This window comes from Muscardinus avellanarius, assembly GCF_963383645.1.
Source record: "Muscardinus avellanarius genome assembly, chromosome: X".
NCBI classification, from domain to species: Eukaryota; Metazoa; Chordata; class Mammalia; order Rodentia; family Gliridae; genus Muscardinus; species Muscardinus avellanarius.
Window position 1 is genome coordinate 41362326 of NC_137792.1, and position 70634 is coordinate 41432959.

Here is a 70634-nt window from a genome sequence, read left to right on the forward strand (position 1 = left end):
CAGCTTCCTGGAGACCTTGAAGACAGAGCGGCTGAGTCCCGACCTCTTGACCCTGGGGCCTGCACTGCCTTCGTCTCTCCCGGTTTCTAGCAGTGCTTATGGGAGTCCTGACTTTTACAGTCCCTTCTTTTCTCCCACGGGAAGTCCCCTCAACTCAGCAACCTATTCCTCCCCCAAGCTTCGTGGAAGCCTGCCTCTACCCCCCTGCGGTGAGGGTCTCAAAAAGGGAAAGGGAGGCTGGGGTTGGGGGTGGCCCAAGGCAAAGTTAAACTGAGCATGGTTCCCTCGTCCCCCTCTGCTCTCACCCCACCAGAGGCCAGGGAGTGTGTGAACTGCGGAGCGACAGCCACTCCACTGTGGCGGAGGGACAGGACCGGCCACTACCTGTGCAACGCCTGTGGCCTCTATCACAAGATGAATGGGCAGAACAGGCCCCTCATCCGGCCCAAGAAGCGCCTGGTAAGACCGCGTAGGCCTGCCTCAACAGGAACCCCGGCCCACCTGGGACAAGAACATTCATCCTCCCATCCCCTGGGAACCACTATCCTCAGACAAACCGGAAACTACTGCCTGCCTCCCTCCATAGGAACAATTGTGTTGATACCACATGGGTCCTTCCACCCTTTCCCCATACAAGAACTTCTGTCCCTTACCTATACTGGAACTCAGCTGTGTACACAGCTACTTAGTGAGGACCTTTGCAACTCAGTGAGACCCTGTTTTAAAATAAAGAACAAAGGGCGGGGCGTGGTGGCGCACACTTGTAATCCCAGCATTTGGGAGGCTGAGACAGGAGGATCACAGTTCACAGACAGGCTCAGCTACTTAGTGAGACCCTTTGCAACTCAGTGAGACCCTGTTTCAAAATAAGAATCAAAAAACAGGGCTGGGAGCCGGGCTTGGTGGCACACGCTTGTAATCCCAGTACTTGGAAGGTTGAGACAGGAGGATCGTGCAGGTTCGAAGCCAGCCTCAGCTACTTAGTGAGGCTCCCAGCAACTTAGTGAGACCCTGTTTCCAAATAAAATAAAAAATAGGTCTGAGAGTGTAGCCTGGAGGTAGGTCCCTGGGTTCCATCCCCAGTACCACACACACATACACACACACACACACACACACACACACACACATACACACACACACACACCAGGGCTGGGGGTGTACCTCAGAGGTAGAATGCCCCTGGGTTCCATCCCCAGTACCAGAAAGAAAGAAAGAAAGAAAGAAAGAAAGAAAGAAAGAATAAACAATAGGGCTGGGGGTGTAACTCGGAGGTAGAATGCCCCTGGGTTCCATTCCCAGTACCCCCCCCCCACACACACACACACACAAGAAGTACTAGGGATTGAACCCAGGGCCTCAAGCATGCTAGGCAAATGCTTTGCCACTGAGATACATCCCAGGCATTTTAAGTTTTGAAACAGGGTTTTACTAGGTTGGTGAGAGTCTCACTACTTGCTGAGGCTGTTCTCAAACCTTCGATCCTCCTGTCTCAGCCTTCTGAGTACTGTGATTATAAGCGTGTACCACCACACCTGTTTCCCAAGATGTTCTCTTAATTCCCCCAAGTGATTCTGATATATGGCTAAAGTTGAGAAACACTAATGTAGTTACCGCTGGAATACAGAGAAAAAAAAAAAAATCTACTTCAGACGGGATTCTCTACTTTGGCCTGACCCCTACCACTTAGGGCCTCCTGACAGACCTTGTGAGCTCCTGATCCCCACTTCCACATCCCCAGGGCACTAACTTATCCTCTCACCCCCCAGATTGTCAGTAAACGGGCAGGTACTCAGTGCACCAACTGCCAGACGACCACCACCACGCTGTGGCGGAGAAATGCCAGCGGAGACCCTGTGTGCAATGCCTGTGGCCTTTACTACAAGCTCCACCAGGTGACGCCCTGCTCCTCCGCACTGCCCATTTTCCCATCCCCACACAGGAGCCTCACACCTTGCTTCCCCGCTTTCTCAGTCCTGTCCTGCCCCGAACCTTCTCTTCCCTCAAAACCACCTCGTCTCTCTTCCTTCTTCCTCTGCCTTCTGGCACTTTTCCTTCCTTACCTCTGCTATCCTTTCTTTCTTCCTTCCTCTTTCGCCTTTCTCTTCTTGGCCAGCCCCTCCCTCCCTCCCTTCCTTTCTCCTTCATCCTCAACTTGCCCTCCTCCATCTCTTTCTCTTTCCTCTTTCCCACCTCCAGTCTTTGGCTAACTTTGCTACCCCCTGTCCTAGGCCTTGGGCTGCTCCTATCAGCTTCAGAGCCTTTCCCAAGCTCTGGGCCTCAGTATCTCAGGATTCCAGAGGATGATAATGGTGCCAGTCCAGGGGTGTGCTTCCCTAGCCTTTATTTTATTTTATTTTTTTTTTTGCGGTGCTGGGGACACCCCAGCCCTATTTTTTATTCTTTTTTTTTTTGGTAGTACTGGAGTTTCTGGAAGCCCTTCTACCTCCAGGCTACACTCCCAGACCTATTTTATACTTTTTATTTGGAAACAGGGTCTCTTAAGCCAGCACGGCTGGCTTCGAACCTGTGCGATCCTCCTGTCTTTGCCTCCCAAGCGCGGGGATTACAACCGTGTGCCACCACACCCGGCTATTTTTTATTCTTTATCTTGAAACAGGGTCTCACTGAGTTGCAAAGAGCCTCACTAAGTAGCTGAGGCTGTCCATGAACTGTGATCCTCCTGTCTCAGCCCCCCAAATGCTGGGATTACAAGCATGAGCCACCATGCCCAGTTTTCCTAGACCTTTAAAAATAAAAACCCCCTTTTTTTTACTGGGGAATTAAATCCAAAGGCATCCTCTGAGCCATACTACCAGCCCTCTTTATTTTGAGACAGGGTCTCGCTAAATTGCTGAGGCTATCCTCAAACCTACAATCCTCCTGTCTCAGCCTTTCAGGCACTGGGATTACAGGCAAGCATGTGCCACTGAACCTAGCTACTTCCCTTTTTTTGGTACTGAGGATTGAAACCAGGGGTATTCTATCTCTGAGCTACACCCCCAGCCCTATTTTATTTTTTATTTGGCAACAGGGTCTTGCTACATTGATATAAGCTTCACTGAGTTGTTGAGGCTGGCTACAAACCTGCCATCTTCCTGTTTCAGTCTCCTGTCTCACTAGGATTACAGGTGTGCACCACTATGCCTCAGAAATTGTGTGTGTGTGTGTGTGTGTGTGTGTGTGTGTGTGTTACTGGGGATTGAACCCAGAGGCAGTCTACCTTCAAGTTATACCCCTAACCCGATTTTCTTTCTTTTTATTTTTTTTTATTTGTCCGATTTTAATTCTTATTTGAAAACAGGGTCTTGCTAAATTGCTAAGGCTAGCCGTGCCCTTTGATCCTCCTGTCCCAGCCTCCCAAGTACTGGGATTACACGTGTGTGTCACCATACCCAAATATATTTTTTGTTTTGAAACAGGATCTTGCTAGGTTTCTGAGGGTCTCACTAAGTTGCTGAAAACTAGCTTCAAACCTATGATCCTCCTGTCTGAGCCTCCGAAGTACTAGGATTACAGGTATGCACCAACCACCCAGCTCGGCTTCCCTATTCTGGTCTGGCAGGGCTCAGGAGCACATGCCAGTAATCCTCACACTTGGGAGGCTGAGATAGGAAACTTGCAGGTTCAAGGCAAGCCTGGGTAACATAGTGAGAATCTGTTTCAAAATTATAAATCCCAGTACTTGGGAGGCTGAGACAGGAGAATAGTGGTTTGCAGACAGCCTCAGCTACTTAGTGAGGCCTTCTGCAACTTAGTGAGACCTTATTTCAAAATAAAGAATACAGAGCCAGAAGTGGTGGCGCATGCTTGTAATCCCAGCATTTGGGAGGCTGAGACCTGAGGATCGTGGTTGACAGTCAGCCTCAGCTACTTAGTGAGGCCCTTTGCAACTCAATGAGACCCTGTTTCAAAACAAAGAATAAAAACTTGGGCAGCGGGTGTAACTCGGAGGTCAAATGCCTCTGGGTTCCATTCCCAGACCCGCAAAAAAAAAAATATATATATATATATAAAAAAATAGGGCTGAGGGTGTAGCTACGAGGTATGATGCCCCTAGGTTCCATCACCAGTACTGTAAAAAAATTATAAATATCCAGGCATAGTGGTGCACACCTGTAATCTCAGTACTTGGGAGGCTGAGACAGGAGGATTAGAGGATTGCAGGTTCAAGGATAGTTTTAGCAAATAGTGAGACTCACATCAACCTAGGGAATTTCTGTTTCAAAATAAAAATACACTGGGGGTGTATCTTGGAAGTAGCATGCCCCTGGGTTCAATTCCCAGTAACACACACATAATTATAAATAAAAAGGTTGGGGGCCGGGCGTGGTGGTGCATGCTTGTAATTCCCGTGCTTGGGAAGCTGAGACAGGAGTATCACACAGAGCTCTCAGCAACTTAGTGAGACCCTGTTTCCAAATAAAATATTAAAAAATAGGCCTGGGAGTGTAGCCCAGAGGTAGAAAGCCTCTGGGGTCCACCCCCGTACCACCAAAAATAAAAAGGTTGGGGGGACGGGCATGGTGGTGCATGCTTGTAATCCCAGCATTTGGGAGGCTGAGACAGGAGGATTGCAATTCATGGACAGCCTCAGCTATTTAGCTATTTAGCTATGTAGTTGCTATTTAGATGCCCTTTGCAACTCAGTGAGACCCTGTTTCAAAATAAAGGATAAAAAATAGGGCTGGGGGTGTAGCTCGGAGGTAGAATGCCCCTGAGCTCCATCTCCAGTACTACAAAAAGGAAGGAAGGAAGGAAGGAAGGAAGGAAGGAAGGGAGGGAGGGAGGGGAGGGTGAACCTGGCTGAGACATAGAGCCATAAAGGGCTGGAGCTGGAACTCTCCTGTGGTCTCCGTTTCCTCAGGTGAACCGACCACTGACCATGAGGAAGGATGGCATTCAGACTCGGAACCGCAAGGCTTCTGGAAAAGGAAAAAAGAAGCGGGGCTCGAGTCTGGGAGGAGCGGTGGCAGCCGAAGGACCCGCTGGCGGATTCATGGTGGTGGCTGGCAGCAGCAGTAGTAGCAATTGTGGGGAGGTGGCCTCAGGCTTGACATTGGGCCCCCCGGGGACTGCCCATCTCTATCAAGGCCTGGGTCCTGTGGTGCTGTCAGGGCCTGTTAGCCACCTCATGCCTTTCCCTGGACCCCTGTTGGGCTCACCCACAGGCTCTTTCCCCGCCGGCCCTGTGCCTCCCACCACCAGCACCACCGTGGTGGCTCCACTCAGCTCTTGAAGGCACAGAGTATGGTCTCAGGGGCAGGGGTGGTGGCCTTCCTCCTGCAGCTAGCAATCTATATAACCCAACCCTCTTTGGGTCCTGGACACTCCCTGGCCTGGACCTTTGAAGCTTTTGTAAAATAAAACCACCAAAGTCCTGGAATTGAAGGTATAAGTCTGTGTGTGACATAAAATGGCAGTGGTAGGTGGAGTCTGTAGCAGGGTCTGTGGTTCTCTGATGACAGTGTCCAACTGCGATGTATGACCACTCAAGGCAAGGTGAGGCGGCATGAGTGACACTCCACAATTAAGAGTTATGGTAAAGCCAGGCGTGGTGGCGCACGCTTGTAATCCCAGCATTCAGGAGGCAGAGACCTGAGAATTGCGGTTTGTGGCCAGCCTCAGCTACTTAGTGAGGCCCTGCGCAACTCAGTGAGACCCTGTTTCAAAAAAGAAAAGACTATTGGGGTGTGGTGGTGTACATTTGTAATCCCAGCATTTGGGAAGCTGAGACCGGAGGATCACAGTTGGTGGACAGCTTCAGCTACTTAGTGAGGCCCTCCACAACTTAGTGAGACCCTGTTTCAAAATAAAGAATAAAAAATAGGGCAGGGGATATAGTTTGGAGGTCGAATGCTCCTGGGTTCCATCCCCAGACTGGCAAATAAATAAATAAATAAATAAATAAATAAATAAATAGACTAAAACACAAGGCTGAGGGTGAAGCTCAGAGGTACAATGCCTCTGGGTTCTATCCCCAGTACCACAATTTTTTTTTTAAGTTATGGCGCAATTCGGGCATGGTGGCCCACGCTTGTAATCCTAGCATTCGGGAGGCTGAGACCAGAGGATCATGGTTCATGGACAGCCTCAGCTACTTAGCAAGGCCCTTTGCTACTCAGTGAGACCCTGTTTCAAAATAAAGAATAAAAAATAGGGCTGAGGGGATAGCTCAGAAGTAGAATGCCCCTGGGTTCCATCCCCAGTACTGCAAAAAAAAAAATGTTCCGGTGTACAGCAAGTGTAGTCCCACACACCCCTAATCCCAGTACAAGGGAGGCTAAATTGGTCTGGGGGGTGTAGCTCAAAGGTAGAATGCCTCTGGGTTCAATCCCCAGTACTACAAAAAAATAAATAAATAATGTAGAGCTGGGGTGTGGCTCAGAGGTAGAACACCCCTCGGTTTAATCCCCCCAGTGAGAGAGAGAGGGGGGAGAGAGAGAGAGAGAGAGAGAGAGAGAGAGAGAGAGAGAGAGAGAGATGGCATGTGTGATGCTGAGTGATAGAATGACAGCATATGGAAAAGTGTGTACAGCGTGTGGGGTTGTAGTCTTGTGGTGGCATGACTGCAATCTTTGGGACAGTGTCACATACACACACACACACACACACACACACACACACACACACACATAAACACTGGGCCCCAAATCTGGTTGATAAATATCTTCAGAATGCTAAGCAAGAACTGTGCATGATGGTGTGTGGAGGCATAACCATGTGACCCTGAGGACATGCCTCTGAATGTCTTGCCAGGCTGGTCATGGTAACATTCACTGCCAGTCTTTGAACTTGTGTGTGAGTGCATGTGTGTGCTTATGTGGCTTGTGTTACTTCAGGGTCTCTGAGTGGCTGACACCATGAGCAACTTTGAGGATATTTGCGGAGATTTTCACTTGCATAGTTTTCCAGGGTGAATTTAGGGACCCTCTTCAGAGGGACAAGGCACTCAGCCTTCAGGAAAGGAAAGTGAGACTGGTGGTGGAGCTGAAATCATAGCCGCTGAGGTCAGAGGCCAGCGCTGGAGGGGGTGGTTCCTGGGCTTTTAGTCAGTTTTCTCTTTCTGTCTCTGTCTCTGTCTCTGTTTCTCTCTCTCATAGGTTGATGAAGGGCTCACTATTTGCTGAGGCTGTCTTCGAACCTGGGAGAGAACAAGGGGTGAGATTAGGAGAATAGTCACTGAAGAAGCCAGATGGGCATGGCGGCACATCTGTAATCCTAGTACTTAGGAGGCTGAGACAGGAGGATTGCAGGTTCAAGGCTAGTACTCAGTAACTTAGTGAGACCCTATTTCAAAATATAAAAGGCCTGAGGTGTAGATCAGAGGTAGGATGCCCCTAGGTTTAGTCCCCATTACCAAAGAAATAGTCTCTCAGGGTGACATTTAGACCCTGTGGGTGGGGAGCTTTGCCCAGTGCCAGTTCCCTCCCCAACATCCCTATTCACCTGAGTGACCAGCTCCCGCCAAATTCACCTGTCCTTCAGTCTAACAAATGAGCTGGGGTGTGGTCGGCACATTCTTGTAATCCTAGTACTTGGGAGGCTGAGACAGGAGGCCTGAGGTTCGTGGCCAGCCTCAGCTCTACTTAATGAGGCCCTGCATAACTTAGTGACACCATGTTTCAAAATAAAGAATAAAAAATAGGACTGGGGGTGTAGGTTGGAGGAATGATGCCCCTGAGTTCCATCCACAGTACCACAAAAAAAGAAAGCAACTTGAAGTATAGCTCGAAGGTAGAATGCCTTTGGGTTCAATCCCCAGTAAGACCAAAAAAAAAAAAAAAATATATATATATATATATATATATATATATATATATATATATATATATTCATAGGAGCATACTATGGGATGGGGGACATTCTAAGACAGGCAGGTAAAGTGGCTCACCTGAAGCCACATGGTTTGCATGGGACTGAGCCTAGCAGTCTGGCATGTGGGTCAGCAACAGGAGGGGAGGCTTTGGTAGTTTTTGTTTGTTGTGGTGCTGGAGATTGAGCTACATCCGCAGCCCTATTTTATTTGGAAACAGAGTCTCCCTAAATTGATGAGCACCTCACTGAGCTGATGAGGCAGGCTTCAAAACTGCAATCCTCCTGTCTCAGTCTCCTAAGAACTGGGATTATAAGTGTCCTCCACCATTCTGTCTAGTTTACTTTTGTGTGTATGTGTATGTGTGCGTTACCATGGATTGAACCCAGGAGGATTCTACCTCCAAGCTACGCTCCCAGGCCTTTTTTTTTTAGTTTGAAACAGGGTCTCAATAAATTGTGGAGGGCCTCACTAATTTGCTGAAGCTGTCTTCAAATTTGTGATCCTCCTGTCTCAGCCTCCCAAGTACTTGAGATTACAAACATGAGTCACCACACATGGCTGGCTAGTTTACTAATACCTTAAAAAATACCCAGCTGGAGCCAGGAATTGTGATACATGCCTATAGTCCCCATACTCAGGGTCCCTTGACCCCATTCTTTGTAGGAACAGCTGCTCTAGCCTGGTACAGGAAGCTGGCTCTGAAGCACTATAGGGAACCGTTTTTTCTAATTATCAACAGGATACCCACTTTGATCCTGAGCAGGAACACCAGCCCCAACTTTTGCAGGAATACCCCATCCTTCTTCAGTACAGGACCCCCTTAAAAAGCCCAGTTAATAATTTCTTTTCTTTTCTTTCTTTTGTGCATATGTGTGATGCTAGATATTAAACCCAGTGGCATTCTACCTCTGGGCTACACTCCCAGCCTTATTATTACTGTTATTTTTTTTATGGCACTAGGGTTCCTGGAAACCCTTCTCCGGGCTACACTCCCAGACCTATTTTTATATATTTTTTTATTTGGAAACAGGGTCTCTTAAGCCAGCGCGGCTGGCTTAGAACCTACTTCAAACCTACGTGATCCTCCTGTCTCCGCCTCCCAAGCGCAGGGATTACAAGTGTGCGCCACCACGCCTAATCCCCAGCCCTATTTTTTAAATTTGGAAATAAGGTCTCGCTAAATTGCTAAAGGACTTGCTAAGTAGCTGAGGCTGGCTTCAAACATACAATCCTCCTGTCTCAGCCTCCCAAGTACTGGGATTAGAGGCACAAGCCACCACTCTCAAATCAGTTAGGAATTTCTTCTTTTTTTTCAGTACTGGTGATGGAACCAAGGAACATTCTACCTCTGAGCTATACCCTCGGCCCTATTTTGTTCTTTATTTTGAAACAGGATCTCACTCCCTATTTTATTCTTTATTTTGAAACAGGGTCTCACTAAATTGCAAAGGGCCTAAGTAGCTGAGGCTGTCCATGAACAGTGATCCTTCTGTCTCAGCCTCCAAAATGCTGGGAATCCAAGCATGTGCCACCACGCCTGGTTTCAGATAGGAATTTCTCTTTCTTTCTTTCTTTCTTTCTTTCTTTCTTTCTTTCTTTTTCTTTCTTTTTTCGGTACTGGGGATGAAACCCAAGGGCATTCTACCTCTGAGCTATACACCCAGCCCACTTTTTTTCTTTATTTTGAAACAGGGTCTCACTGAGTTGCAGAGAACCTCACTAAGTAGTAGCTGAGGCTGTCGGCGAACCATGATCCTCTGGTCTGCACCTCCTGAATGTTGGTATTACAAATATGTGCCACCATACCCAGACAGTTAGGAATTTCTTTCTTTTTTTTGTGGTACTGGGGGTGGAACCCAGGGGCTTTTCTACCTCCAGGCTATACTCCCAGACCTATTTTATACTTTATTTGGAAACAAGGTCTCACTAAGTTGCTGAGAGCCTCACTATGTAGCTGAGATTGGCTTGTAATCTGTGTGATCCTCCTGACTCAGCCTCCCAAGTGCTGGGATTACAAGTATGTTCCACCACACCCGGCCCAGCTAGGAACTTCTAAAGGCACAATGTGAGGAAGTCCCTGCACCATCCCGACAGACACACCCATCCTGACACTCTACTGGAGCATCAATCTCTCTATGGCAGTTCTGTCTGGCTCTCAGGTAGGAACACCTCTTCTCTGGAGCTGGGCTGCAGCTCTGCCCTCCAGGAAGCATTTTAGGTATGCCTCACTTACAATAAACTGATTTCTGAACCACAGCCCTAGATCTTCCTGTACAGAAATCCCCACCCTCAAGCCCTACAGGAACAGTAAGCGGAAGTGGAAGCCTTTGCCTTCATTGTTGGCAGCGACCCCTATGTCACCCTGAACAATCCCAGATCTCATATCCTACTCTGTGGCATCTGCAGAAACCCAAGATCCAACTTAAAACGTGAACCATAGTCTGAAATGTGTATAGAAAACCCTTTCCTAGCCAGGCATCGTGGTGTATACCTGTAATCCCAGAACTGGGGAGGCTCAGACAGGAGCATCAGTGGATTGAGACCAGCTTCAGCAACTTAGCAAGACTCTCAGTAAACTAATGAGATCTGTTTCAAAACAAAAAATGAAAGAGGGCTTTGAGTGTGGTTGGACATAGAATGCCTGTGAGTTCAATCCTCAGTACTACAAACAGAAAAACCAAAATAAAAAATATAAACAAAATAGGCTGGGGATATAGCTTGTAAGTAGAATGTTCCTGGGTTCAATTCCCAATGTGTGTGTGTGTGTGTGTGTGTGTGTGTGTGTGTGTGTGTGTGTGTGTGAGAGAGAGAGAGAGAGAGAGAGAGAGAAGAAGAAGAAGAAGAAGAAGAAGAAGGAGGAGGAGGAGGAGGAGGAGGAGGAGGAGGAGGAGGAGGAGGAGGGAAGGGAAAGAGAAGAACAGAAGAAAAGGAAAAAGAATATCTCTGGATATGGTGGTGAGTGTCTGTAGTCCCAGTGGCTGAGGCAGAAGGATCCCTTGAACCAGAGAGTTCAAGGCCAGTCTGGGCTATGCAATGACACCTGTCCTGGAAAAAAGAAAGCAAAAGAATATGCCACAGAGATCATATGTGGCTTCAAAGCATAAAGTATTTAGTAATTGGTCCCTTATAAATTTGTTGATCCTTGCTCTACGGGAACCTCTCTTCTAAGGGAAAACGAACCTTGACTTTTACAAGACTACTTGTCTATTACTACAAGCCTATTACTGTGCAGGCATCACAACCCTGGAATGTTCCACATTGCCTATTATTATGCTTTCTTTGTTGTATTTAGGGAGTTGAAGGTCTTAGGTCTGTAACCTTCTTGCACTAAGACAAAAGTCATGCTCAGGTAGGAAGAGCCTGGAACTGGTGGTTTCAAGAGGGTCAGTGGGCCTGGCTACTGGGCCTTGGGGCTGTCAATCTGTTTTGTTATTCAGAGATGCTGAACCCCAGGCCGCTTATCTTTTAGGCTCCAGCCTACAGCCTGGTAGGAAATGGTAGAGAATGAGAGAGGGAGATTAGGACAAACCGGCCTCCCTTGGGGCTGATATTTAGAAGCTGGGGTGGGAACCGCAGGGGTGTGGTGAGTAGTCACAGGGACAACTCCCCTTACTCCCAAGGCACACACAGCTTCTCACTACTGCTTGAAAGTAGAGGTTACCCAGTGGAGGAGGCAGAAGGGAGAGCTGCCATCCATAATTCCTCTGCACAATCCATTCTGGCCCCTGGCAGTATAATGATCACAACTCTCCAGATGAGGAAACTGGGCACAGAGCTGTTCAGTAACTTGCCCAAAGTCACATGGCTAAGTCCCATAACCTCAGTTTCCTTATCTGCGAAGCAGCTTTAAATAATGGGAACTACCCCCCGGAACTGTGGCTTTCACCAATGCCTGTCACTTAATATTTTCTCACATTACCATTACTCGCCCCAGCTAAGACTCCTCCCACTCCACCATCCATTTTCGTGGCAGAAAGTCAGTAGCTAACATCTGGTGAGGGCTTCTAATGTACCATCGTAGAGTGCCAGGGAATTCTCACACTTATCAACACCACAGCTCCCATTTTGACCGCCACCAGGAATGGTGCATTGTCAACCTCGGGCCCGTGTCATAAGTATGCGCCGCGCGGGAACCCCCCCCCCCCGGGAGAAGAAAAGGTTCCCCTTCCTAACGCCCTGTCTTCCTAGCTTGCTTTTCAATCACAGTTGTCGCGGGTCCGCAGAGCTCCTAAAGTGGCCGGACAGGGACAGAGGGATGGCGAGCCCGGCAACCAGGAAGGCGGCGTGGGGGTGGGGGGCGCCGGAGCCGGAGCCCCCTCCGGAGCGGCGAGCGCGCGCTTCGCGCAGGCGCAGTGCAACTCCCGTCGCTCCTGTGAGCTCGCGAGAGGTGTGGCCCGCTCGAAGGACTCGGCCTGGCGACACGGTCGCCGCTGTGGGCGGGCCCTGGGCGGGCAATGGAGAATCCCAGTCCAATGGAAAAGAAGGGACCCACCACCCGCGGCTCTTCAAGTCGCCGGGGTGGCGGTGCGAGCCAAGGGCGGAGCTTGAGGAGCGGACTTCGCTCTGTGAGTAAAACTCGAAGGATTGGCCGACGTCAACGGCCGGGCGGGAGGAGGGCGGAGGCTGACGGGAGGCGGCTCGCGAATGGCTGAGGGGACTGAGTGAAGCGTTAGGAATCCGTTCTGGGCAGGGTGGGGACTGGTGGAAGGAAAGGGGCAGTCCCCGGAGGAGCCGGGCTTGTTGAAACGCTAGGGGCGGGATCTGGTGGAGAGGAAGGTACGGGTCCGGCCCGATAGAGGTGCAGTTAAGTAAATCTTTATGGGTGGGGTCGAGACCGGGGCTGGATCTGGTCGAGTGAAAAGGTGGGTAATCATCCTCTGAGATAGGCCTCAGAGGGCGAGGCCTAGAGGAAATAAAGGGTCTGGGAATGAGACTCCGTACCGTGGAAGGGGTGGTGATCGGCTGGAAAGGGCAGGCCTTGGAACTGACTGAGCCTGGGAGGTAACTGCTCGGTGAATATGAGGCAACGCAAAGGGGCGGAGCCCAGTGGACCGGGCAAGACTAAGTGGACTGGACACCTTAGTGGATGGGGAAGGCTTTGAAGCGGGGTTTAGGAGCCTGCCAAAATGGATGGAGTCTGGTATAGGGTGCGGAGACTGGAAAGGGGCCTGGACATAGGGTCCTGGGGGCACTCCAGCTCCCTCACGGCCAACTCCACCCATTCAGAGCCGTGTCAGGGGCGAAGGCTTTCCAACCATGACCTCCACCGGCCAGGATTCCACCACTACCAGGCAGCGAAGGAGTAGGCCCAACCCCAAATCTCCCCCTCGGGATTCCAACATCACCTCCTCGGTGAGGCCCCAGATGTGCCCTGATGCGGGGGGAGGGAGAGTAAGCCAGCCAAGTCCTCCCCTCTGGACTCTGGACTCTGACCCTTCTCTCTGATTGGCAGAAGCGAAGTGTTAAAAAGGGGGCCGTGCCCCGCTCTAGCCCCAATCTAGCGGAGGTAAAGAAGAAGGGCAAAATGAAGAAGCTCAACCAAGCAGCGGAAGAAGACCTAATCGTGGGCCTCCATGGGCTGGTGAGAGGGGCCTGGCCGCAATTTGGCCTCCCGTGACAATCAAAGCCCTGAGGTTTCCCTATCTCGAGCAGTATGTGATGTTCCCTCTGATCCAGGCCCTGTATAGATCTGTGTCTCTTTTTTTCCCCTACAGAGTTTGAACACTGAGGCCAAGTCACAGACTGGTACTGGCTTGGTGTTTGATGATCAGCTAAATGAATTCCACTGCCTCTGGGATGACAGGTAAAGCTGGATCCTCCTAGGTATCCCCAAACTATACAAATACACACACTTAGATGCTCCCCCGTAGCAAGAATGAATCCTTTCTTACACCAGAGACTGGGAGACTGGAGACTGGGGAGGTGGGGATTATGCTTGAAAAAGCCATTTAGTCAACAAACATTCATGAATTCCTGCTGTGTGCCATCAGTTGGTGATATAAACGTGCCGATCATGACAGATAGGGTCCTTCAGGAAAGTGATTGTTAAGAGGGCAGTTTATTAAACAGGAACAGCAGAAGGAGGTGTCTAATGAAGACAGAATAAGAGCAGGGGATTCAGGAATGTATAATAGAGAACCCTGGACTAGCACCCAAGGGTTCCCAGAAACTTCTCTTGAGGAAGGGGACATCTGTGTTAAAACAGAAGGAATAAATCTCTTGTTTGCTCTACTTCCCCAAAGAATCAGCTAATTCTTTTGGCTATGTCTTCAAAATATATTCAGTATCTGGCTTCTCCACATGGGTTCCCTTTACACAGCAGCCTAGAAAATATGTATGAGATGATGTTCCCTTTCTTAAAATGCTGCGAGGGCAGACCACTGATCTCCCAGCAAAGCCTGAGTTTTTTAGCTTGGTCTCTAAGGCTCCATATCACCTTTATGACATCATAGATCATTTCTCCCCCTCTTTGACTTCATTTCACCCACGCCGATCCCCTTGCTCTTCTTCCAACATGTCAGGCACCCTCCTGTCTTGGAATTTTACCCCTGACCCATCCCTTTTGCATATTTCAGTGAGACTATGCACCTCCCGTACATGGTCTTAGATATTTCCCTAGTCCCTGCCAGCTGTTTAAATATTATACTCCTGTTTTTGCAAGTTGTGTAGCTGTCTCCCTAGTCTGACCTAAGACTAACTCATGGTGTAAGGCCTTGTTTTTGAGAGCCAGATGTGATGCCCATGCCTGTAATTCCAGTACTTGGGGGGCTAAGACAGAAAGATCTTAGGTTTGAGGCCAGCTTTAGCAACTTTAGCAAGACCACCCCTCCACTCCCGTTAGTACTGGGGATTGAACCCAGGGGCATTCTACCTCTGAGCTACACCCACAGCATCTTTATTTGGAAACACAATCTCACTAGGTTGTAGAGAGTCTCGCTAAGTTGCTGAGGCTGGCCTGAAACCTGTAATCCTCCTATCTTAGCCTCCCAAGTACTGGGATAGTAGACTTGCACCATAATGTCTGGCATGAGACCCTGTCTCAAAAATAAAAAATGAAAATTCTATTTAAAATTTAAATAGGAGAGCTGGGCATGGTGGCTCATGCTTGTAATCCCAGCATTCTGGTGGCAGAGACAGGAGGATCGTGATTCGCAGACAGCCTCAGCTACTTAGTGAGGCCCTTCACAACTCAGTGAGACCCTGTTTTAAAAATAAAAAGACTAAGCCAGGCGTGGTGGCGCATGCTAGTAATCCCAGCATTCCGGAGGCTGAGACCAGAGGATCATGGTTCACAGCCTCAGCTACTTAGTGAGGCCCTCTGCAACTCAGTGAGACCCGGTTTCAAAATAAAGAATAAAAAAAAGTAGGGCAGGGGGTCTAGCTCGGAGGTAGAATGCCCCTGGGTTCCATCTCCAGACCCACATAAAAAAGACTAAAAAATAGGGCTGGGGGTATAGCTCGGAGGTAGAATGCCCCTGGGTTCCATCCCCAGTACTACAAATAAAATTTTAAAATAGGGTTGGTAAAGTCTTGATGGCACTTGAATGGGGATCTGAAGGAAACAGGGAGTAAGCCCTAAAGCCATCTGAGAGAATGTTCTAGGCAGGGAGGACAGCTAGAGTCAGTTCCCTGAGGCTGGTGTAATTTAGAACAAAGAAGACGGGTGCAGATGAAGCAAACTGAAAGAGGGGTTGAGTGGTAGGAAATGGGGTCAGAAAGGTGAGGGGAACAGATTGTTTAGGGCCTTTTGAGAATGGATAAAGAAGATTTTGGCTTGGTTGGGAATGGGATGGGAGCTATGAGAGGATTTTGTATAGTCAGAGTACATGATTTGATTAGAATTTTGAATGCTTATAGGGCATGGCACACCCTTGTAATCCTGATACCTTAGGAGACTGAGACAGGAGGATCACAGATATAAAGCTAGCTTCAGCAACTTAGTGAGTTCCTGTTCCAAAATAAAATAGAGCTAAGGGTATAACATAGAGTTAGAATGCTCCTGGGTTCAATCCCCAATACCAAAAAAAAAAGATTTTTAAACAGTATCCAGTCAGGGCATGATGGCCCATCCCTGTAATACCAGTACTTGGGAGACTAAGACAGGGATTGTAGGTTCAAGGCCAGCCCCAGCAACTTAAAGAAACCTTTTTTCAGCTGGGCGTGTTGGCGCACGCTTGTAATCCCCGCGCTTGGGAGGCTGAGACAGGAGGATCTCACAGGTTCGAAGCCAGCTTCTGCTACTTAGTGAGGCTCTCAGCAACTTAGTGAGGCCCTGTTTCCAAATAAAATATAAAATGGGTCTGAGAGTACAGCCCGGAAGTAGAAAGCCTCCGGGTTCCACCCCCAAGTACCACCAAAACAAAAACAAACAAAAAAAAACGTTTTTTTAAAAAAAATAAAAGCCAGGTATGGTAGCACATGCTCGTAATCTCAGCATTTGGGAGGCAGAGACTGGAGGATCCGGTTTGTGGACAGTCTCAGCTACTTAGCGAGGCCCTTAACAACTCAGTGAGACCCTATTTCAAAAAAATAAAATAGGGCTGGGGCAGCCAAGCATGGTGGCACACGCTTGTAATCCCCACGTTTGGGAGGCTGAGACAGGAGGATTGTGCAGGTTCAAAACCAGCCTCAGCTACTTAGTGAGGCTCTCAGCAACTTAGACCCTGTCTCCAAATAAAATATAACATAGGTCTGGGAGTATAGCCCAGAGGTAGAAAGCCCCTGGGTTGCACCCCCAGTACCACCAAAAAATAAAAAAAAAATAGGGCTGGGACTGTAGCTCTCAGGTACATTACCCCTGGGTGCCATCCCCAGTTAAAAAAATAAATAAATAAAAAAATAGGGCTGGCTAGAGTAAGGTAGAATGTATCTGGGTTCAATCCTCAGTACTCCAAAATCATAATTATAAATAGTATTAGGTTGCTATGTACAGAAAGGACTATTGGGTGGATGGGGAGATGTGGAGAGAGCAGACATGACACTTGTCAGTGTCCCCACATCTGTGCTCATGTATAACTGTATCTCTGTCTCTCCAGCTTCCCTGAATGCCCTGAGCGGCTTCAAGCCATCAAGGAACAGCTGCTCCAAGAGAACCTCATGGCTCGATGTGTGTCCTTCCAGGTGAGTCCCACAGCTAACACTGAGGGTGGGAGCTAGCAGGACCTGACCCAGCATGTTCCTTAGCCCTTTGTTCCTCATGTCTCCTCAGGCCCGGTTCGCTGAAAAGGATGAGCTGATGATGGTCCACAGGTGAAGGCTTGGGAGCCTGGGAGGGCTGGGGGTGAAGCTGCCTAGGACCAACTGGGGCAAGATGAATGCTTTGGGAAGGAATGTCTCAGAGTATGTGGCCAGTCTTGGGCAAGTCTTGAGCCTCTCTGTGTCATCATCTGTAACACTGGATCTAGTAAATCTAAGTTCCTCGGGAAGGGGCTTAGAATGGAATCAGACACATCATAAGCCCATGATGAGCTATTATTGTTATAACATGGTTGTGTAAACAGATAGTAGATGCATTGGTAGCATGATCAGGGGTTTCCCCTCAGGGGGGCTGCAGGAACCCGGAGTAAGAGGTCTGGTTTGGTATTGCTCAAGGAAGCTAGCTTGGCCAGAGGGGTTATTTGAGTCAAACTCTGAGAGAAGAAAAGGAGTGAGTCTGATGAAGAAGGTCAAGAAAGGGAGAAACACCTGAAACAGTTCAGCCAAAGCCCTGGAATTGCTAGACATGCTGGTGCATGCTGTAATCCTACTACATGGGAGGCTGACACAAGAGAATTGCAGGTTCAAGACCAGCCTTCACAATTTAGCAAGACTCTCAGCAACCTAATGAGACTCTGTTTCACAAACAAAAGGTAAAGGGCCGGGGGTGTACTTCAAAGGTAGAATACCTGAGTTCAATCCCCAGTACCACAAAAAAAATAGATAAAAATAGGCATGATGACACACACCTATAATCCCAGTACTTGAAATGTTGAGACAAGAGGGTCTCAGGTTCTAGACAAGCCTCAGCAACTTAGTGAGATCCTGTTTCAAAATAAAATAAGACTGGGGGTATAGCTCTGAGATCGAATGCCCCTTGGTTCTATCCTCAATACTAAATAATATAGGACTGGGGGTATGGCTTGGAGGTAGAACACCCCTGGGTTCAATCCCCAATACCAAAAATAAATAAATGCAAGCCGGACGTGGTGGCGCACGCTTGTAATCCCAGCATTCGGGAGGCTGAAACTGGAGGATCGCGGTTCGCGGACAGCCTCAGCTACTTAGTGAGGCCCTCTGCAACTCAGTGAGACCCGGCTTCAAAATAAAGAATAAAAAATAGGGCAGGGGGTGTAGCTCGGAGGTCAAATGCCCCTGGGTTCCATCCCCAGACCCGCAAAAAAAAAAAAAAAATAAAATAAAATAAAAAAATAAATAAATAAATAAATAAATAAATAAATGCAAAAAGAGCTGGAGGGCTCTCAGCAAACTTATGAGACCCTGTTTGAAAATTTAAAAATAAATAAATAAAATAGGGCTAGGGATATAACTCGGAAGCACAGTGCCTCTGGGTTCAATCCCCAGTACCAAAAACAAGTGCTGAGAGTATATCATCTCTGGGGTCAATCCCCAATATAACCAAAGGAAAAAACCCCCCAAAGGCCTAGAAGTAGAATTTGAGGTGGCTAGAGCAGGTGACCAAAGGATATTATAAGAAATAAGGTAGATTAAGGAAGAAACAGGGAACAGGGAATGTATCCTATACACTGGCTGTTTCGCAAAGTTGACAACTACCAGAGGTCTGGTATACGGAATGTTCAGCTCGGGAGAGGATAGGGCTCTGAATCTCATCCCCTATCTGTGTCCCCAGCCTGGAATACATTGATCTGATGGAGACAACCCAGTATATGAATGAGGGAGAACTCCGTGTACTAGCAGATACCTATGACTCAGTGTACCTACATCCGGTATGGATGGGAGATGGGGGATCAGGGAGTGGTGGTAATCCTGGGATCCCCTATTCCCATACCTACCCCAATCTGGGAAAGCATCTAAAGAGAACTTTTCTCTCTCTCACTCCCTCTCTGGCTCCCTACTGTCTCCAGAACTCATATTCCTGTGCCTGCCTAGCCTCAGGCTCTGTCCTCAGGCTTGTAGATGCGGTCCTGGGGTCTGAGATCCGGAATGGCATGGCCATCATCAGGTAGGACCCTTCAACATTTTACTTCTTACATTTTTAAAAAGGTGTTCACTCAAGCCAGACATAGTGGCGCATACTTGTAATCCCAGTACTTGGGAGGCTGAGACAGGAAGATCACAGGTTTGCAGCCAGCCTCAAATACTTAGTGAGGCCCTCTGGAACTTAGTGAGACCCTGTTTCAAAATAAAGAATAAAAATGGGGTTGAGCCGAGTGTGGTGGCACATGCTTGTAATCCCCACGTTTGGGAGGATGAGACAGGAGGATCATGCAGGTTCGAAGCCAGCCTCTGCTGGCTTCCAAATAAAAAAATATAAAAATATAAAATAAAAAATATAAAATAGGTCTGGGAGTGTAGCCTGTAAGTAGAAGGCCCCTGGGTTCCATCCCCAGTACCACCAAAAAAAAAAAAAAAATGGGGTTGGGAGTATAGCACGGAGGTAGAATGCCCCTGGATTCAATCCTCAGTACTGCAAAAAAAAATTATATATATATATATATATATTATATATATTTTATATATATAATATATATATATATAAAATAAATCAGGCATGGTGGTGCATGACTATAATCCCAGTACCTAGGAAGCTGAAAAATGGGGATCACAGATTTAAGGACAGCTTCCGCAACTTAGTGAGATTCTTTTTTTTTTTTTTTTTTTGGTGTTACTGGGGGTGGAACCCAGCAGCTTTCTACCTCTGGGCTATACTCCCAGACCCATTTTTTATATTTTATTTGGAAACAAGGTCTCACTAGGTTGCTGAGAGCCTTACTAAGTAGCTGAGGCTGGCTTCGAACCTGCACGATCCTCCTGTCTCAGCCTCCCAAGCGCGGGGATTACAAGCGTGCGCCACCACGCCCAGCTTATTAGTGAGATTCTTAACAACATAGCAAGACCCTGTTTCAAAATAAAAAATAAGCCAGGTGTGATGGCGCACGCTTGTAATCCCAGTACTTGGGAGGCTAAGACAGGAGGATTCGGGTTTGTGCATAGCCTCAGCTACTGAATGAGGCCCTTTGCAACTCAGTGAGACCCTATTTCAAAATAAAGAATAAAAAATAGGGCTGAGGGTGTCGCTTGGAGGTAGAAAGACCCTGGGTTCTATCCCCAGTACCGCAAAAAAAAGAAAAAAAGAAAAGAAGCCAGGCATGGTGGCACACGCTTGTGATCCCCGCACTTGGGAGGCTGAGACAGGAGGATCGCACAGGTTCGAAGCCAGCCTCAGCTACTTAGTGAGGCTCTCAGCAACTTAGCGAGACCCTGTTTCCAAATAAAATACAAAATAGGCCTGGGAGTGTAGCCCAAAGGTAGAAAGCCTCTGGGCTCCATCCCCGGCGCCACAAAAAAAAAAAAAAAAAAAAGAAAGAAAGAAAGAGAAAAGTCTCTCTCCTACCCTTGTTCAGACATCTGCTACCTCTCCCAGGAGGTTGTCATTGTAACCAGTGACTCCTGTGTCCTCCCACAGATATCCTTATTCAAGGAATAAATACCAAATTCCATTGATTCTAAGGTAAACCTTCATATCTGGAACATCTTGAAATCCAGATGTATCTCATAAACAATGACATCTCAGAATTTAATTAGAACATTTTCTGCTTTGTTGTTGGCATATAAAATCATAGAACATCTTGTCACGGTTGGTTTCCAAGGACTGATGAAACACAGCAGATTGAGCCTTTGTCCTCCTTCCCCCCTTTCTAACCTACCAGTGGTAGTAAGTACCTGACACATTCCCATCCAAGCCATGCACTTTTTTACTTACATGTCTTTGAAAGCTTTTATTAGCACTTGATGCCATTGTACAAAGGAACTTTAAGTTAACCACTCCTCTTCCAATGGGCATTTTGGTTCATCCCAATCATTGGCTGCTTCACACAAATGGTGGTATAATCTGGACATGGGGGCTCACGCCTGTTATTTCAATTCTAGGGAAGCTGAGACAGGAGGGTCACAGGTTCAAGCCAGCCTCTGCAATTTAGTGAGACCCTGTTTTAAAATAAAGGGCTGGGGTATGTAGATCAGAGGTAGAATGCTCCTGGCTTTAATCCCCAGTACCAAAAATAAGTTTATGGTGGTACATTTTTTTTGGTAGTACTGGGGATGAAACCCAGAGGCATTCTACCTCTGATCTACATTCTCAGCCCAATTTTTTATTCTTTATTTTGAAACAAGGTCTCACTAAGTTGCAGAGGGCCTCACTAAGTAGCTGAGGCTATTTGCTACCCAGATCCTCCTGTCTCAGCCTCCAAGTACTGGGATTGCAAGCATGTGCCATCACACCCAGCTCATATGGTGGTGCATTTATAGACATGTTATTTCACCTTTTTTGTTATATAGGTTGTGGGCTAAGTCTCCATAGTAGAATGACTAGGCATAATAATATATTTATGGAGAACTAATGAGCTCTTTCAAATCTCCTTTGGAGAAAGAGCAGTAGATTAGGTGGGGGCGGTAAAGGTCAGAGGACCCTTAGTTTCTCAGTTCCTGACAGACTTGCACCATCGACATGAGAGTAGGTGGTGGTTCAGGGTTAGGGAGTAGGGGAGAGTCCATCTCTACCGAGAACCTCCAATCTGCAGCCTTCCCTGTCCTGCCCAGGCCTCCTGGACACCATGCCCAGCACAGTCTTATGGATGGGTATTGCATGTTCAACCATGTGGCTGTGGCTGCCCGCTATGCCCAAAAGAAGCACCACGTTAAGAGGTCAGTGGACAGGGCCAGGAGTGGGTGGCTTAGGGTGGAATACTGTGGTGAGTTCTTCCTCCAGATTCCCCCTTCACAGAGTCCCCCTTCTCTCCCATTCACAGGATCCTTATCGTGGATTGGGATGTTCACCATGGGCAAGGAACACAGTTCACCTTTGACCGGGACCCCAGGTACACACCAAGTCCCATTCTAGGTGCTAGACTCCCAGCCACCCCATCTACATCCCTCAGGGCTCATCCAAAGAAGGGAAAGGCATTTACCATCATTGGACCCATGGGGATCAGGATCTGTGCTGCTTCCTGGATGTCTGTTTCCCAATTTTACTCTGTGGCAGGGACTTTTCTCATTTTACAGATCGGGGAGACTAAGCCTTACAGGTTAAGAAAGAGATCATGCAGAGAAATGGGAGAGATAGCTTTTTTTCTTTTTTTGTGGTGCTGAGGATTAAGCGTAGGGGCATTCTACATCCAAGCTACACTCCCAGCCCTATTTTATTTTAGTTTTTACTTGGAGACAGTTATCGCTAAGGTTGCTAAGGGCCTCACTAAATTGCTGAGGCTGGCTTTGAACCGGTCACCCTCCTGTCTCAGCCTCCCAAGTACTGGGATTACAGGCGTGCACTACCACACCTGGCTGAGAGATGGCATTTGACCCACAATATTTGGAAATCTTATTTACCATTTACCTTTGAGCATTAGTGAACCTCAAGTTACTAATTTATTTTTTTCTGATTATGACAGTATTGCAAAGAATTCATTAAAATTTAAAATAGCTGGGCCTACTAAAAATGCCTGTAATTTCAGGACTTAAGCAGCTGAGATAGGAGGGTCACAGGTTTGAAACCAGCCTCAGCAACTTAACAACACACTTTTCCAAAATAAAAAATGAACTGGACATGGTTGCTCCCGCTTGTAATTACAGTACTTGGGAGGCTGAGATAGGAGGATCAGGTTCACAGTTATCCTCAGCAACTTAGTGAAGTCCCCTGCAACTTAGTGAAACCCTGTTTCAAAATAATAAAAGTAAACTGGGTGTAGTGGCACACACTTGTAATCCCAGCATTTGAGAGGCTGAGACAGGAGGTTCGCAGATTGTGGACAGCCTCAGCTACTACTTAGTGAGGCCCTTTGCAACTCAGTGAGATCCTGTTTTATTTTTTATTTTTTTGGTGGTACTGGGGTTCCTGGAAGCCCTTCTACCTCCGGGCTACACTCCCAGACCTATTTTTACATTTTTATTTGGAAACAGGGTCTCCTAAGCCAGCGCGTGCGGCTGGCTTCGAACCTGCGCTGTCCTCCTGTCTCCGCCTCCCAAGCGCGGGGATTACAAGCGTGCGCCACCACGCCCGGCGAGATCCTGTTTTAAAATAAAGAATAAAAATAGGGCTGAGGGAGCTCGGAGGTAGAATTCCCCTGGGTTCCATCCCCAGTACCACAAAAATAAATAAATAAATAAATAAATAAATAAATAAATAAATAAATAAATAAATAAAAAATGAATAGATCAGGTTAGGGGTGTAGCTCAGAGGTAGATTTCCCCGGAGTTCCATCCCTAGTAACACACACACACACACACACACACACACACACACACACACACGTACAAATGAAAAATCAGGCTGGTATGTAGCTCATAGGTAAAGTATGTGCCTAGCATGTGCAAGGTCTTGTGTTCCATCCCCAGCATTAAAAAGTTAAGCCAGGCGTAGTGGTACACGCTTGTGATCCCAGTACTTGGGAGGCTGAGACAGGAGGATCATAGTTCATGGCCAGCCTCAGCTACTTATTGAGGCCCTCCACAACTTAGTGAGACCCTGTTTCAATATAAAGAAATAGGGCTGGGGTATAGCTTGGAGATAGAATGCCCCTGGGTTCAATCCCCAACACCACATACAAAAAAATTTAAAGTAAGCCAGAAGCCAGGTGTGGTAGTACACGCCCGTAATCTCAGTACTTGGGAGGCTGAGACAGGAAGACTGCAGGTTTGAGGATAGCCTCAGCAAGTATTAAGACTGTCATCAACCTAGTGAGAACCTGTTTCAAAATAAATAAAAAAACATGGCTGGGGTGTAACTGAAAGGTAGAATGTCCCGGGGTTCAAGCTCTGGTGCCACAAAAAATTAAGTAAAAAATAAAGTAAGCTGGGCATGGTGCCACATGCTTGCTTGTAATCCCAGTTCTTGAGAGGTTAAGACAGGAGGATTGCAGATTCAAGGACAGACTCAGTAAGTAGTGAGACTCTCATTCACCTAGTGAGACCCTGTTTCAAAAATAAAAATAAAAGGCAGACATGGTGATGCATGCCTGTAATCCCAGTACTTGGGAGGCTAAGACAAGAGGATCACAAGTTTGAGGACAGTCTCAACAAGTAGTAAGACTCTCCTCAACCTAGTGAGACCCTATAAAATAGGGCTGAGGATTTAGTTTGATGTGGAATCCCCCTGGGTTCAATCCCCGGTGCCACAGAAATAAATAAATAAATAAATAAATAAATAAATAAATAAATAAATAAATAAAAATAAGTAGGGCTGGGGGAGTAGCTGGAGGTAGAATGCCCCTGGGCTCAATCCCCAGTATCACACACACACACACACACACACACACACACACACACACACACACACACACAAAATTAAAGTAAATAAATTTATCGGTGGCTTTTTTGTGTTTGTATGTGTGGTACTGGAGATTGAACCCAAAGATATTCTACTTTTGAGCTATACCCCAGCCCAATTTTATATTTTATTTGGAAATAGCAGGGTCTTGCTAGATTGATCAGAGTCTCACTACTTGCCGATGCTGTCCTTGAACCTGCGATCTTTCTGTTTCAGCCTCCCAAGTACTGGAATTACAAGCATATACCACCACGATGGGCTCTATCAGAGGCTTTAAATGTGTTATTTTGTAGATATATCATTAACTAACTACATAGATATGAAGAATTGTGCAATATTCAATACATTCATGTTTATTAATAAGAATGTCTAAGCAAACAAAATGTATCCATGCCTTTTGATCTCCTAATTTTTTTTTTTTTTTGCAGTCCTGGGTATTGAACCCAGGGCTATTCTACCTTAAAGTGCCACCCCCAGCCCTATTTTTAATTCTTTTTTTGAAACAAAGTCTCACTAAGTTGCAAAGGGCCTAAGTAGCTGAGGTTGTTTGTCTGAACCATGATCCTCCTGTCTCAGCGTCCCAAATGCTGGGATCACGTGTGCACCACCACGTCTGGCTTGATCTACTAATTCTTTATCATTTAGTCTCTTAATTCCAGCACCAGAAGTACCAGAGAAACAAACTGAACAGTCCTTAAAATGTTATCATGAGCTAGACGTGGTGGCACATACTCCAAGGTAGAATGCTCTTGGGTTCAATCCCCAGTCCTGCAAAAAAAAAAAAAAAATAGGGCTGGGGTGTATAGCTCAGAGGTAGAATGCCCCTGGATTCAATCAATCTCCAATAACACACACACACACACACACACACACACACGCTATTATGAGCTGGGTATGATGAGGGAGTATGCTGTTATATCAATACTTGGGAGGCTGAGAGAGGAGGATCACAGATTCAAAGCCAGCCTCAGCAACTGAGCAAGACCCTTGTTAAAATTTAAAATAGCTAGGCTTGGTGGCTCACATTTGTGATCCTAGTATTTGAGAGGCTAAGACAAGAGGATCACGGGTTCAAGACCAGCCTCAGCAATTTAGGAAGACCCTCAGCAACTTAGTGAGACCCTATTTCAAAATTGAATAAAATAGGGCTGGGTGTGTCTCACAGAGTCAGAACACCCCTGGGTTCAATCCCCAGTACCATACATAAAAACAATAAATGAAACGCCAGGCGTGGTGGCGCACGCTTGTAATCCTCGCGCTTGGGAGGTAGAGACAGGAGGACTGCGCAGGTTTGAAGCCAGCCGCGCTGGCTTAAGAGACCTTGTTTTCAAATAAAAAGTATAAAATAGGTCTGGGAGTGTAGCCCGGAGGTAGAAGGGTTTCCAGGAACCCCAGTACCACCAAAAAAAAAACCAACAGTAAATGAATGAAGAAATATTTTTTGTGGTACTGGGGGTGGAACCCAGAGGCATTCTCTCTCCAAGCTACACTCCCAACCCTATTTTTATTCTTTATTTTGAAATAGGGTCTCACTGATTTGCAAAGAGCCTCATTAAGTAGCTGAGGCTGTCCTGCTGAATAATATATATATATATATATATATATATATATATATATTTTTTTTTTTTTTTTTTGGTGGTACTGGGGTTCCTGGAAGCCCTTCTACCTCTGGGCTACACTCCCAGACCTATTTTTACATTTTTATTTGGAAACAGGGTCTCCTAAGCCAGCGCGCGGGGCTGGCTTCGAACCTGCGCGATCCTCCTGTCTCTGCCTCCCAAGCGCGGGGATTACAAGCGTGCGCCACCACGCCCAGCTGAATAATATTTTTTAGAAGAATACTTTTTTCTTTTTTTTTTTTTTGTGATACCAGGGATGGAACCCAGGGGCATTGTACCCACAAGCTATACCCCAAGCCCTATTTTTTTAGTCTTTTTTTTTGTGTGTGGTACTGGGGGAGTGGAACACTGGGGCTTTCTACCTCCGGGCTACACCCCAGCCCTATTTTTTAAAATTTATTTGGAAACAGGGTCTCATGTTGCTGAGAGGCTCACTAAGTAGCTGAGGCTGGCTTCAAACCTATGTGATCCTCTTGTCTCAGCCTCCCAAGTGCTAGGATTGCAAGCATGCTCCACCACTCCGGGCTAGTCTTTTTTTTTTTTTTTTTTTTGGTACTGAGGGTGGAACCCAGGGACCTTCTACTTCTGGGCTACACTTCCAGACCTATTTTCTATTTTATTTGGAAACAAGGTCTCACTAAGTTGCTGAGAGCCTCACTAAATAGCTGAGGCTGGCTTTGAACCTGCACAATCTTCCTGTCTCAGCCTCCCAAGTACTGGGATTACGAGCATGTGCCACCATACCTAGCTAGTCTTTTTATTTTTTTATATTTTTAATTTTTTTGGTGGTACTGGGGATGGAACCCTTCTACCTCTGGGCTACACTCCTAGACCTATTTTATATTTTATTTGGAAACAGGGTCTCTTAAGCCAGTAAGGCTGGCTCCGAACCTGCGTGATCCTCCTGTCTCTGCCTCCCAGGCGCGGGGATTACAAGCATGCGCCACCATGCCCGGCTAGTCTTTTTATTTTTGAAACAGGGTCTCACTGTGTTGCAAAGGGCCTCACTACGTAGTTAAGGCTGTCCGCAAACCGCGATCCTCTGATCTCAGCTTCCTGAATGCTGGGATTACAAGTGTGCACCACCACACCTGGACGAAAAGAATATTCATTTTGAAACAGGCTCCCACTGAGTTGCCGAGGGCCTCACTAAGTAGCTGGGGCTGGCTGTGAACCTGATCCTCCTGTCTCAGCCCCCAAGTACTGGGATTATAAGTGTGGGCCACCACACCTGGCCTTTATTTTGGAATGGTCTCAATAGTTGCAGAAGACCCCGCTAAATTGCTGAGGCTGACTGTGGACCTACCTTTCTTCTGTTTCAGTCTCCCTGGTTCTGAGATTATCAGGCTTGCTCCACCATGCCTGGCTTACTTGTAGCCCTTTTTATTTTTTATTTTTATTTATTTATTTATTTTTATTTTTGCAGTACTGGAGATGGAACCCAGGGGCATTCTACCTCCAAGCTACACCCCCAGCTCTATTTTTTATTCTTTATTTTGAAACAGGATCTCACTGAGTTGCAAAGGGCCTCACTAAGTAGCTGAGGCTGGCCGCAAACCCAGATCCTCCTGTCTCAGCCTCTCAAATGCTAGGATTACAAGCATGTGCCACCACACCTAGCTTTGTTTTTTATTTTGAAATAGGGCCTCACTAAGTTGTGGAGAGTCTTACTAAGTTGCTGAGGCTGCCCTCAAACCTCACTGTGTGTGTATGTGTGTGGTGCTGATGATTAAACCCAGAGTATTCAACCTCTGAGCCATATCTTCAGCCCTATTCTTATTTTAATTTTGAAACAGGGTCTCACTATGTTGCTGAGGGTCTTGAAAAATTGTCGAGATTGGTCTTAAACCTGAGATCCTCCTGTCTCAGCCTCCCAAGTACTGGGATTACAGGCATGTACCACTAAGCCTGGCTTAAACCTTACTTTTGATTCATGTGTGTGTTATTGGCAGGTGGACGAGGGGCATTTATCTCTGAGCTATAGCACCTATCCCTGTTTATTTATTTTGTAGTCATGGGGACTGAACCTAAGGGCATTTTACCTCTGAGCTATACCTCCATCCTAGTTAATTAATTAGTTAATTTTTTTTTTTTTTGCAGAACTGAGGATTGAACCTGGGGCATTTAAAAAAGTACTAGGTAAGCCGGGCGTGGTGGCGCACGCTTGTAATCCCAGCATTTGGGAGGCTGAGACCTGGAGGATCGCGGTTCGCGGACAGCCTCAGCTACTTAGTGAGGCCCTCTGCAACTCAGTGAGACCCGGTTTCAAAATAAAGAACAAAAAATAGGGCAGGGGGTGTAGCTCAGAGGTCAAATGCCCCTGGGTTCCATCCTCAGACCCGCAAAAAAAAAATAAAATAAAATAAAAAATAAATAAAATAAAAAAGTACTAGGTGTTGCTGGGCCTGGTGGCACATGCTTGTAATCCCAGTACTTGGGAGGCTGAGACAGGAGGATCACAGGTTCATATCCAGCCTCAACTACTTAGTGAGGCACTCCACAATTTAGTGAGACCTGAGTCTCACAATTTAGAATGCTCCTGAGTTCAATCCTTGGTCCCCCCCACCAAAAAAAATCACTAGGTGTATAGCTGGGAAGTAGAATGCTCTGGAGTTTGATTCCTTAGTACCCAAGAGAATGCTATTATGAAGACCAGGTAAACTAAAGCCAAGAAATTATAAGAAACGATTAAGGGATGGTCATATAGCTTTATGGTAGAGCACTTGCCTAGCTTGCATGAGGCCCTGGGTTTAATCCCAGACCTGCAAATTATAAACAAACAAACAAAAAAAAGAAACAAATTTGGTGAATTTGTCATTAAGTGACTTGGCTGTTCAGAATGGATTTTGTGTAGCCACACATGATAGTGCACCCCTGTAATCCCAGTACTTGGGAGGCTAAGACAGAAAGATCACAGGTTCAAAACCAGCCTCAGCAAATTGGTAAGATTCTCTGCAACTTAGTGAGACCATGTTTCACAGCATAATAAAAAGGGACCGGGAGTTTAGCTCAGGAGGTTCAATTGTTGTACCACAAAAAAAGAAACAATTGATTTTGTGTGCATTGATATAAATCTGCACTTGATTTTTCCAGAAGAGAAACCTCAGGTCATCTTGGTCTCCCCTCACTCCACCCTGGCCTGCTAAGTATGGGAGAGGGCCCTCTGAGCTCCCAGGTCCTCAATGTCTACTTTCCAGAGATTTGTTAAAGTTTGTTGTTGCCGGGTGTGGTGGCGCACGCTTGTAATCCCTGTGCTTGGGAGGTGGAGACAGGAGAATCGCACAGGTTCGAAGCCAGCCTCGCTGGCTTAAGAGACCCTGTTTCCAAGTAAAAATATAAAAATAGGTCCGGGAGTGTAGCCCGGAGGTAGAAGGGTTTCCAGGAACCCCAGTACCACCACTACCACCACCAAAAACACAGTTTGTTGTTGTATAATACCCTTTCTCCCATTCTGTCTTTCTAGGTTGATACTTTAAAATTCCATTACTGAACCGGGCATGGTGGCAAACACTTATAATTGCAGTACTTGAAAGGCTGAGACAGGAGGATCACAGATTCAAAGCCAGCTTCAGAAACTTAAGCCCTAAGAGAACCTTTTTCAAAATAAAGAATAAAAAATAGGGTTGGAGGTATAGCTCAGAGGTGAAATGCCCCTGGGTTCAATCCCCAGTACCACAAAAAATAAAACTCCTTTACTGGCTTGATGTGGGTGAAGGGTATAGTTCAGTGGTAGAGCACATGCTTAGGAACCACCAGCATCAAATAATAAAATTCCTTTATTCTCTTTGGGATGTGCTCTCAGCCTACCATTTACTTGAAGTTAGTTGACCTTATTTTATTTCGTATGTGTGTCGTAATTACTGGGGATTGAACCCAAGGCCATTCTACCTCTGAGCTACACCACCAGACCGATTTGATTTTTTTAATTGGAAATAGGGTCTCACTAAATAGCAGAAGGTCTCACCATGAACCTTTGATCCTCCTGTTTCCGTCTCCCAAGTATTAGGATTAGAGGCATTTACCACTGTGCCTGGCAGTTAAACTTATTTTAAAATCCCCTTCTGTGCAGAAGGTGGAACTCAGTGGTAGAACCCTTGCCCACTATTCACGAGGCCTTGAATTCAATCCTCAGCATTATAATAAATAAAATTCCCTTCTGTTTGCCTTATAAACCTAGTTTCCTTGGGTGCTAGGTCTTCTCTTTGTCAACTTTGGTAGCTCTCTTGTGGAGTTTACTTCGACTTTTTTTCATATTCCTTTCTTCCCATGATGATAATTTTTATTCGCCCTGTATATTTCTCTTCCTGAAATGGTCATCTTAGTAAAAGTTTAGAACTTTCTAAACTTCAGTGTCAAAAATATCAAGCTGGGCATGGTGGTGCATGCCTGTAATCCCAGGACTTGAGAGGCTAAAACAGGAGGATTGTAGGTTCAAGGACAGCATGTTAGGGAGACCCTGTTACAAAATAAAAGTTTTTAAAGGGCCGGATATGCTGGGCATCCTAGTGTACGCTAGTAATCCTAATACATGGAACAGAAGGATCTCCGGTTCAAAACCAGCCTCAGCAACTTAGTGAGACCCTGTTTAAAAATAAAGAATAAAATAGGGCTAGAGGTATAGCTTAGAAGTAGAATGTCCCTGGATTCAATCCCCAGTAAAACACACACACACACACACACACACACACGCGCGCGCGCACGCACGCACACACACACACACACACACACACACACACATTGTGTTCAGTCCCCAGTACAGCAACAACCACAAAAATTATTAGTGTCAGAAAGAAGATTAGTGCTCAAGATGTGTACTTTGGCATGGGTCTCATTCCCCAACTCTGAGATATTTTTCCTTGATTTTTTTTTCTTTGCGGTACTGGGGATAGAACCCAGGGACATTCGACCTCCAAGCTAAACACCCTGCCCTAGTTTTTATTCTTTATTTTGAAACAGGGTCTCACTAAGTTGCAGAAGGCCACACTAAGTAGCTGAGGCTGTCCTCGATCCGCAATCCTCCTGTCTCAGCCTACCAAGTACTGGGATTACAAGCATGCACCAACATGCCCGGCTTTTTCCCCTCAATTTTAAGAAGCCTTTTATATCACCAGGAGTGGTGGCACATGCCTAAAATCCAAGTAATTGGGAGGCTGAGCCAGAAGGATCACAGGTTCAAGGACAGCCACAGCAAGTAGTGAGGCTCTTATCAACCTAGAAAGACCCTCTTTCCAACTAAGAAAGAAAATCATGCTGGGGTGTAGCTCAAGAGGTAGAATGCCCCTGGGGTTCCCAAACTGCAAAAAAAAAAAGAAGAAGAAGAAGAAGAAGTCCTGCATCATATCCTTTCTGTTGGAACTTGTACATCATATCTTTTCCGTTGTAATCTGTACATCATGTTTTTTCTGTCAGAATCAATTTGTGTCTTTTGAATTGGAACCTGTACATCATGTCCTTCATGTCTTTTGTGTGTGTGTGTGTATGTGTGTGGAACTGTGGATTGAACCCAGGGGCATTCCACCTCCAGGCTACATCCCCAGCCTTATTTTAATTTTTTATTTTAAAACAGAGTCTCACTGAGTTCCTGAGGGCCTCACTATGTAGCTGAGGCTGGCCATGAACCTGCAATCCTCCTGTCTCGGCTCCCAAGTACTGAGATTATAAGAATGAGCCACCACACCTGGCTCTTCATGTCTTTTTTTTTTTTTACAATCTGGGTCAGTCCTTCTCACTCCGTCAGTGTAGAAGCAGTAGTTGGGCACAGTGGTGCACATCTATAATTCCAGTACTTGGAAGGCTGACACAGAATTATACATTTGAAGCCAGCCTCAGTAACTTATCGAGACCTTCAGCAACTTATTGAAACCCTGTTTCAAGATAAATAAGCCGGGCATACATAGTAGTTTATGCTTGTGATTCCAGTACTTGAGAGGCTGAGACAGGAAGATTGTGGTATGCAGGTGACCTCAACTACTTAGTGAATCCCTCCACAACTTAGTGAGACCTTGTTTCAGAATAAAGAATAAAAAATAGGTCTAGGGGAAGCCAGGCATGGCGGCGCATGCTTGTAATCCCAGCATTTGGAAAGCTGACACAAGAGGATTGCACAGGTTCAAAGCCAGCCTCGGCTACTTAGTGAGGCACTTTACAACTCAGTGAGACCCTGTTTCCAAATAAAGAATAAAAATAAGGCTGGGGGTGCCTCTCAGAGGTAAAACGCCCCTGGGTTCCATCCCCAGTACCACACACAAAAAAAATAGGTCTAGGGGTGTAGCTTAGAGGTGGAATTCGTTCTTGGGTTCAATCCCAGTACCGCAAAAAAAAAAAAAAGTAAAAATATAAAGCCGGTCATGGTGCATGCTTGTAATCCCAGGAGTTGGGAGGCTGAGACAGGAGGATCACGGTTTGCAGCCAGCCTCAGCTACTTAGTGAGGGCCTTTGCAACTCAGTGAGACCCTGTTTCAAAATAAAAAACAAAAATTAGAGCTGGAGTGTAGCTGGAAGATAGAATGCACCTAGATTCCACACCTAGTACCACAAAATAAATAAATAAGTAAAACTATAAAGGGGTAAGGGTGTAGCTCGAAGGTAGAATACCCCTGGTTTCAATCCCTAGTATCAAAAAGTAAAATAAGCCAGGCATGGTGGCACACACTTGCAATCCCAGCGCTTGGGAGGCTGAGACAGGAGGATTGCACAGGTTCAAAGCCAGCCTCAGCTACTTAGACCCTGTTACCAAATAAAATTATAAAATAGGGCTGGGGGTATAGCCCAGAGATAGAAAGCCCCTGGATTCCACCCACTAGTACCAAAAAAGTAGAATAAAATAGTAGCAGTGGTCTGTAAGGTATTGTTGAGAAGGGATAGATTGGCCTCATGGCAGCCCTAGCCAGCACCCCTACTCCATCTCCACCAAGACCTACCCATCTTTACACCTTGCTCCTTTGTCTCTCCCTACTTCAGAGAAATCACTAAGCCCCACAGTCTGGTTTGAGGGTCTTTTTGGTCTTTAGATAGTTATTTCTAGCTAAGAACCCATTGCCCCTATGGGCCTCCAATATCATAGGGTTTTCTCTGTTGCTCTTACTTTGGGCATGGAGGAAGGTGGTGGGCAGACATGATCTATAGTATTCCACAGGGTCTTGGAGCCCTCAGGGGCTCTCATTAGTTCTTGATATCTTAGAGTTGGGTCTAATTGGCTGGGTACCTAGAGGGTAGTGATAGTTAACTGCAGAAACAGTTCCAGTGAGAGACCAAATGAATGGGGGAGTGAGATAGTGAAGCAATGGAAAAGTTAATGAATGGGAAGATTAATAAATCTGTGCCTTGCCAGGTGTAGTGGTGCACGCTTGTAATCCCCACACTTGGGAGGCGGAGACAGGAGGATTGTGCAGGTTCAAAGCCAGCCTCACTGGCTTAAGAGACCCTGTTTTCCAAATAAAATATAAAAAATAGGTGTCTGGGAGTGTAGCCCAGAGGCAGAAGGGTTTCCAGAAACCCCAGTACCACCAAATAAATAAATCTGCCTGAATGGAAAGATGAATTGAGCTGGGTATGGTACACACCTATAATCTCAGTATTTAGGAGGCTGAGACAAGAGGATTGCAGGTTCAAGACCAGCATTAGCAACTTGGTGAGATACTCAGCAATTTAGTAAGACCCTCTCTCTTTTTTTTTTTTTTTTTTTTTTTTGCGTACTGGGGATTGAACCCAGGGGCATTATATCTCCAAGATATACCCCCACCCTATTTTTTATTCTTTATTTGAAAACAGGGTCTCACTAAGTTGCAGAGGGCCTAAGTAGCTGAGGCTGGCCGAGAACCTGCACTCCTCCTATCTCAGCTTCCCGAGTACTGGGATTACAAGCACGTGCTACTGTGCCTGGCAACAAGACCCTCTAGAAAACAAAATTTTAAGGCTGGCCGTGGTGGCACAGGTTTGTAATCCCAGTACTTGAGAGGCTGAGACAGGAAGGTCGCAGGTTTGCAGCCAGTCTCAGCTTCTTAGTGAGGCCCTCCGCAACTTAATGAGACAATGATTCAAAATAAAGAAAAAAATAGGGCTCAGGGTATAACCCAGAGGTAGAATGCCCCTGGGTTGAATCCTCAGTACCACAAAAATAAAATAAAATAGGGCTGGAGGTATAGCTCAGAGGTGTAATAACTTTGGACTCAATCCCAATACCACATTCATACAAAAAAATAGTGGGGAAATTAAAGGAGAGAATAAATGAGTGGCTGAATCATAAAATGAGTGTAGGAGTAAGTGGCAGCTGTGGGTTGGGAGTGTCTGGGGATTGACTCCTCTGCAGCCTCCTTATCTCTGTTGTTTGTTTTGAAGTGCTGGGAATCAAACCCAGAGTCTCAATTATGCTAGACAAGCACTCACTTCTTTTTTTCCTGGCCTCAGTGTCCTCTACTTCTCCATCCACCGCTATGATCAGGGTCGGTTCTGGCCCCACCTTAAGGCCTCTAACTGGTCCACCACAGGTTTAGGCCAAGGCCAAGGATATACCATCAATGTGCCTTGGAACCAGGTCAGTATCTTCTTACCCTCTGCCCACAGTGTAAGGCCCAGCCCCACACTTCCACCAACTCGGGGCCAGCAGCTGACCATCCTGTCTTGCCTGTGTCCACAGGTGGGGATGCGGGACGCCGACTACATTGCTGCTTTCCTGCACATCCTGCTGCCAGTTGCCTTTGAGGTCCGGGGAGTCTGGGGAATGCTGGGGAGAGGGACAGCATTGAAGGATGGCCAATGACAGCAAGGGGCCTCATGTAGTCTGTTCCTCCTCAGTTTCAGCCTCAGCTTGTCTTGGTGGCTGCTGGATTTGATGCCCTCCGAGGAGACCCCAAGGTAAGGCAGGTTCCCTGGGGTGGCAGGTAGGTAAAAGGGACTACATGGAGCTAGGCTCACACTCTACATCCCCCCAGGGTGAGATGGCTGCCACTCCGGCAGGGTTCGCCCAATTGACCCATTTGCTCATGGGTTTAGCAGGAGGCAAGCTGATCCTATCTCTGGAGGTAAGTGACTAACTTTTGTCTCTCAGTTTGTGGATCCTGGAGGGTTTAAGAACAGAGCTTTTTGAGCTGGGCATGGTGGTCCACACCTGTATTCCCAATACTTTGGAGGCTAAGACAGAAGGATTGCAGGTTCAAGGCCAGCCCCAGCAGCTTAGTGAGATTTTCAGCAACCTAGTGAGATCCTTTTCCAAAATGAAAAATATATATATATAAAGGGTGTAGCTTGGAGAAAGAATGTTACTGGGCTCAATCCCTAGTACCAACAAATAAAAAAAAAGAAGAATCAGGTGTGGTGTTGCATGCTTGTAATCTCAGTACTAAGGAGGCTGAGACAGGAGGATCACAGGGTCATAGCCAGCTTCAGCAACTTAGTAAGGCTTTCAATAACTTAGTGAGACCTTCAGCAACTTAGTGAGACTCTGTTTCAAAATAAAAATAAAAATAAGAGCTAGGTGTAGTGGTGCACACTTGTAATCCCAGTGCTTGGGAGGCTGAGACAGAAGGATCGCACAGGTTTGAAGCCAGCCTCAGCTGCTGAGTGAGGCTCTCAGCAACTTAGTGAGACCCTGTTTCCAAATAAAGTATAAAAAAAATAGGTCTGGGAGTATAGCCCAGAGGTAGAAAGGCCCCTGGTTCCACCTCCAGTACCACAAAAAAAATAAGCCAGGCGTGGTGGTACACGCTTGTAATCCCAGTACTTGGGAGGCTGAGACAGAAGGATAGCAGGTTCAAAGCCAGCCTCAGCTACTTAGTGAGGCCCTCTGCAACTTAGGAAGAGATCCTGTTTCAAACATAATGAATAAAAAATAGAGCTGGGGTGTAGCTTGGCGGGAAAATGGCCCTTGGATCAATCCCCACTACCACAAAAAAAGTAATTAAAAATAAACTATGCATGGTGGAGGATCACAAGTTCACACCCAGCCTCAGCTACTTAGTGAGGCCCCCTGCAACTTAGTGAGACCCTGTTTCAAAATAAAGAAAGAGCCGGGCATGGTTGCACACACTTGTAATCCCAGCATTTGGGAGGCTGAGACCCGGAGGATCGCCGTTCGCAGACAGCCTCAGCTACTTAGTGAGGCCCTCTGCAACTCAGTGAGACCCGGTTTCAAAATAAAGAATAAAAAATAGGGCAGGGGGTGTAGCTCGGAGGTCAAATGCCCCTGGGTTCCATCCCCAGACCCGCAAAAAAGAAAGAAAGAAAGAAAGAAAGAAAGAAAGAAAGAAAGAAAGAAAGAAAGAAAGAAAGAGCGAGCCAGGCATGGTGGCGCACGCTTGTAATCCCAGCATTTGGGAGGCTGAGACCTGAGGATCACAGTTCGCGGACAGCCTCAGCTACTTAGTAAGGTCCTCCGCAACTCAGACCCTGTTTCAAAATAAAGAATACATTAGGGGTGGGAGTGTAGCTCTAAGGTAGAATGCCCTTGTGTTCCATCCCTAGTACCATCAAAAAAGGGAGGCTTGGGGTGTAGCTCAAAGGTAGCATGGCCCTGGGTTCAATCCTCAGTACCGCAAAAAATAAATAAAATAAAATGGGTCTGGGGTGTAGCCCATAGGTAGAAGGCCCTTACATTTTATTCCCAGTACCACAAAAAATATAATTTTTGGTATGTGGATGTAGCTCAGTGGTCTAATACTTGCTTTAGCATGTGTAAGGCCCTGGGTTCCAGCCCCAGCACCACCAAATTAAACAGCAAAACAAAAAAAACCCTATCGGGAATTCCTGGCTTAGCTTTTCTACTTCCTAACTGGACAGCCTGTGTAAGTCACTTCACTGCTTTATTTCTCTGCTTTCCTTAAGTCAAACAGGCAAAATGATAATGGTAATCACCTCATATCACTGTCCAGTGAATTAAATGAGGTTACCCTGCATGTTCATTTTTGCCTGACATACAGTATGCACCTTGGTGTCATTATTTTCATTCTTCTTTGGTAACCCCTGGTCCTTTCCTCACCCCTGTCACAACTCCTCACCCCCAGGGTGGCTACAACCTCCGTTCCCTGGCTGAGGGTGTCAGTGCATCGCTCCACACCCTTCTGGGAGACCCTTGCCCCATGTTGGAGTCCCCTGGTGCCCCCTGTCCAAGGTGAGCCTTGGTGGTGGAGGAAAGGGGGAAAGGGGACTCTCACTGCCCGCCCAGAGCCTTTCATTGCATCCTAACCCCCCACCCCCACTGTGTCCTCAGTGCCCAGGCTTCGCTCGCCTGCACTCTGGAAGCCCTGGAGCCCTTCTGGGAGGTCCTTGTGCGATCAGGTAGGAAGCCAGGAGCGGGCTTAATGGGGCCGGCATGGAATGAGCTGTGGGCGGACTTTCGTGCACATCCCTCTGACTCACCTGGGCCACCTTGGTGGGAGAAGGTCAGGGCTTCTCTCTCACCCTTTTACATGTTTGAGCAACCTGTATTCCAGAGTATTAGGGGGAATTTGGATTGAGGGAGCAGGGTAAATGTGACCTCCTCTTGTAGATGAGTCTCTGGAAGAGGACAACCTGGAGGAGACCCAGGATAATGAGGAGAAAGCACCCTGGGAGCTCTCTTCACTCCCAGCCCTGACATGGCCTGTGCTGCAGGCTCGCACTGGGCTGGTCTATGACCAACGAATGATGAGTCACTGCAACATATGGGATAAGTATGCACTCAGAGGGCTGAGATAAATGGGTGGGAGGGCCTGACATGGTGGTACATATCTGTAATCTCAGTATTCGGGAGGCTAAAACAGGAGGATCGCGAGTTCGAGGCCACCTTCAGCAACTTGGCGAGACCCTGTTTCAAAATTAAAATATAAAAAGGAGTGGGGGTGTGATTCAGAGGTAGAACACCTGTAAGTTTAATCCCCGGTACCCAAAAATAACATAATAATTGGGCAGGGGGTTCATTCTCTCCCAGTCGTTAAGCCCGTACTTCTGGTTTCTCCCTATTAGCCACCATCCCGAGACACCCCAGCGCATCTTGCGAATCATGTGCCACCTGGAGGAGTTGGGGCTTGCCAAACGCTGCCTTACCTTGCCAGTGCGGCCTGCCACCAAAGCTGAGCTGCTCGCCTGCCACAGGTAAGGCTGGAGCTGGGGGTGGGTGGGCCACAGGGCTGTGGATGGGCTCTCGGGTGGAGCTTGGAGCTCCCATCCATGGTGCTTTGACCTGCTGCAGACCCAGGGTTGCCCCATTTGTTGTCTTCAGGGTGAGGGCCTGGAAGGGTGCAGAACCACCTCACTGTCCCCTAACTCAGGTACTCTTCCCTGTGCTTCTAGTGCTGAGTACATAGAGCGTCTCCGGGCCACAGAGAAGATGAAAACCCGGGAGCTGCACCGAGAGGGCGCCAATTTTGACTCCATCTACATCTGTCCCAGTACCTTCCTCTGCGCTCAGCTCGCCACAGGCGCCGTCTGCCGCCTGGTAGAGGCTGTACTCTCAGGAGAGGTGTGTCCTCTTCTAGGTGGATGTCAGATTGGGGAAAGAAGGTCCAGGGGGAGTGAAGGAGAGGGCCCCAAGAGAGTTAACCGCTTACTGAGGCCCCAAGAGAGTTGTGCAGGGCCAAAGGCAAGGGACCTTGAGGGGGTGGTCCTAGCAGCTGGTGAATTTATGGAGGGGACAGGAGAAGGGGAAGAAGAAAAAAAAGGGAGGACAAGTGAGGGAGGGCCAGGGTTCCTGTCTCATTCCCTGCTCTGCCCCTAGGTTCTGAATGGCATTGCTGTGGTGCGGCCCCCAGGTCACCATGCTGAGCAGGACGCTGCCTGTGGTTTCTGCTTTTTCAACTCTGTGGCTGTGGCTGCTCGCCATGCCCAGGCCATTAGTAGGATTGACCTGCGGTAAGGGCTTCCCAGAGAATCCAAAATCCTGATCACTGCAGGGACCTGGACCTCCCACAGCCCCCAGGCCCATGGCATGACCCCCAGGACTTTCCCAGAAAAAGCTAGTATCCCCTTGCCTAACACCTTCCTGAAAATGACCACAAGGGGGCCTCTCAATGTCTGCCCTGTTAGGGCCCCCAGTTCATGGCACCTAGGTACTTATAAACCAGAACCCAGGGTCTCCCTCCAGCATTCCTGGCCCCTAACAGTCATCCTAACAGAACACAAGCCCAGGCCCTCATTGCTTACTCCAAAAGACTCAGGTTACACTATACAACGCTTAGCCACTCATGCCTGGGGCCCAGTTCCAGAGTCTTTCCCCTAACAGCCCAGGGCCCAGCCCTAAGCACTTTCGCAGGCCCACAGCAAAGCCCTTAGGACCCCAGGGTGAGGCTTTCATGAGACACTCAGTGTCTTGCCACCCAGTAACAGATGCCTCTACAGATCCCAGGGATCTTGCTATAGCCATCTCTTAGGGGGAGGTTATCCCAGGTTACGGAGGAGTTATCCCTTCCCAGGATCCTGATTGTGGATTGGGACATTCATCACGGTAACGGAACTCAGCACATATTTGAGGATGATGCCAGGTGAGGGGGTGGGGTCAAGGGTGTGATCAAGGAGGGGGCTGAACCCTGCCCTAGGGATACTTGGGGCTCCTAACCAGTCGTGGCTGCCTTCCCATCCCATTCCTGGCAGTGTGCTGTACGTGTCCCTACACCGCTATGACCATGGCACCTTCTTCCCCATGGGGGAGGAAGGCGCCAGCAACCAAGTAGGCCGGGCCGCAGGTGAGGGCTTCACTGTCAATGTGGCTTGGAATGGGCCCCGCATGGGTGATGCTGAATACCTGGCTGCCTGGCATCGTCTGGTGCTTCCCATCGCCTATGAGGTGAGGTTCATGATGTATGTGAACACGTGGGTGGTAGGGGGGACAGGTGTCTGCCTCCTCACTGTGTGTCTGACTACCTGGTGACAGATCATGAGACAGCCTGTGGGTGGCTGTAGTGATGGCTGTCAGTGCAGGGGCAGTTGTGATGGCCTTGTGTATCTGACTTTACACAGGCGGCTGCACCTGGCTACCCTCTCTGTGCAACATTTCATATGTGAGTGATTGTCGTGGCTCTGCACATGACCTTCTGTGGTGGCCTGTGTGGCCTTTCTAGATTTGTGGCCTATATGTCAGCCATCATGAGTGCCTATCCGGGTGTGAGGGTGGCCACAAATGACTCTGGAACTGTGTGTGTAAGGGAAGGCTGGAGTGAGTACCTGTATGTGACTACACAGGTCACATTTGTCATTTCTTTCTCTGTGATGGGTGATATTGTACCTCACTGGATGCTGTTCTCTCTCCTGTCAGCCTATGTGAGACCCTCTGGACATGAAAGGGTTGTAGGACCACCCCTATGCCTGTTATTCTGCCCATCTACTGGTGCATTTGTCCCTCTGGCTGGGGGGTGGCCTGGATTTGGCCGCCTTCTCCACATGTGAGCTGGGAGGCTGGCGGCAGGTGTAGGGCTGACTGTGGGGGCAGGCAGGTGCGTAATGCTCTGCAAGCCTGGGTGTAAGTGTGCATTTTTAGATCCTCATGTGTCTGACCGTGCATGGGTAGATGGAACCGCCTTGCAGGGTATGTGTTTAACTGTATTGAAGTGCCCACCTGTTGTGAGTCAACAGTGTGTGTGTGTGTGTGTGTGTGTGTGTGTGTGTGTGTGTGTGACTAGTGCATATGTGCAATCCTGTCTAGATGGGCTACAATTGTGCAGGGATATTTGACCATCTTTTCTATGGGTGATACTTGCACTGTCACATATTCTGTGATAGAAGCTTGTCTTCACCTCTCTTTGGCACTGTATAAAACCCTGTATCATGTGCATATGCGTAACATGTTTGATCCTGGGCTACCTATGTGAGGACATGTCTCTTTCTCATGTTACCATCTCTTACATCTGAATCTCTATGTCACCTGTCTGATTCATATCTGCCTCATGACTCTCATGTCCCCTACTGTGTCTCTATGTCTGGTGTACCCACATCTTTGGCAGTCTGTTTCTCCTTGTTCTGAGTCTCTATTTCCTGTATCTGCCCCTCTTGTGCCTTTTAGCTTCATGGCTCTGATTGTGCATCTCCACGTCCCAAGAAGCCATCTCTCTTACTCGCATCTCTGTCTTCATTTGTCCTTGTCTCCATCACTTACTGCTAACCAGAGCCCTCGCCCTGATGCCCATGTGTCTTCTCTCTTTGCCTTAGTTTAACCCAGAACTGGTGCTGGTGTCAGCTGGCTTTGACGCTGCACGTGGGGACCCACTGGGAGGCTGCCACGTGTCACCTCAGGGTTATGCCCACCTCACCCACCTGCTGATGGGCCTTGCCAATGGCCACATTATCCTAATCCTAGAGGTAACTCTCCATCCCTCTTCCCATGGGGGGTTGCATCACTCATGGCAGTTTCCTAAAATCTCCTTTGAGTGTCCCCAGCTGGGATTATTGGCACATATGGAACATTAACAATTGACAACAATATAAAGCTCCAGTGTGGTGGCACATGCTTGAAATCCCAGCATTTGGGAGGCTGAGACAGGAGGATCTCAGTTCGTGGACAGCCTCAGCTACTTAGGCCCTTTGCAACTCAGTGAGACCCTGTTTCAAAATAAAGAATAAAAGCCGGGCATGGTGGCGCACGCTTGTAATCCCCGCGCTTGGGAGGCTGAGACAGGAGAATCGCACAGGTTCGAAGCCAGCCTCAGCTACTGAGTGAGGCTCTCAGCAACTTAGTGAGACCCTGTTTCCAAATAAAATAGAAAATGAGTCTGGGAGTATAGCCCGGCAGTAGAAAGCCTCTGGGTTCCACCCCCAGTACCACCAAAATAAATAATTTAAATAAAAAAAAGAATTAAAAAAATAGGGCTGGGGGTATAGCTCGGAGGTAGAATGCCCCTGGGTTCCACCCCCAGTACCACACAAAAAATGACAATAATAAAAGCATAAATAGCTTCGAGTGCTCACTATGTGCAGAGCTCTTTTCACCACTTTATATGTATTATTAATTTGTTTACTTGACAAAATATCCTTTGAGGTAGGATCTAGTGACCTCATTCTTTGCCTCTCCGAACATTATAGGTACTGTGCCAGGCACTGTTACATGCCTGTAATCCTAGCAACTCCAGAGGCTGAGGCAGGAAGATCATAAATCAAGGCTAGATTGGGCAACTTAGTAAGACCCTGTCTCAAAACTTTTTAATTTTTATTTTATTTTTTGTGGTACTGGCGATTCAATCCAGAGGCATTCCACCTTTGAGCTACACCCTAGCCCAATTTTATTTCTCATTTGGAAACAGGATCTCACTAGGTTGATGTGAGTCTCACTACATGTTGAGGCTGTCCTCAAACCTGTGATCCTCCCAAATAATTTGGATCTTAGCCTCCCAAGGACTGGGATTACAGGTGTGTGCCCTCATACCTGGATCAAAACTTTTTTGTGTGTGTGGTACTGGGGATTGAACCCAGGGGCATTCTATCTCTAACCTACACCTCCAGCCCTTTTTTTAGTCTTTATTTTGCAAGAGTCTCACTAATTTGCAGAGGGCCTCACTAAGTAGCTAAGGCTGGCCGGAAATCCACGGTCCTCCTCTCTCAGCCTCTCAAAAGTACTGGGATTACAAGTGTGCACCACCATGCCTAGCTCAAAACTTAAGAGAGATGGTGATAGTCAGGTGTGGTGGTACTCCCTTGTAATCCCCGCACTTGAGAGGCGGAGACAGGAGGATTGTGTGGGTTTGAAGCCAGCCTCAGCTGGCTTAAGAGACCCTGTTTCCAAATAAAATATAAAATAGATCTGGGAGTGTAGCCCGGAGGTAGAAGGCCCCTGGGTTTCATCCCCAGTACCACCAAAAAAAGGGGGGGGGGGCTGGTGATAGAGCTTGGTGTTTGTTTAGCATGTGTGAAGTCCTGGGTTCACACACACCAAAAAAACTGATGGGGGAATGAGGCACAGAAAGGTGTTGACTAGCTAGCTAAAGGGCATATACTTAATACTGACAGTCAAGGGCTTAAACCCAGGTAGTTTGGCTCCAGGGGCTGTACTTTGTACCTCTACCTGAACAGCTTAAAATAGTTCCTGGGCCAAAATTAATTCACCTTTTGTAAAGGACTCAGTACCTCGGCTTTCATGCTTCAGTTTTGTCATTTGTAAGTCAGGACTGTGCTAATGATGGAAGAGTATCTAGCATTTGGTCAGAACTATGTAAGTGCTGTGTTTTTTCCCTCATATGCATTGTTCAGACATTAACCCTCTGAGCAAAATTCTGGGCTCTTATTTTCACTATTGCACAGATGAGGAAAGTAAGTCACAGTAAATTAATAGGCTTGCAAAATGTTCCTTTTACATTGTGCCCAGCACTGCCTGTGGCAGGGCAGGGTGGTGGCTAAGGTCATGGACTATTCTGTCAGATAGGCCAGGTTGAAACCCCAGCACTTCCTCTTCATCTGTTGTGCCCTCACACAAGTCATTTAAGCATTCTGAGCCTCTGTAAAGAGTAGACTGTCGCCAGACATGGTGGCACATGCCTGTATTCCCAGTACTTGGGAAGCTGAGACAGGAGGTTCTCAGGTTCAAGGCCAGCCTCAGCAACTTAGTGAGACTTTGTTTCAGAATAAAAATAGAAGTGGTTAGGAGTATAGCCCCCGGGTTCAATCCCCAGAGAATAGGGGTCTTACACATAATAAAACATAAATGTCAGCTATTTCTAATGCTTTTATCATTATTATTGTTGTCATCATCTTGCATTTGACAGCAGTTTTTGTTTTTGTTTTTTTGTTTTGCGGTACTAGGGATAGAACCTAGGGGCATTCTATCTCCGAGCTATACCCCCAGCCCTACTTGTTTGTTTATTTGTTTGTTTGTTTGTTTGTTTATTTAGCGGGTCTGGGGATGGAACCCAGATGCATCTGACCTCCGAGTTACACCCCCTGCCCAATTTTTTATTCTTTATTTTGAAACAGGGCCTCACTAAGTAGTTGGGGCTGGCTGCGAACCACGATCCTCAGGTCTCAGCCTCCCAAATGCTGGGATTACAAGCGTGAACCACCACGCCCAGCTGACAACACAGTTTATCCCCTCCCCCAACAACCACCTCACACAGTGAGTGCTGCCTGTCTTACAAATGTGGGTTACACTCATTTGTTCCTAGTATCACCTTCCACTCCAGCCCTGAAGTGCCCTACAATGGGGAGGAAGGGGAATTGGAGGGGCAGGACATGTGATCCCCCAATCCCTGATAAATCCCCATTGTACCTTTCCTGCCCTTTTTCCTTTACAAAGGGTGGCTACAACCTGACATCCATCTCGGATTCCATGGCCGCCTGCACTCGCTCCCTTCTTGGAGACCCACCACCCCTGCTCACCCTGCCGCGGCCTCCACAATCAGGAGCTCTGGCCTCCATCACTGAGACCATCCAAGTCCATCGCAGATACTGGCGCAGCTTGCGGTTCACAAGTGAGTGGACATGGGGAATTGGGGACAGTAAGAGGACTCAGGAAAGGTAGGGGCAAGGGCAGGAATTAGAGGCAAGGAAAGGGGACAGTACCACACTCAAGGATCTCCTTTCATGATTTTAGAGGCAGAAGAAAAGGAGGGACCCTCCAGTTCTAGAACTGTCACCAAGAAAGTACCGCAATCTGCCAGTCCTGGATTGGCTCAGGGAATGACCACACCAGAAAGGAAGGTTCCGGAAGCAAGCACAGGGAAGGATACCTCAGCATTATCTGAAGAAGTGTCCTCTCCAGGCCATATTAAATCAGAGGCCACTAAGGTGGCGCTTACTCAGGACCAATCCTCAGAGACAGCTGCTGAGGAAGCCACAGTGGACCAGGCCACCTCAAAGGAGACTATTGAAAGAGCCACGGTGGGTGAGGCCACCTCAGAGGAGACTGTAGGAAAAGCCAAGGTGGACGAGGCTACGTCAGAGGAGACTGTTGGAAGAGCCACGGTGGACGAGGCCACCTCAGAGGAGACTGTTGGAAGAGCCACGGTGGACGAGACCACGTCAGAGGAGACTGTTGGAAGAGCCACGGTGGACGAGGCCACCTCAGAGGAGACTGTTGGAAGAGCCACGGTGGACGAGGCTACGTCAGAGGAGACTGTTGGAAGAGCCACGGTGGACGAGGCCACCTCAGAGGAGACTGTAGGAAAAGCCAAGGTGGACGAGGCTACGTCAGAGGAGACTGTTGGAAGAGCCACGGTGGACGAGGCCACGTCAGAGGAGACTGTTGGAAGAGCCACGGTGGACGAGGCCACGTCAGAGGAGACTGTTGGAAGAGCCACGGTGGACGAGGCCACCTCAGAGGAAACTTCTGTTGGAAGAGCCACGGTGGACGAGGCCACCTCAGAGGAGACTGTTGGAAGAGCCACGGTGGACGAGGCTACGTCAGAGGAGACTGTTGGAAGAGCCACGGTGGACGAGGCCACCTCAGAGGAGACTGTAGGAAAAGCCAAGGTGGACGAGGCTACGTCAGAGGAGACTGTTGGAAGAGCCACGGTGGACGAGGCCACCTCAGAGGAGACTGTTGGAAGAGCCACGGTGGACGAGGCCACCTCAGAGGAGACTGTTGGAAGAGCCACGGTGGATCAGGCCACCTCAGAGGCAGCCACAGGGGAAGGCATACTGGACCATACTACTTTAAAGGAGACTGTGGAGGGAGCTGAGCTGATCCAGACTCCTTCAGCCTCGGTTGCAGACAACCAGACTCTGGGAGCATCACACACACACAGAGCCGTAGCCCAAGCATTCCCCTGTGAGCTGGCCGGGAGTCTTGAGACCTTGGAAGTAGGCAGTGAAGCTCAGGTAAGGTCCACCACATCCAGAGAGCAGGAGGAAGGGTAAGCATTGGGCTTTGCAGATATATCTATTCCTTCCATGTGTCTAGGAGGCCCCAGAAATTCAGATACCAGGAGAGGAACACCTGCTAGGAGAGGCAGCTGGAGGTCAGGATGTGAACAACTTAGAGGCAGCTGGAGGTCAGGATGTGAGCAACTTAGAATTGACGCAGGGACTTGAAGACTTTGATGACGATGACCAGGTGAGCTTGGGGAGAGACTGGGCTTATGGCTGCTTTTGCTTGCCCATTTGTGCCTGCAATCAGAAGCTCACAATGTAGAAATACATAATGGGTAGAAGGGCCCCCTGGCTTACTCAGTTCCTCTCACCTACCCTAGGCCATATTTTATGCTGTGACACCACAATCCTGGTGTCCTCATTTGGTGGCAGTATGTCCCATTCCTGCAGCAGGTCTGGATGTGACCCAACCTTGTAAGGACTGTGGAACATTGCAGGAGAACTGGGTGTGTCTGTCCTGCTATCAGGTATGGTACAGAGGAGGGGCTGGGGTGGAAGCACACTGCAGTTTGGTGCTGTGCCCCCACTGACGCTCACCCCCAACCTCAGGTGTACTGCAGCCGGTATATCGGTGCCCATATGCTCCAACACCACGAAGCTTCTGGACATCCGCTGGTCCTCAGCTACGTTGACCTGTCTGCCTGGTGTTATCCCTGTCGGGCCTATGTCCACCACCAGGTGGGCCCTGGGTATACCCTTTGAGTCACACATTCATTCACAGGCCACCCCATAATTATGGTGTGGGGGCTGTGAGATCAATTAAGGGTCAGAGTGGTTGGGAGCTGGGTTGGAAGCTGGAGAGAACCAGTCACTCTTCTCATTCATCCTGTTCTTGTTTCCTCCTCAGGATCTCTTAGATGTGAAGAACATCATCCACCAGGAAAAATTTGGGGAGGACATGTCCCACTCACACTGAACCTCAGAACATGCTCTTTCTCTACCACCTGAGGCCCAAGACAGCCCAGCCTTAGTTCACTGCAACCCATACCCTGCCCCGTTCTGAATATCCTTTGCAAGTTGCCCAGGGGTGCCTATTTAAATACAAATACTTTTAAGAGGACTACAGTGACCAACTCTGGATCTGCCCCTGTCCACTGCCTGCTTGAATAGCTACTACTCTACCCTAGATGGAAAGAAGGGCAGCTTAGTGGCCCTGAGAGAGCTGAAATCACATTGAAAACATTGGAAGGGGGACAACTGGCAGTTATGGTGGGATTGCATATTTAATAAAGTACAAGTTGTTACAAAAACCTGGATAAAGCCTTTTAACTTTGAGTATGTTGAGAACCCCACACGCCCAGCCAGCAGGGCTGAAAAGTATAGAGGGAATGAAGAAGTGGGTCTGCATCAAGGTCAAACCCCTGCCCATCCATTGCCCCCCAAAATCAAAGTAAAATGGAGCAGGCAGATTGCTCAAGTGGGCATTAAATAGTATAATCCATGAGAAATGAGCGCCTGCCTTAGATATAGAGACCTCATGGCCAGACCCAGCTACACCCTAGGTTGAAAAGACAAGGGAACTCAGAAAGTATCCTCACCAGGCCTGTTTCCCCATTTGGTTCATTGGCGTAATTGATAGGGTTGGGATGTGTTCAGGTTTAACTCAGATGTGTTTAGGGGGTAGCATGTTGGTCAAAAGAGTATGTACCAATGCTTAGAGAAAAGAAAATGGAGATTTGGGAGTTTTACTTCTCCCTAATAATCAGAATTGCTTTGGCTGAGGTTTCCAGGGCTTTTTTTTTTTTTTTTTTTTTTTTTTTTGGTACTGGGGATTGAAACCAGGGCCATTCTACCTCCAAGTTATACCCCCAGCCCTATTGTCACTTTCTGATCTCAAGAGGACCACCAGAGGTCAGGGCTGGGAAAGGGCAAGAGGGTTTGGACCAGGACCCCTCCTAGGAATAGTACTATCGATGGCTCTTTCATACTTCTATCTTCTTGATCAGAACTGTGTCCAACGAATGCCATAGCTGCAAGGGAGTCTGAGAAACCTGAAACTTGCATACCCACCTCAAATCGGGGTCTTAGTTGGGCATAGTGGCTCCCGCTTGCATCCCAGGGCTCGAGGGGGAAGGGCTGCTGAGACAGGAGGATGGCAGGTTTGAGCCCAGTCTCAGCACCTTAGCAAGACCCTCAGCAACCTAGCCAAGACCCTGCTTTTAAATAAATAAAAAGGGGCTGAGGGTGTAGCTGGGAGGTAGAATGTCCCTAGATTCAGTCCATAGTACCACAAAGGGGGGAGGTAGGTGTCTTTCTGCCCTAGCCGAATAGTCCCTTCCCACAACTCTTTCCCTCAGGGGTCAGACCCAGCCCTCTCCAGAGTTAGCAAAAAGCACAGCTGAAGCTACCACAGGCCTCAAAGAAGCACCCGAAAACGTTTCCAAAGTCCTGCCCTCCGGATCAAGACCCAACACTCCCAGGCAGAAGCCGCCCGGTCCCGACCGCCTCGGGCGAGAGGGATGCGCGCGGAGCCCGGCGGCCCACACCGCGGCCCCCAGACCCGCCTTCGCGCGCTCCAGTCGGGTTCCCGGGCCGGACCCTGGTGGTGGCCGGCGCGCCCGCGGCGGGGGCTGCAGGGAGGGCGGGAGGGGAGGGAGGGCGCTGCGCATGCCCGCTGACCCCGCCCCTCGGCCCGGGGGTCAGGAGCCGGGCCCCCCGGTCGGTCCTGTCACACCTGCCGCCGCGTCCCAGCGCACGCCTCTCCGCGGACACAGGTGAGCGCGTTGCCGGAGCCCCGCTCCACCGCACGACGGAGGTGCTCCCTTCCCGCCAGGTTTGAGGAGACCCTTCCCGGTGCGCTCCCCTCTCTCTCTGCTAGGCGCCGGCCCCGCGCGCCCCGCCGGGAGCCGGGCTGCTTTGGGGATGGGACCCGGAGGAGCGCCCGGGCGCCACGGCTGCGGATGAGGCTAAAGCGGGGCCGCCGCGGGGACAGCGTTAGGGTTGCCCCTCACTGCCCCGGGCCGACCGGGAAAGTGCGGGACCCGCGCCGCGTCCAGGCTGGCCCTGGAAGCGGGAATTCAGGGTCTTCCATCGGGGCCACCCGGTTCCTCTGCCACTCTTCCCTGACCCGGCAACGCGTCTCCCTCGGCCCGGCAGCCCGGAGCGGGCGGCCCCCGGGCCTGAGGGACCCTTGGGGACTCGTCACCGCACCCGCCGCGGCGGGCTCGGTGGTCTGGAGCAGAGGGGCCGACCCCGTTCTGTGGCGGCTCTTTCGGGCCTGGGCGACCTGGTGCTATTCCTCGTCGCCTTGCTTCTGTGAACTCGCTGTCCCGCGTCCATACAACGGGCTTGGTGGCAGCAACCTCGGCCTCCCCGGGGTGGCGCCAAACTGAGGTGAATGTGGACAATTTAGGGTTCGCCCCAGCTTCCACCAAGCTCCCGGGAGAGTGTCTGCTGCACTTACGGCCAGAGTCGCCCGCGCCATCATCCAGAGGAAGGAGCCCTTCTCACAACTTCTCCCACCCCTCATCATGGCACCCCTCCCCCTTCCCAGCTTCTCAGTCCCCAAACTTGGGAGTACCCTGCTTGTGTGTGTGTGTGTGTGTGTGTGTGTGTGTGTGTGTTCCCACGTGTGCACTTGTGGTACTGGGGATTGAACCCAGGGATGCTCTACTACTGAGCTACACTCCCAGCACTTTTTATTTTTTATATAGAGACACTCATTAAGTTGTTCTTGCTGGCCTCGAACTTGCCAACCCGCCTCACCTTCCTCAGTGGCTGGGATTGCAGAGCTTCCCCTGCCTTTTAATCTCTACAGAAAACCAGCAGCTCTACCTTAAAAATATACCAGACCAGCCTCAGCAACTTAGCTAGGCCCTCAGCAACTTTATGAGACTCCCACTTGAAAATTTAAAAATGGGGCTGGAGGTGTAGCTCAGAGGTAGAACACTCCTTGGTTCAATCCCCAGTACCACAAAATAATTAATAATTATATATTATATAGTGAAGGGACCAGAGCCTGGTCACTTCTTTCCTTCTGCACTGCTGTTACCACACTCTCTGGCCTGCTCTATTACGGTGGCTCCTCCATACTTTCTACTGCCCTCGTCCCTCTCCCTCAGCGTATCCTAACAACTAGGTCTTCTCCCTCTTTCTGTCCCCAAACTTTGGGGCTCCCCAACACTCCGTTGTCCCTTGTCCCGCATGTTTCCTGCATTCTGCTCCCTCATTCTGGGCAAGTACTTCCAGTGAACCATTTTTAGGGATCCGTCCACCTGGGCCCTTGCCCTCCCCCACCCCAACCTCCAGATCCCAAACTCAACAGAACTTCCCACGGACACCTGGGAACTCTGCCCCTAGGTTTCCAGGGAGAATGTAAAAGCCATTTATGATGCACTGGTGGAGGGCACTTCCCAAACCAGAGGTGGAGGTGCTTTCAATGCGTTAATGGTGATTTGCTATTAATAGCTAACACGAATTGAGCACCTGCTGTGTGCCTAGCCTCTTCTAATATGCAAGATAGTTTCCTTGTTTATCATGTTTATTATCTCTCCCTGCCAGCATCTAATGCTCCCCAGGCAGGGCAGAGTCTGTTTTGTTTGGTGTTATATTACAATGCCTGCCATACTGGGAGATTCTTGAATCAATCAATGGAGATTGACTAATAAAAATGCTTAACAGTGGCTGAGCACCTTCTGCATACCAACACCTACTACTGAAGTATATATTACTCGATTTTCTTTGTTGTCCGTTCCCAGAAAACAGTATGGATACAGACAACAACGTAGAATGTAATGTAGAATGTACGAGGTAATGTTCATGGGGCCAGAAGTTGTCTGTTTTTTTTTGCGTGTGTACCTCTGTGTCCCTGATACACAGTAGATTCTCAACAAATATATGTTGGTAATTAATAAGACTAAACTCTAATGAAAATGGTTAACAGACTACACAATTTCCTTATTTATTTGGTTATCTTTTTAGATAATAACTTCCTTTTAGAACATTAGCTCTTGACAGACAACTGCCTGCTGCTGCCTCAAGGCCAGGGTTCATTGGCAACCATAGCAAACAAAATCCGGTGGTTCCCCCAAGGAAGCACCAGGGACCACTAATGGGTATGGAGATTTTATCTGGGTGATAAAAATGTTCTAAATTTTACACATCTCTGAATATGCTAAAATCCTTTGTGTCGTATATTTTACCTGGGAGGGGCTTTGTGGGCTATAGATTATGTCTCATTAAAGCTGCTTGAAAACCCCTGCTTTAGGACTGAAGGAGTAGTAGCTAAGTGGCAGGGAGGCCCTGAGATTGATCCCAGGTACCACAAAAAAAAAAAAAGAGAAAGAAAAATCCCGCCTTCTGCCTTCCGGAGAGCTCATCTGGGAAACAGAAGTAGGGGAGAGCAACAGAAATATTCTAAGAGGAGAAGGTGATCAGCATACAATAGGCACTCAATGAACGTTGATTCAATGACACTCAGCTGTCCCTTGTCCCCAGATGCTCTCCCCTAAAACATCTGTTCTCACCCGCAGTGCCTGCGTTTACCTCTCTTCCCTGAGCTGAGCTGCCTGTTTGGGGCATGGAGCTGCCAACAAAGCCTAGCGTCTTTGACCTGGGTCTGGGCACTTGGAGCCCCAAGCCCCGGGAGGAGAGCCGAGAAACTTGGGCACAGCAAAAGGGCAGCAACAAGCAGCTGCCTGAGTACAAGGCGGTGGTGGTGGGCGCCAGCGGCGTGGGCAAGAGTGCACTGACCATCCAGATGACCCATGGGTGCTTCGTGGAGGACCACGACCCCACCATCCAAGATTCCTACTGGAAGGAGGTGGTCCTGGACCACAGCGGCTACATTCTGAACGTGCTGGACACAGCCGGGCAGGACATTCACAAGGCCCTGCGTGACCAGTGCTTGGCAGTTGGTGATGGTGTGCTGGGTGTCTTTGCCCTTGACGACCCTGAGTCTTTGGATCAGCTGCAGCAGATGCGGGCCACCTGGGGCCCTCGCCACACCCGGCCCCTTGTCCTGGTGGGGAACAAGTGTGACCTTGTGACCAGCACCAGAGATGCCCATGCTGCTGCTGCAGCCCTCGCCCAAAGCTGGGGGGCCCCCTTCGTGGAGACCTCTGCCAAGACGCGCCAAGGTGTGGAGGAAGCCTTTTCCCTGCTCATCCATGAGATCCAGAAGTTCCGGCAGGCCGTGGCAGGCCGAGGGGAGAGAGCCCGGCACCAGAAGGCCATGTGTAGCTGTGGCTGCTCTGTGGCCTGAAGATCTTGGTGGAGAAAATGGCTCCTCCCCAAGATCAGGGTGACAGGGTGATGGTTCCTTCAACATGAGACTCCCCCACCAGTTACTAGTATGGACACCGTGGGTATAATGGGGATAGATGGACACCTTTCTTAATTTCATTTGGTGAGGGGCTTTTTGGTAACATGGGAGTTTCTAGTTTTGGCTGTATTACATCAAGTTGAATGGATTTGTAGGAAATAAAATAGTTCTTTCGTTTCGAAGCTGCCTCCGTACCAAGTGTTTTGTGGGTGGGAGTGTGACTAGTTAGAATGTTATTTGAACTATGAGAATTTTTTCATTCAAGAAATTTGAAAGCCGGGCGTGGTGGCTCAGGCTTGTAATCCCAGCATTTGGGAGGCTGAGACAGGAGGATCCCAGTTTGTGGCCAGCCTCAGCTACTTAGTGAGGCCCTTTGCAACTCCATGAGACCCTGCTTCGAAATAAAGAATAAAAAATAGGGCTGGGGGTGTAGCTCGGAGGTAGAATGCTCCTGGGTTCCATCCTCAGGACCACACACAAAAAAGAAATTTGAAGTCAGAAGGGGTGGTGCTGCAGTGCCTGAAAGCCACCTCTAAGTCTGCGGCGATACACCCCCCCCACCCCAGCTCAGTGAAACCTAGAAGGGCAGCACTGGGTCCTCCTGGGTGGAATTGCCAGAACAAGGAGTGTTTTTACTGTGCAGAACCCTTCTGCCCAGAGCACCCATCTCCATCCAGTCCAATAGCCCCTACCAACTGCCACTCACACAGACAAACAGCTGCTTCAGATCGTGTTTATTGTAGGGTCAGGGGGTGGGGATTTGGGGGTTGGGGGAGTAACTGCTCTGGACGTGCTGGCAGGCAGAGTTCTATGGGATGCAACGGATGCGGGAGATGAATCAGGGCGGCAGGAGGCGGCGGGAGGGCCCCTGGGGCGGAGGATTCTCCAGGCGTTTCACGCGCAGCAGTGCATTCAGCACACCCTCAGGGGGCACCTCAGAGCCCAGATCCTGGTCGACTGCGCGGCGGAGGCGTCGTGGGATGGCTGCAGCCTCAGGCTCCGCGCTTCCGGTGAGGATCCTCCCCAGCAAGTACCTGTAAGGGCCAGGCGAATGCATTGACGGGGGTGGGGTGCCCCTGTCCCTCCCCGATCCAAGCGTCTCCTGCCCACTGCTTTAGGGGACCGACATCCCTGCCTCCTATCTCAGAAATTTGGTGAGGGGCTTTTTGGTAACATGGGAGTTTCTAGTATTGGCTGTATTACATCAAGTTGAATGGATTTGTAGGAAATAAAATAGTTCTTTCGTTTCGAAGCTGCCTTCCCTGACTCCCTCTTTTGAGGAAACCAGCCATCCGGAGCCTACTCCCCGAGATCGGTGGAGCGCCCCTCCATCACTGACCCTTCAGCCAGGCGTCTTTGCTTCCACACCCTAGATCCATTTTTGCCCTCTTAGGGCCCAGGACTTGTGGTCCTCCCCAGGGCTTAGGTGTTCCCTCCCTGCCCCTTGCCCAGCACCTAAGCAGCTCCGGGTCCACGTCGGGAGTCTCCTCGCCAGCATCCTCAACATCTGACCCGGTGGGGCCGTCGTCGTACACCGGAGGCCGGGGGCGCAGCGCCGCGGCGGGGGCAGGCGCGGGCACGAGCTGGGCCGCCAGGGCTGCAGGGTCGAGGCGGGCGCGGAGCAGGGCGCGGGCCAGCTGCGCTGCCGGCGCGTCGGGGTCATCATCCAGGCCGAGGGTCGGGTCGGAGGCGCGGGGGGAGCCCCAGACCCGCAGCATCTGCGCTAGAGCGCGAGCCTGCTGGTCCTCGGCCTCCTGCGCCTCGGCTCGAGCCCGCTCCTGCCGCTCAGCTTCCAGCAGGTGCGCCAACGCCCGCGCCAGCTCCTGCACCGCACCTGCCGCCTCTCCCCTAGGCACCGCCCGGCGGAAGCGGCGGGAAGCACCCGCCTCAGCCACGGGCTGCGGCGCCGCGCTCAGGCTGCGGGGCTCCTGCGGAAAGAGAAGCAATACCATCAGTGTGTCAGGACAGGGACCACCACCTGGAATGGGGTTGGGGGAGGCTCCGTGCATCTAAAATATCCACCAAAGCCACCGAGACCTCCCCCCAAATCTCAAACACGCTTAAGACCACCAAAGACCCTTAGATCCATTCCCAGAAATGTCTTAGTGACTCTGAACTTTTCCGGGTTTGGAATGGAAACTATCATGCATTGTTGGTGGGAATGAAATTGGCAAGATAATTCTGAAGAGCAGTTTAACGATGTCACAAGCACATGCTATGACCCACGCCTGGATTGCTGACACACCAGAGTAGCTTCTGTACATATAAAAGTTCAAAAGCAACAGGATCTCACTAAATTGCTGAAAGCGAGCTGGGCGTGGTGGCACACACTTGTAACCCCAGCCCTTGGGAGGCTGAGACAGGAGGATCACACCGGTTCCAAGCCAGCTTCAGCTACTCAGGCTCCCAGCAACTTAGTGAGACCCTGTTTCCAAATAAAATAGAAAATCGGTCTGGGAGTGTAGCCTGGGAGTAGAAAGCCCCTGGGTTCCATCCCCAGTACCACAAAAAAAAAAAAAAAAAAAAAAAAGATAGAGTTCACGAAAGAATGAGCACTTTTTAATGGCATAAAACTGGGAGCTCTGAGAGCCAGGCTCAGTGCACATCCCTGTAATTTCGGCTACTCTGGAGGCTGAGGCAGAAAGATGGCAGATTTGAGACCAGCCCACAAAGTAGTGAAACCTCTTGAAATAAACTAAAAAGGCTTGGAAATAGCCCAATTGTCAACTGATTTATTGAAAATGAGTATATAAGCCATGATATACTCATAGGACATAATATTATGCAGCAATAAAATTAAATTAATTATAGCCACACTCCTCAACATGAATAAATTTCAGCACCAAAATAGAACCCAAAAAAGGCAAGTTCCGGCTGAGGAGGTAGCTCAGCAGTAAAATGCTTGCATACAGCAGGCCTTGAGTTCCAGCCCCAAGACAAAAAAAAAAAAAAAAAAAAAAAGGAAAAGAATAAAGAATAAAAGGCAAATTATTTTCTAGTGAACATCAGGAAGCAGATGCTCAGTTTGAATTCATTTTTTATGATGTTCAAAAGCAGGAAAAAGGAACCAGGCATGCTACACATGGTTGTAATCCCAATACTGAGGAGACTGTGACAGGATCAAAGGTTCAAGGCCAGCCTCTGCAACTTAGTAAGACCCAGTTTCAATAAAAAATAAAAAGCTGGGTGTGGTGGCACTTGGGAGGCTGAGACTGGAGGATCTCAGGTTTGAGACCAGCCTCACCAATTTAACAAGGCCCTCTGCAATTAGTTGAGACTGTTTCAAAATAAAAGAATTCAATAGGGCTGGGGGTGTAGTTCAAAGGTAGAATGCCCCTGTTTCAATCCCCAGTTTCACAATAAATAAGTAAATAAAAATGGGGGTATAGGGCAGAGGTAGAATACCCTTGGGTTCCATCCTAGTACCCCCTCCCCCAAAGCAGGTACAAAAGAAGCTGAAATGAAAAGGGTCACGAGTTCAAGGCCAGCTGGGAAACTGTGAGACCCTGTCTCAAAATAAAAAATAAAAAAGGCTGGGAGTGTAGTTCAGTGATAGAGTGCCCCTGGGTTCAACCCAAAGTACCACAAAAAAGGCAGGAAAAAATAGATTGTTTAGAGATACACACATACGTGATAGACTTCAAATAAAAGTAAGAAATCAACAGACCAAAAATACAGGATAATGATTAGGAGAGAAGAAAGATACTAGGAGAGAAGCAAACGGGAGTTTCTCTTATTGGTCATGTTGTATTTCTTAAACTGAGTAGTGGGTATGTAAGTGAGTTGTTTTGTAATTACCACGACTGTACATCTATTAAATGCATTGTTATGTATAAATATGTAATCGTCTTTTTTAATTCTTTATCCTTATGGAGACAGCCCTGAAGAGCTAGAGGAGAAGCTGGTCCAAGCACTCTTGGTGGGCACTCGCCATCCCTCCACCCCCTGAAGGAATCAGTCGCCAGCAATCACAGCGCCCCCCCACCAGCCCTTGAAATGTCATATACGCAACCAGACACTGCCGCGTCCATAAGCAAGGAAAGGCACATGCTCACATCTTCAGCTGCTCATGCAGTTACACTCTCCAGGCCACCCAGGTGCAAGGCCACCCACCACTCTTAAAGACACAATGCAGCACTGAGACATCATGGCTACTCTCCCCACGATGACACAGCTCCACAAAGGAACGAGAAACAGCCTCACGAACACGCGCGCAAATTGCCATGCCCTCGGCCCAACAGAATCAGCATGGGCTGTGCACAGGGAGATGCTAAAAGCAGTCCTACATTGCAAACACGCGCGCACACACAAGCACACACACACACACACACACACACACACACGAGCACATAAAAGACACGCCCATAGGCCACGCCATCACACATAAGGACTCACAAATACACACATGGATTCATTCAGACGCAATCGTACCCACACACGCAAATCACACGCAGAAGTTGCCCCAGTACCACACACTACACAGTCAGACACACAATGACACCTCTGTAGGGTGCGCAGAAGCGGGCAAATCAAAGGACACACACAAACAACGACACCCCCATCGCTGTCATCACAGCGCTCACACCTCGGGGATGCGCCCGCCCTGCCTGACTCGCCCTCCGGCCGGTCAGTGCCGCAGCCTGCGGGCGGGGCTCCGAGTGCGGAGGGGGCGCAGGGCGCGGCTGCTGGCAGAGTCCGAGACCTCGGCAGGCTTGGTCTTGGGAGGGCGGGCCTGGCCTTGGAGCGGACTAGCGGCCGGAGCCTTGAGGTTGACCACCCTGGCAGATCTCTCCGCTAACACCGGAGCTGGCTCCAATGGGGACGCTGCAGCAGCCCTAGCCCGCTCGCCCGCAGCATCCTTCTCCCCACCCCCACCCAGCTCGAGGCAGGGGTCTCACCTTTACCGGCCGCGCGCACAGTGCGGGGGGCAACAGAAGGAGGCCAAACAGCAGCACCACCAAAAGGCCGACGCCCCCGGCCCGCGGCCCGCGGAGCAGCGGCGACCCCGCCATACTGCTCCAACGTGCCGGGCTCCGGACGGGCGAACTGGCTGGCAAGTGCGCAGCACCCGGGCTTTCGGGCACAGTTGCGGTGTTCTGCGGCTGCGCACGCCCAGGAGCCAAGCCCCTACCTGCCCACCCCGTCCTGCCACTCCACGCAGGCGCAGCCTCGGGAATCTGGCAGCTTCTCCATCCCGTAAAACGCCATGGAGATGCCCAAGGGGCAAGGTGGAGAACTGGATCCTGTGCTGGCGGTTGCCATGGCAGTAGGAGGGCAGTTGCTAGGGCAACAGACCCAGACTGTGCTGTTGACTTAGCGGGCAGGCAGGAAAAATTTACTCAGTGGAATGAAATATGGATATGGTCCCCATCTCTGCCTCCTAATGGAGGAGATGGACATGGTTCATTGGAAAAACAGCTATGGGTTGTTATCTGCTGGGTGTCATCAGGCCCTTTATACAGCCATGGGTTTTTTCCAGGTGAGGTTACCATGGAACAGCTCAGTTCACCATGCCAAGGCTCAGCCTCTCACCTGCAATAAAGGGTTACAAGTAACCCCAACGACAGAATGGTATTGAAAGTTTATTAAGAATGATATTTAGCAGCCGGGCATGGTGATGCACCCTGTAATCCCAGTATTTAGGAGACTGAGACAATTCTCCTTGGGAAGATCACGGTTCTCAGTCAGCTTCAGCTGCTTAGTGAGGCCCTCTGCAACAAGACCCTGTTTTCAAATAAAGAAAAAAAGAGAGAGAGAAAGAAAGAAAGCCAGGCATGGTGGTGCACACTATTTATTTATTTATTTATTTATTTATTTATTTATTTATTGGTTCCTGGAAACCCTTCTACCTCCAGGCTACATTCCCAGACCTATTTTATATTTTTATTTGGAAACAGGGTCTCTTAAGTCAGCGAGCCTGGCTTCAAACCTGCACGATCCTCCTGTCCCCGCCTCCCAAGCGCGGGGATTACAAGTGTGCACCACCACGACCGGGCTGGTGCACACTTTTAATACCAGCATTTTGGGAGGCTGAGACAGGAGGATCGCAGTTCATGAACAACCTCAGCTACTTAGTGAGCCCCTTTTCAACTTAGTGAGATACTGTTTCAAAATGAAGAAAAAAAATAGGTCTGGGGTGTAGCTCAGAGGTAAAATGTCCCTGGGTTCCATCCCCACTACCACAAAAATAAATAAACAAATAAAATAATAAAAATAGGCCGGGCATGGTGCGGAATTCTTGTAATCCCAGCAATCGGGAGGCTAAGACCAGATGATCGCAGTTCAGGGACAGCCTCAGCTACTTAGTGAGTCCCTCTGCAACTTAGTGAGACCCTGTTTCAAAATAAAAATACAAAATAGGGCAGGGGGTGTAGTTCAGAGGTCAAATGCCCCTGGGTTCTATCCCCAGACCCATACACACATTAAACAAAAAATAAAAATAGGGCTAGGGGTATATAGCTCAGAGGTAGAATGCCCCTGGGTTCTATCCCCAGTACCAAAAGAAAAAATGATATTCAGTAGAGGCTAAAGAAATGCTCCTTGAGATGGGTGTGGTGGCGCACACTTGTAATCCCAGCATTTGGGAGGCTGAGACAGGAGGATTGTGGTTCGCAGACAGCCTCAGCTACTTAGTGAGGCCCTTTACAACTCAGTGAGACCCTGTTTCAAAATAAAGAATAAAAATTAGGGCTAGGGGTGGCGCTCAGAGTTAGAATGCCCCTGGGTTTCATCCCCAGTACCACAAAAAATAAAAATAAAAAAAATACTCCTTGCCAGGCAGAGAGATGCAAGCCTGTAATCCCAGTACTTGGGAGGCTGGGCCATGAGGATTGCAGGTTAAAAGAAAGCCTCAGCTACTTAGCTAGACCCTGTTTCAAAAAAAGAAGAGCTGGGGGTGTAGATCAGAGGTAGAACGCCCCTGGGTTCAAACCCCAGTACCAAAAGAAAAGAGAAGAAAGAAACGCTCCTTTCCATCTCCTCCTTTTCTCTGCCAGTACCTTCATCTCTCCATGGTGCTATTTCTTTCCGTCCTCACGCACAATTAGCTCTCTCTGTTGTCCTGTCCTTTTATTGGTGACTCTTTCAACATCCTCCTGTCTCTGTCTTAAAAACATTTGAGGAGATGGGGGGTAGAGGAGCTCAGTGGTACCACAAGCATTGCAAGCATGAGGCCCTGGATTCAATCCCCAGGACCGCAACAAATAAGTACATTAATCAACTAATAATAAATAATAAGTAAAAGGCCGGGCGTGGTGGCGCACGCTTGTAATCCCCGCGCTTGGGAGGCAGAGACAGGAGGATCGCGCAGGTTCCAAGCCAGCCGCGCTGGCGTAAGAGACCCTGTTTCAAAAATATAAAATAGGTCTGGGAGTGTAGCCCGGAGGTAGAAGGGCTTCCAGGAACCCCAGTACCACCAAAAAATAAAAAATAAAATAAATAATAAGTAAAAATAAATAAAGGAAGGAAGAGACTAAAACCAACTTTTTTTGTACTGGGGATTAAATTCAAGGACATTTTACCTCTGCACTGCACACCCAGGCCATTTCATTTATTTATTTATTTATTTATTAGGGTTTTTTTTTTCTTTTTTTTTTTTTTTTTTTAGTACTGGGATGGAACCCAGAGGCTTTTCTACCTCCAGGCTATACTCCCAGACTTATTTTATATTTTATTTGGAAGCAGGTTTCACTAAGTTGCTGAAACTCACTGCTGAGGCTGGCTTTGAACCTGTGCAATCCTCTTGTCTCAGCCTCCCAAGTACTGGGATTACAAGCGTGTGCAACCACGCCTGGCTCATTTTTTTTTTTATTTTCAAAGAGGGTCTCACTAAATTGCTGAGGCTGGCCTCCAACCTGCAATCCTCCTGTCTCAACCTCCTAGTACTGGAATTACATGCCCTGCCTGGCTTCCTTCTTAATTTATCGTCTGTATCTACTTGTTTCCCCAAAATAGATACATACGTAGATTTTATGCATATATTGTTCCAGAAAGAATTTCAAGTCTTTTAAAATGATACATCAGAGCCAGGCCTGGAGGCATATGCTTGCAATCCCAGTACTTGGTAGGCTAAAACAGGAGGAGCGCAGGTTCAAACCCAGACTCGGCAATTTAGCAAAAACCCTACCCAAGTTAGCGAGACCCTGTTTCCAAATAAAATAAAATTGAGCTGATAGGTATAGCTTAGAGGTAGAATTCAATCCCCAGTGCCACACAAATATATATATATATATATATTATGTATATAATCAGGGATTGCAGGAATAGCTGAGTGGGGGGACACAAGCTGAGCATGTGCAAGGCCCTGGGTTCAGTACCCAGTACTGCAGAAAAAATTGTTGAAAGAAACCATTTTGTGAGGAGACTCTTACTCCCTTGCTGACTTTGATGAAGCAAGTGGCTAGTACAGAGAACCCTAAGTGGCAGTGTTGGGGAGCAGCGGGTGCCCTGTGGCTGATGTGTTTCTGGGGATTGAGTCCCCAGGGCATTCTGCCTCTGAGCTATATCCCCCACTCCAGTTTTTTGGTTTTGTTTTTGTTTTGCAGCACTGGGGATGAAACCCAGGGGCTTTTGACCTCCCAGCTACACCCCCAGCCCTATTTTTATTCTTTGCTTTGAAACAAGATCTCACTGAGTTGCAAAGGGCCTCACTAAGTAGTAGCTGAGGCTGTTCACGAGAACTGAGATCCTCCTGACTTAGCCTCGCTCCAATTTTATTGTTTTGAAACAGAGTATTTCTAGGTTCATGAGTCTCAGTACTCGATGAGGCTGTCGCAACCCTGTGATCTTCACATCTCAGGCTCCAAAATACCGGTATTACAGTATTTGCAATTATTAATACTGTAATGCCAGTATTTGGGAGCCAGGCTATTATGTTTTTTTGTGTGTGTGGTACTGGGGTGGAACCCAGGTACTTTTCTATCTCCAGGCTATATTCCCAGACTTTTTTTTATACTTTATTTTGAAACAGGGTCTCACTAAGTTGCTGAGAGCCTCACTAAGTAGCTGAGGCTGGCTTTGAAGCTGCGCGATCCTCCTGTCTCAGCCTCCGAAGCGCTGGGATTACAAGTGTGCACCACCTTGCCCAGCAGGCTATTATGTTTTTTTAAGCTTCAACGTTTGTGGTTATACTGTCACACAGTAAAGAAAAAAAAAAAAACTACCACAACTAATAGTCTATGGAGATAAGGTAAAAATTTCCATCAAAAATGTATAAAACAAAGCCGGGTGGCGCATGCTTATAATCCCAGCATTTGGGAGACAGGAGAATCATGGTTCAAAGCCAGCCTCAGCTATTTAGTGAGGCTCTCAGGAACTTAGTAAGACCCTGTTTCCAAATAAAGTATAAAATAGGTCTAGGAGTATAGCCCGGAAATAGAAAAGCCCCTGGGTTCCACCCCCAGTACCATAAAAAAAAAAAAAGAAAAAGAATAAAACACAGGGCTGGGGGTGTAGTGTAGCTCAGAGGTAGACTTCCCCTGGTTCCCCTGGGTTCTGTCAGATGTGGTGGCGCACAATTGTAATCCCAGCACACGGGAGGCTGAGACCGGAGAATCATGGTTCGCCGACAGCCTCAGCTACTTAGTGAGGCCCTCTGCAACTTAGTAAGACCCTGTTTCAAAATAAAGAATAAAAAATAGGGCAGGGGGTGTAGCTTGGAGGTAGAATGCCCCTGGGTTCCATCCCCAGTACCATACCATACACACACACACACACACACACACACACATCAGGCTAGGGGTAGAATGCCTATGGGTTAAGTCCCCAGTACCATACAAATAATAATAATAATAATAATAATAATAATAATAATAATAATAATAATAAAGCCAGGAGCCATGCCTGGTGGTGCATACTTCTAAATCCCAGCATTTGGGAGGCTAAGACAGGAGGATCTGGGTTCGCAGCCAGCCTCAGCTACTTAGTGAGGTCCTCTGCAACTTAGTGAGACCCTGTTTCAAAATAGAGAATTAGCCAGGTGTGGTGGCAAATGCTTGTAATCCCCGCGCTTGGGAGGCTGAGACAGGAGGATTGCACAGGTTTGAAGCCAGCCTCAGCTACTTGGTGAGGCTCTCAGCAACTTAGTGAGACCCTGTTTCCAAATACAGTATAAAATAGGTCTGGGAATATATGGACCGGAGGTAGAAAAGCCCCTGAGCCCCATCCCCAGTACCACAAAAAATAAATTAAAAAAGAAAGAAAGGAAGGAAGGAAGGAAGAAAGAAAAAAAAGAAAGAAAGAATTAAGCCGGGCATGGTGGCCCACGTTTGTAATCCCAGCATTTGGGAGTCTGAGACAGGAGGATCACGCTTTGTCAACAGCCTCAGCTACTACTTAATGAGGTCCCCTGCACCTCACTGAGACCACGTTTTACAATAAATAATAAAAAATAGGGCTGGGGTTGTAGCTTGGTGGCAGAATGCCTTTGGATTCAAACTCCAGTACCACAAAAAAATAAAATGAAATATAAAGAATTAAAAAATAGGGCTGGGAACCGGGTGTAGTGGCACATGCTTGTAATCCCAGCATTTGAGAGGCTGAGACCAGAGGATCGGAGGATCGCGGTTCGCGGACAGCCTCAGCTACTTAGTGAGGTCCTCTGCAACTCAGTGAGACCCGGTTTCAGAATAAAGAATAAAAAATAGGGCAGGGGGTTTAGCTTAGAGGTCGAATGCCCCTGGGTTCCACCCCCAGACCCGCAAAAAAAAAAAAAAAAAAATAGGGCTGGGAAGCTAATCGTGGTGGTGCATGCTTGTAATCCCAGCATTTGGGAGGCTGAGACATGAGGATTGTAGTTGGAGGACAGCCTCAGCTACCTAGTGAGGCCATTTGCAACTCAGTGAGACCCTGATTCAAAATAAAGAATAAAAACTTGGGTTGGGTTGTAGCTCGGAGGAGGTAAAATGCCCTTGGGTTCCATCCCCAGTACTGCAAAAAAAAAAAAAAAAATTGGGCTGGGGGGTGTAGCACAGAGGTAGAATGCTCCTGGACTCCATATCCAGTCCCACAAATAAATAGATAAAAATAAACTTGTAATCACAGCATTTGGGAGGCCAAGACAGGTTCTCTGCTACTTAGTGAGAACCCCCACCCCCACAACTCAGTGAGATACTGTTTCAAAATAAAAGAATAAAAAAGTAGGGCTTGGGGCAGTTGGGCACGGTGGTGCATGCTTGTAATCTCAGTACTTGGGAGGCTGAGACAGGAGAATCTGGGTTCATGGACAGCCTCAGCTATTTCATGAGGCCCTCTGCAACTCAGTGAGATCCTGTTTAAGATAAAAAATAAAATATTGGGCTGTGGTGTAGCTCGGAGGTAAAATGCCCCTGAGTTCAATTCCCCAGTACTGTAAAAATAAAAATTAATAAATAGGACAGGCAACAGGGCACACAATACCTGGGAGGCTGAGACATGGAAGACTGCAGATTTTGAGGACAGCCTTAGCAATGTATCTATACTTTCAGCAGCCTAGAGAGCCCTTGTTTCTTTTTCTTTTCTTTTTTTTTTTTTTTTTTTTTTTTTTTGGTGGTACTGGGGATGGAACCCAGAGGCTTTCTACCTCCGGGCTATACTCCCAGACCTTTTTTATATTTTATTTGGAAACAGGGTCTCACTAAGTTGCTGAAAGCCTCACTTAAGTAGCTGAGGCTGGCTTCGAACCTGTGCGATCCTCCTGTCTCAGCCTCTCAAGCGCGGGGATTACAAGCGTGCGCCACCACGCCCAGCTGTGGGAGACCCTGTTTCAAAGTAAAAAAAAAAATTTTTTTTTACTTCATGGATATTGCTCAGAATCTAAATACCCTAAATTCAATCCCTAGTACCACACCAAAAATAATGTATGTGTGTGAGAGATAGAAGAAAAATTTATATGAACCAGAACCTTCATTTTTTGTATGTGTATATGTGGTACTGGGTATTGAATACAGAGGTATTCTACTTCTGAGCTATGCCTCCAACCCTTTCTATTTTTTGTTTTGAAACAGGGTCTCCATAAGTTGCTAAGGCCCTAGCTAAATTGCTGAGGCTGGCCTTGATTCTGTGAATTTACCATCTCAGCCTCCCAAGTACTGGGATTATAGGCATGTACCATTACACGTAAGAGTGATTCTTATTAAGTCAAAATCAGCCGGGCGTGGTGGCGCACGCTTGTAATCCCAGCATTCGGGAGGCTGAGACCGGAGGATCACAGTTTGCGGACAGCCTCAGCTACTTAGTGAGGCCCTCTGCAACTCAGTGAGACCCTGTTTCAAAAATAACGAATAAGAAATAGAGCAGGGGGAGTCGCTCAGAGGTCGAATGCCTCTGGGTTCCATCCCCAGACCCACACACACACACACACAAAAGGTCAAAATTAGGCAGAAACTCTTATTCCCCTTTTTCTATAGGGGAGGGGAAGTAAATGATTTTAGGGGAAACTCAATGGGTTTTTAAAAACGTACAATAGCCTGGGAGGAAGTCTGTTTGGATCACAGAAGGGACAATGGTTTGTAAATGATTCTCTATAGAACTAAAATAGAGGACAATGGTAAGTAACAAAAGTCTGTCCCTGTGTATTGATAGACTTTATTCTCTCTTCCTGTGAAATAAGTTTAGTTAATGGAAATTCAGGGAAGGGACCAGAGCTAATTGTTTTCTTCCTGGGGGTCCAGGCTTTAAACAGACAAGGGAAATTTGCAGGTTTGGCCTTTCCCTGGGAGAGGGATTTACCATGGAAAAGCAGAGTAAGTCCAAGGGAGCTTGATAGGAAGGTAGGTTCCAAGGCCCCCAGCACATCAAAGCATGGGTCTTTGGGGGTATTGTTTTCCGAATTCTGAAAGTGAATACCCTCAAAGAATTGAAAGCAGGGACATGAGGTGTCAGGCATTCTGCAATGCTGGCACTGTTAATTGTGCTGGAATGGAACCCAGGACCCACGTACACAGACCAAATGCTCTACTCCTAAGCAGCCCCCCTCTATCCACAAAGAAATATCTGTAAGCTCATTTTATAGCAACCTTATTGATAAAAGCCAGAAGGCAGAGGCAACTTTGTCCACTGAGGGATAAGTAGATAAGCTAAATGTATTCCATTCATAGAGTAGGATATTATTCAGCCTTAAAAAGAGCCAGATGTGGGCCGGGCGTGGTGGCGCACGCTTGTAATCCCCGCGCTTGGGAGGCAGAGACAGGAGGATCGCGCAGGTTCGAAGCCAGCCGCCTGCGCTGGCTTAGGAGACCCTGTTTCCAAATTAAAAAAAAATGTAAAAATAGGTCTGGGAGTGTAGCCCGGAGGTATAAGGGCTTCCAGGAACCCCAGTACCACCAAAAAAAAAAAAAAAAAGAGACAGATGTGTTGGCACAGGCCTGTAATCCCAATACTTGGGAAGCTGAGACAGGAGGATCGCAGGTTCCAGGACAGCCTCAGCAACTTAGTGAGACCCTGTTTCAAAATAAAAAAAATAACTGTGTGTGGTGGTACATGCCTGTATTATCAGTACTTGGGAAGCTGAGATAGAAGTACCACAGGTGTGCTGTCAGCCTCAGCAACTTAGGGCCTCTGCAATTTAGTGAGACCTTGTTTCAAAATAAAAATAACATAAAATAGGGCTGGGGGTGTAGCTCCAAGGTAGATTGTCCCTGGGCTCAATCAATCCCTAGTAAATACTAAAAAAATAATAATAGGATTGGGGTTGTAGCTCAGAGACATAATGCCCCTGGGCTCTATCCCCACCAACCCCCCCCCACCCCCCACCCCACAGGAGTTGAGTTTCTAGAGAGTTCTGGGATGGACTATGGTTATTAGTTGCATAACAAGGTGAAAGTGCTTCTTGCCTATGAACTCTATATTTAAAATGGTTGTGATTTTCTCAAACACATATTTAGCCTTTGTCATTGTTTCTTAGTATAAAACTCCCGAAATCCTTGGGATTTTCAAAATAACCTCAGCTAGGTATAGTGGCTGATGTCTGTAATTCCAGTACTTAGGAGGCTGAGACAGGTGGATCACAGACTTAAAGCCAGCCTCAGCAACTTAGTGAGAACCTCAACTACTCAGCGAGACCCTGTTTCCAAATAAAATAGGGCTCGGGGTAGGCGTAGCTCAGAGGTAGACTGTCTCTGGGTTCCATTCCCAGGAAAACACACACACACACACACACACACACACACACACACACACACACACACATCAACCAACACCAACAAAAACATACCTAATCTTCGGATTAAGCCAGGTATTGTGTGTGGCACATACCATGTAATCCCAGAATTTGGGAGGCAGGAGGATCAAAGATTCAAGGACAGCCTCAGCAATTTAGCAAGACCCTCAGCAATTTTCTTTCTTTCTTTCTTTCTTTCTTTCTTTCTTTCTTTCTTTCTTTCCTTTTTCTTTCTCTTTCCTTTCTTTCTCTCTTTCTTTCATGCTGGGATTGTACCAGGGACATTCTATTTCCAAGCTACACCTCTAGTTCTATTTTGTTTATTTATTTGGAAACAAGGTCTCACTAAGTGCAGAGGGCCTCACTAAATTGCTGAGGCTGGCTTCAAATCTGTGATCATTCTGTCTCAGCCTCTCAAATACTGGGATTACAGGTTTGTGCCACCAAGCCAAATTTATGTTATACTTTTTTTGTTTGTTTGTTTTTTGCAGGTCTGGGGATGGAACCCAGAAGCATTTGACCTCCGAGCTACACCCCCTGCACAATTTTGTATTCTTTATTTTGAAACAGGGACTCACTGAATTGCAGAGGGCCTAAGTAGCTGAGGCTGTCCGCAAACTGCGATCCTCTGTCTCAGCCTCCCAAATGCTGGGATTACAAGTGTGCACCACCACGCCTGCTATGTTATACTTTGAAACAGGGTCTTTCTAGCTTGCTGTGAGCCTCGCTAAGTAGCTGAGGCTGTCCACCAACCTGTGATCCTCTGTCTTTGCCTCCCGAGTACTGAAATTACAGGCATGTGCCACCATTCCAGGCTGAGACCTTGTTTAAAACAAAACAAAACAAAACACAGCCGGGTGTGGTGGTGCATGCTTGTAATCCCAGTACCTGGGAGGCAGAGGCAGGAGGAACACAGGTTGGTTGCCAGCCTCAGCTATCTGATGAGGCTCTCAGCAACTTAGTGAGACCCTGTTTCAAAATAAAGAATAAAGCCGGGCGTGGTAGCACACGCTTGTAATCCCCGCGCTTGGGAGGCTGAGGCAGGAGGATCGCACAGCTTCGAAGCCAGCCTCAGCTACTTAGTGAGGCTCTCAGCAACTTAGTGAGACCCTGTTTCCAAATAAAGTATAAAATAGGTGTGGGGGGATAGCCCGGAGGTAGAAAAGCCCCTGAGTTCCACCCCCAGTACCACCAAAAAAAAAAAAAAAAACAGAAAAAATAAATAAAGAAAGAATAAAAAATAAGCCAGGCGTGGTGGCGCACCCTTGTAATCCCTGCACCTGGGAGGCCGAGACAGGAGGATCGCATAGGTTCGAAGCCAGCCTCAGCTACTTAGTGAGGCTTTCAGCAATTTAGTGAGACCCTGTTTCCAAATAAAATAGGAAATAGATCTGGGAGTATAGCCTGGAGGTAGAAAGCCCCTGGATTCCTCTCCCAGTATCACACACACACACACACACACACACACACACACACAGAATAAAAAATGGGGCTGGAGGTATAGCTCAGAGATAGAAGCCACTGGGTTAAATTCCCAGTATCAAATAATAATAATAATAATAATAATAATAATAATAATAAATAATCTGATTATAAATGAACAGGGCGGGGTGGCAACTCAGTAGTAGAATGCTTGATTAGCATGTGAGAGGTCCTGGATTCAATCCCAGCATTGCAAAAACAAACAAACCAACAAACAAACCAAAGATTTGAATAGTCACTTCTCCTAAGAGGACATACAAATGACCAACAGGTATATGAAAAGGCGTTCAACAACATTAATCATCAGGAAGAGGCAAATAAAGAAAAAAACACAATGAACTAGCCCCTCACATCCATCAGGGCAGCGGGTATCAAAACACAGAGACAACCAGTTGCGGTGGCACGTGGCTGGAATCCCCACACTTGGGAGGCACAGATTGGCAGTTTGCAGGCCAGTGTCTGGAAATTTAGGGTGACACTGTTTCGAAAATTAAAAAGGCCAGGGTGTAGTTCAGTGGTAGAGGGCTGCTGGGTTCAATTCCCAGTACCATAAAAAAAAAAGATGGGTCCGGGGTGTAACTCAGAGTAGAAGGCCCCACAGTTCTTTTCCCAACACTGCAAGAAATACGTAAATTTTAGACTTCTGGAGTGCCTTGGAGATGGTATTATTGCTTGTATCACAACCTGAAAATTTTTAATCTCTCTGAACTCTATAATTAAAAATGGTTGCAATTTTCTGAAATACCTTTTTCGTCTTTCTCCATTTCCTGCTATACAACTCCTAAAATCCTTGGAATTTTCAAAATGGTATCTTTTTGAATGCTAATGATTGACTGCTGGCTGACCACCCCTAAGTAGCTTCAGGGTGGGGGGCTGGACTCAGGAAACATCAAGGCAGGATTAGAGGGCTGAGACCTTCAGCCCCACCCCCAACCTCTGGGGAGGGTTGAGGAGCTAAAGCTTAAAGTGATCATCAGTGGCCAACGATTTAACGAACCATGCTCACATAAGAAGCCTCTTCAAAAATCTCAACTGTGATTTTCATAAAAGGCAAAAAAAAAAAAAAATCTCAACGGTGAGCTGTGGCGACCCATGTTTATAATCCGTCTTTGGGAGGCTGAGACTGGAAGATCACAGGTTTGCTGCCAGCCTCAGCTACTTAGGCCACCTGCAATTTAGTAAGGACCCTGTTTCCAAATAAAAAAGAATAAAATAGGTCTGGGTATAGCTCAGCTCAGAGGTAGAATGTCCCTGGATACCAACCCCAGTACCACCAAAAAAACCCAAAACAAAACAAAAAAAAAACCTCAAACTGTTTTGAATTGGTGGTTTAAAAAAATGAAAAATTTCAATTGTGTTCTGAAGCCTCCTGGAGAGTGGAGCATGAAAGCCTAGAAGGGGCACCTGGCCCCTCCTGCCTTGACCTAGCCATCTCTTATCTGATGTTAATTAGTATCCTTGGTAATATCCTTTATAATGGGTAAACTTAAGCGAAGTGTTTCCCCCTCTTCAGGAGCCCACTGTAGCCCTCAAATTGAGCCTGAGGAGTTTGCCCCAGGCCTGTAACCCAGTACTTGGGAGACTGAGAAGAGTGGATCCTAGGTTTGAGACCAGCCTCATCAATTCAGCAACCTAGGGAGATCTTGTTTCAAGACAAAAAATAAAAACAAGCGCTGGAGTTAGGATGCCCTGGGGTTCAATCCCTGGTACCACAAAAGGAAAGAAAAAAAGGGCTGGCGGATTCCACCCCCCTACCCTACACTCACTGTTTTTCAATTGTGGCTCTGGTTTCAATTCTTTGAGGTATTTACTGTTGGAACTCAGAAAATCCAATATCCTCCATCCCTTATAGTTGTTCGCAAATTCACTGTTAAGAATACAGGAGAAAACTGGGTGTGGTGGCTCCTGTAATCCCAGTTAGTTTATCAAAGGATGAGACGAAAAGTATCACAGGTTCCAGGCCAGCCTCAGCAACTTATTTATTTATTTATTTATTTTTGGTGGTACTGGGGTTTCTGGAAGCCCTTCTACCTCCGGGCTACACTCCCAGACCTATTTTATATTTTTATTTGGAAACAGAGTCTCTTAAACCAGGGAGGATGGCTTTGAACCTGCCTGATCATCCTGTCTCTGCCTCCACAAGAGCGGGGATTACAAGCGTGTGCTACCACACCCAGCACCTTCAGCAATTTATTGAGACCCTATTTCCAAATAAAAATTTAAAAGCCCGGCGTGGTGGCACATGCTTGTAATCCCAGTACTTGGGAGGCTGAGACAGGAGGTTCAAGGACAGACTCAGGAAGTACTGAGACTGTCATCAACCTAGTGAGAATAAAAATAAAAAATAGGACTGGGGGTGTAGGTTGGAGGTAGAATGCCCCTGGGTTCAATCCTCAGTACCACAAAATAATAAGCTAAACTAAACTAAAAAGAGCTGGGGTGGAACTCAGAGGTAAAATGCCCCTGGGTTAAATCCCTAGTAAACACACACACACGCACACGCGTGTGCATGCACACATACACATACTATAAGAGAAACTGATTTTATTTCCTATATTCTCGGGATGGTTTATTTATTATTATTTTTGTGGTATTGGGGATTGCACCCAGGTGCATTCTACCTCTGAGCTACATCTCCAGCCCTATCTTTTATTTACTTATTTCTGCAGGTCTGAGGATGGAACCCAGGGGCATTCAACCTCTGATCTATACCCCCTGACATATTTTTAATTTTTTTTTTGGTGGTACTGGGGATGGAACCCAGGGGCCTTTTACCTCCGGGTTACACTCCCAGACCTATTTTATATTTTATTTGGAAACAGGGTCTCTTAAACCAGCTGAGGCTGGCTTTGAACCTGTGCGATCCTCCTGTCTCAGCCTCCCAAGCACGGGGATTACAAGTGTGCGCCACCACGCCCGGTTTATTCTTTAATTTTGAAACAGGGTCTCACTAAGTTGCAGAGGACCTCACTAAGTCGCTTAGGCTGTCTGTAAACCGTGATCCTCCGGTCTCAGCCTCCCCAAAGCTGGGATTACAAGCCTAAACCACCACGCCCGGCTTCTTT

At 47.9% G+C, this 70634-nt stretch overlaps 5 protein-coding genes across 5 annotated transcripts in view; 4 read left to right on the top strand and 1 right to left on the bottom strand.

Moving 5' to 3' along the window:
- GATA1 (GATA binding protein 1) overlaps window positions 1-5239 on the top strand; it is a gene marked incomplete at its 3' end in the record, with an annotated part of 6349 nt that extends 1110 nt beyond the window's left edge. The window contains exons 2-5 of the mRNA XM_080718287.1: window positions 1-209; window positions 314-459; window positions 1770-1895; window positions 4868-5239. The exon at window positions 1-209 is cut by the window's left edge and continues 169 nt beyond it. Coding sequence (XP_080574413.1) covers window positions 1-209; window positions 314-459; window positions 1770-1895; window positions 4868-5239 — 853 coding nt within the window. The remainder of the gene's footprint in view (window positions 210-313; window positions 460-1769; window positions 1896-4867) is intronic.
- Window positions 5240-13075: 7836 nt separating this feature from the next.
- On the top strand, window positions 13076-17072 carry LOC308278594 (histone deacetylase 6-like; the record flags this gene model as incomplete). Its single annotated transcript, XM_080718467.1, has 5 exons — window positions 13076-13171; window positions 13272-13400; window positions 13534-13622; window positions 16855-16939; window positions 17028-17072. 5 exons carry the CDS (start codon window positions 13076-13078, stop codon window positions 17070-17072), a joined length of 444 nt encoding a protein of 147 aa, XP_080574593.1.
- A 1667-nt stretch (window positions 17073-18739) lies between these two features.
- Window positions 18740-44342, top strand: LOC308278865 (histone deacetylase 6-like; the record flags this gene model as incomplete). Its single annotated transcript, XM_080718867.1, is given in 18 exon segments — window positions 18740-18762; window positions 18945-18998; window positions 21596-21700; window positions 21805-21873; window positions 34343-34469; window positions 34572-34637; window positions 34867-34956; window positions 36934-37040; window positions 37140-37207; window positions 37419-37581; window positions 37874-38003; window positions 38007-38020; window positions 38153-38369; window positions 38625-38758; window positions 39319-39387; window positions 39497-39689; window positions 41048-41197; window positions 44118-44342. Coding segments are annotated over 18 exon segments (2004 nt in total).
- A 6867-nt stretch (window positions 44343-51209) lies between these two features.
- On the top strand, window positions 51210-51893 carry ERAS (ES cell expressed Ras; the record flags this gene model as incomplete). The annotated part of the gene is made up of 1 exon (XM_080718577.1): window positions 51210-51893. The coding sequence occupies one exon, from the start codon at window positions 51210-51212 to the stop codon at window positions 51891-51893; it is 684 nt and encodes a 227-aa protein (XP_080574703.1).
- An 898-nt stretch (window positions 51894-52791) lies between these two features.
- PCSK1N (proprotein convertase subtilisin/kexin type 1 inhibitor) lies at window positions 52792-56965 on the bottom strand (the record flags this gene model as incomplete). The annotated part of the gene is made up of 3 exons (XM_080718653.1): window positions 52792-52987; window positions 53409-53881; window positions 56852-56965. 3 exons carry the CDS (start codon window positions 56963-56965, stop codon window positions 52792-52794), a joined length of 783 nt encoding a protein of 260 aa, XP_080574779.1.
- Window positions 56966-70634: the final 13669 nt, after the last annotated feature.